This window comes from Mangifera indica, chromosome 8 (genome assembly GCF_011075055.1).
Source record: "Mangifera indica cultivar Alphonso chromosome 8, CATAS_Mindica_2.1, whole genome shotgun sequence".
Classification (NCBI taxonomy): Eukaryota; Viridiplantae; Streptophyta; class Magnoliopsida; order Sapindales; family Anacardiaceae; genus Mangifera; species Mangifera indica.
Window position 1 is genome coordinate 7,754,122 of NC_058144.1, and position 66,473 is coordinate 7,820,594.

Sequence of the window (66,473 nt, forward strand, 5' to 3'; positions counted from 1 at the left end):
AAGTTAAAAGGTTGATTTTGATATGACATAAAAAAACATTTGAATTTATACTTTCTTATGCATGAAACATTTCTTTTACAGTCAAGCTATTTCTTGAAGACTTTAATTTATATTTTTTTAGTATGTCAAAAGTAACGTTTTGATTTAACGATCACAACTAACATCTCACTCTTAATGATGGACAAAAAATGATAGTCGTTCAAACTTTAATGAAATTATGTCATTTGTATGGGCATATACATGTGTGAATAGTCTTTTATGTCACAAGACAACTTTTCAACATGCCCTTATGACATCTTTGTTACTCTCTTCTTGATAATCAGTCTTATATATGTGCAAATTTTTTATGAATAAGGGTTATTGGTTTTGTCTTATTTTATATTTATCTAGATAATAGTTTTAGCTTTCGACTAATTTGTATAGGAGATGGCCTCATTCTATCTATAATGTTGCTCTCTTGGTGCCCTATTAAGCATGCCTCAATGGTTAGCGCGTGCCCCCAACTACCACTAATACACGAAGCTCAATAACCAAACACACTTATTTTTGGGATATTAATAAAAGTAACTTTTTTTTTTAACATTTTATACATATATAGCTACCTATTTTCCCACCATATAAATATAGTTATTTTTTAATTTGATTTTACCTTTAAAAGAGAAAATTTTGGGATTTAGGGTTCGCTAGATGGGTTATCCAGTCAAGTACTCATTCAACTAATTTTTGAAAATAAATTAGTTGATTGGGTGTTTGATTGGCTAGTCAACCACTCAACTAATTAATTTTTTAAAAATAAATTGATTGGTTAAGCATTTGGTTGGCCAACCAATCACTTGACCAACTTTCTCATCGTCAAATTTATCGAAAAATTTTATATTTTTATCTCATTTAAGTTTTACTTAAATAAGTCAATAAATTTTATGTGTTGATTGAGTTTATATTTTAACTAGATGAATCTTGATTGAATGAATATAAAACTTACATATATTTTATATTTTTGATTATGTATATATAATAATATACATGTATATTTTAATTAATATTCCCTTATTTTTTAACTTGTTCATTATCCTTTTTGTCAAAGTTTATGTCACGCTCACCAGGTCGTGACACCATACAGGTACAAGGCATTAGCACATTAGTCATATGTGTCTACGTCATAAAACGTGTTGTGATACATACGACCCCTTGGGCTGTGCAATGTCATGTCGTTTTGACTTGAGGGTCCGATTTTATTGTTGGCTAAATGATTATATCCCACCCAGACTTTAACGGGACTAAAGTTTCTTCGTTTTCAATTTTCTAAATATAACATAAGTTTAATATTATTTTTTTTTCTCTTGGTTGTCAAAAAATAGTTAAAAGAAAATCTCAAGATTTAGACATAACTGAGATTCGCATTGACAGTTTGATATCTCGAAATTAGTAAAAATGAAAAAAATAGCCTTTTTGATAATATTTTATCATTTATAATATTTATAATTATTTATTAATAATAAATAAACATTTTATAAAATTTTAGAAGCAGATGAGTATCGCCAATTTTATTAAAATATGATAATGACTTTTTAACCATTGAAAAATAGAATTTACACGTCAAAAGTTTCATCAAAATTCGGTTGGAAAATAATCATCCGGCCATTATTATAAAATGTATTCATGCATGTACATGCATCATTTCATGATAGATGTTGCATGCATGGATCAACATAGCTCACCGACTGAAAAAGAGGACCCCACCTAAAGCGGCAGCGACGGCTCCACTCTCACATCCAAAAACAAATAAAAAGTAGGTCCCTGTGGCCCCACGCGTGCTTCCCATTACGACCTCTAGGCTGTCTGTTTTAAAATTTGGACGGCCATACGTACACGTGCCGGCCTCCAGGTTCACAGACATGTAACCCGTCGACGCGGAAAGAGAGGGCCCCACCTTAACTCAGAGAATGAGAAACTCTCTTGATTTGCGATCTGAATAATAATTAAATTATTTATTCTAAGGAGACAAAGGAATCTATAAAGATAGATATCAATGCTGTAGTTGGTTCTGATTACTTCACTCAAGCAAATTAAAGACGGTGTCCAACAATTGGCTACATTTAAAGTTTAACTAATCTTTCCAAAATTGTGATGTGAATCTGAAAGGATGGATTTGAAATTTGATAATTTAGGAAAATTAATGAAATTAGAATAAAAGGGAAGCAAATAAGGAAGAAAGTAAAGAGAAATTTGTTCTTGGAAGTAGGAAATAGAAAATTATATTTAGTGCCACTAGAGGTTACAACAAAAACAGGATAGAGAAACTTTAATAACTTCTCTAAGCTGCAAAAAGAGGAACCTAACTTATTATTTACATCATTTAAACAGCTCCATCATTCATCACTCTCTAGTTCCACCATCTATTTTAACATGATAAAAGAAGAAATAAGTACCAAACAACTAAAAATTTATGTTTCCACAAATCTGTTCAAAATCAACGGTTATAAACTCATCCATCATGCATCCACCACTGGTGGGGCCAGGTTGAGATCAAGATTCAGACCTCTTCTTGGCTTACAATCGACGGCCGATGATGAATCTGACTCACTCCGAACCCCACCACCGCTAACTCTACTAACCCCAATCGGTTCAAACCGAAGTGGATAAACCGGACCCATCATTTCAGGCCTTACCAACGTGTCAAGAAACAAAACAGGAGGCGCGTGGGTCACGCACCCACCCAGTGCCACACCACTCGGCTGCTGATACACAAACGGAAACCGACCCACATACCCGTTCCGACCGCCAATATGGCGCGTGACTTCGCGCTCCATCTCTTGCTCTGAGGACTCCACCGTACTACTCTGGCTAGGACTCTGGTGATTGCTATTGTTTCTGTTTACGACGGGTGCAATTTCGTTGGGTAAAGGGAAGTTGGTTTTAGCCTTAGGGCCACGAAACTCACGAGCTGCCGCGTCGTACGCTCTCGCCGCATCCTCGGCGGTATCAAAGGTACCGAGCCAGACCCGACTCTTCTTACCAGGGTCTCTGATCTCGGCGGCATAACGGCCCCATGGCCTCTTCCTGACTCCTCTGTAATGCATCTCAGTGTTTCCAGAGCTCCTTTTAGTTGCGCCATTATTTGTTTTATCTTTGGGTGCCATTGTTGGCTGTAAATAGATAGATGGGATTTTAACTAGAGTTACACTATGTATTGCGATTTGTAATGGAGAGAGGATAGGCTGGGTTGGTTTTTATATAGAGAACAGGGGAGTGTATTAAGGGAGTGCGGTCAATGCGGGATTTGACTTGGCGCCGCCCAAGCGAGTAAAGAGAGGAGACAATATGATAGCGTTGCTAAGACACGTGGCACCCGAGAATGTCGAGACAAGCGGCGAGCTACTGATGCGTGCCAGCTTTTGCCTAACGGGGTCGTTAATACACGCCCTTGACTTTTGTATCAACTTCACGCTTTGTTTGAGAAAATGAAGTCACTTTCTTATCTTAGCCGTATATTTTCCAAACTCATATACCTACACAAAGTGAGGTGTTCTGCACGCTCCTCTGTTAAGTTTGTGCGTAGGAGGCATCAGAGTAAGGGGGATTAGATAAGCTAACGGCGGATTCTTAAAATGTGTCAGTATGATCCGCCACATCTACGTCTCTGAGTCTGTCTGTTTTATACCTTTTGAATCGCTCTGTTGGACCGACATCTAAGCTCAACAACCATTTAAGTAATGACACGCGTCCTTGTTTGCGTTTGACGCGTCCTTAAAGCAAGCCTCCCCCGGCGATGTTTCGGTGAAATCACCTAATTGCAAGTGATCCAATCTCTCGTGCGCGTGATTTTTGAATTCTCTTCTAATGCGGAAAAGTAGTAGTCTCTTTGTGATTGGAGAAGGAAGAAAACGTGTTAAGATATAATGTTGCAGTTTTCTATGATTCTTGGCTAAAAAAAAGGCAGCCTAGATAACAGAATTTATAGACAACACGTCTTATCAGGTTGATGCTTATGTTGACAAGACGGTGAGTGGAATCGTACCACCCATTACATCTCCAGAGCCCTGTTGGGCTTTTAAATCAATATAGTTTAAATAATTCTTTATTTTTTTAAGCATATGGTCTTAGGAGTATGGAGAAAGTTACATTGTTTCCAAATCAAAACAAATTTGGTGATCAATAAAGAAATATATCCCAACAATCTATTATTTTAAATAATAGGTGTCTACGGATCTTTAGGTCATTAGGAAGAGGGTCCTTTTCCATAGAATTTATAATTTAACAAGTATTTTTCTTTTCTCTGCAAGGCCAAAACAGTGTATCTGTACTGTACAAATCAACTACAAACTTTATATGTAGCCCATCCAGAGGAAGATCCATGCCCTCGTCTCATTAAAGAATATATGAAAAGCTAGCTGCAGCCTGCAAGCCGCTAAACAAAAAGATTTGCTATTGAAAAGCATCATTTAATAAAAGAAGAATTAGCATGTACTTTAATTTGCCATTTTAGATAAACATGAATGTTCTATGTGCATTGAGAGATAACTGTACCTTAAAGTATAAATAAGATTTCATTACCTTCTTGCAGTAAGAATACCAGGGGTGGGAACATAACCATTGAACCTAACTGATCGTACTGCATCAGCAATAACATGTTCAGCTACCGCTGGAAAGCACGAGAAAGCCAGTCATCATCTTTGTTGAGATTTTCCATCATCGATTCATTAGCTCCTTCGAAGTTACTGAAAGTCGCATGATGAAATTGATGACCATGAGTGGATACTTGTTGAAATCTGGCCATTTCCATTTACTTGTTTCAATTAATTAAGTTCTTTGGTAGATCTAGATTTAATGGATTAGGTTTTTAACTTATTAGTTAGTCAGCTTATTGAATGAACTTCTTTAGGTTGGTTTGTAATTGGAGATAGTGGTGGATTCGATTCAAGGTCGAATAAGAACCAATTCAAGCTCCTCTTTAATCAAGAACGACCATCTCAAAATCAAGCTTGGCTCACTCAATTAGTAAGCAAGGACGGATATTAGTATTTCAATTGCTTGTGTGCAGCCAACTGTGACATAAACACCATCTGCTGACTATTGACTTGAATTAAGATCATGAGAAAGGTATTCTGCAATTGCCCTGAATGGTGATGGATGAGACTCTGTTATTATACACACAGACACACACACACACTTAAATTACCAGGAGCTAATATTACCAGTAAATTTCACTTCATTAACCTAACGTTATTGCTGGAGGAAATTTTACCCCTAATTACCTTCGTGCAGGAGGAATACAAAGGATAGGAGCATAGCCATTGAACTCAGCTGATCGTACAGCATCAACAATAGCATTTTCCACTAATGCCGTGGTTCGGATGCACGGGAAAACCGACGGATCACCTAGGGTGAGCGAAATGACGGGCCGGTCATCATCTTTGTTGAAATTTTTCATCATCACTTCATTAACTCCTTCAATGTTAAAGAAACTTCCATTATGATCATGAGTGGAACTTTGTTGCAATCCCTCCTCCATTCCTTACTCAGCTAGCTACTTAATTGCTTGAGTTTCTTAAGATCCAAGGGACGCGTGTTTATAACTTGTTTAGCTGGTCAAGTCTCTCCCTTAAAATAAGACTCATTTAGTAATAATAATTCAGTTTAGTAGTTCTTTTGTTTCCTATTTCCACATGATATGTTTTTCAATTTCTAATAAAATATTTTTGTTGACTGCTGCTGTGCGTGCTCCCATGCATACAATCTAACGCGTTTTTAACTCTATCGGAGTTGGGTCTGAAGCTCGCGGAAAATATTCATCATTTACCTGAGTACAGACAGAGAGGCTGAAATCATCTCAATTTTGATACGAGCTATGAAGCTTCAGGTCAAGAAACAAAACCTTGAAATTATTAATTTATTTTAAAGATCAATGCGCAGCTACTTAGAAAATAAATAATGCATATATAACTGTATGGAATAGGCAGGTAATGAAAAATCAAAGCCATGATTTGTGCATCGTCCAACGACAATGGTCCTTCATTTTCATTTGGATAATGACGAATTATTTAGATGAAAATAATTTATCTGAACGATTTGTTTGTCATCTAGACAAATCGTTCTTCTTGCTATGAAGGGTTGACGGGGGAGAGATAGCCGAAAAGGAGAGATGAGTGAGAAAGGTGGACCACTGACTGGAGAAGAGTAGAAATCCTAAGAAAAAATAACCACTTTTAAACTTTAGGTAAAAAGAAATTATTAGATTTTTTAAATTTAGAAGAGAAAATATGATAAATTTTTAGTAAATTGATATTTTTACTTTTAATTCTAACAATAAATTTAATAGAATGATGAATATTTAGGTCTTTGAAAATTAACATATGAGAATTTGTCATTTCACTAAGCCTTGGGTGGGAAAGGTTAAAGTCATGAATTGCACATAAGAGACATAATATGTAAGCACATTCAAGGGATACAAAGTTGTGATTCGGAAAAATGAAATTGAATAAAACTATATAAATAAATAATTTATATAAATTTATATATGTAAATTGAGATGTCAATTTGTGATTAAATATATTATATTTTTTTCTCATTTCAAAAATTTTCAATTAAATATTATTATATTAATTTATATAAATAAATTTGTATATTAATATTGCTTGATATAATTTATTTTTCTTGCTTTTTTATTTAACTGAAATTCCAGGGTTATTGATTTATTAAATCATCTAAAGCCCATATCGCATTTCAAGTTCCGACTATACTATTCAAGGCCCACCAAAGGCACGAATCAAACGGCTTACACTTTCTTACCGTTGATTGCGGTTCAGTGCCCGAAGCCCACTGTCACCACCGCCAAAAAAAATTCAAACTCCACAAAAGAATCCTTTGCTCTCTCTAACGGCTCCTACCATTTTTATTAGTTTCCTTCAACAGCCAAATCCCTTCTTAACTCAATTCATTTGAAGCCAGCAAATTTCTTAAAAAATCCTAATGCCATAATAGAATATATTTCAAGAACGCAGAATCCTCTCAAATCCTCTGTCTTTAATCAGTTAAGTTCAGTTTGGTTACCAAATCAGCCTAGCGCCTTGCAAGAATGAGTTCTGAAGAACCGCAACATCTTTCGGTAGATCGCATATCTCCTTCTCCCAAAAAAACCTCTTCGGTATCTTCCTCTCTTCCTCTCCAAGAATTACTCTTACTCTCACCTTCTCCACTCAGAAAATCAAGAACCCGTTTAGCGCTTCGGCTTGATGCGCCTGAGGAGGTAGCTCTGGAGTCAATTGGATCTCGTAGAAGATACAAAACAAGAGGAGCTCAAATGGGCATTTCGGGTTGTGGATCTCCAAGGAATAACCGGAGGCTAAAGAGAAGACCAGAGATTGAGATAATGAGAGAAGAGAGAGATATTGGGTTAGTGGATGAATTTGGTAAACTAAGAAAAAGGAGGCATAGCGTGCGGTCAAAGAAAGAGAGGCTTAGTTTGGTCCCTTGTGTTCCTTCTTCGAGTTTATCTCCAAGTATGTGTGGGTGATTCTTTGATTGGTTTTTATTTCATTTATTTTTTGTGTACTTCAAATTTTTTTGGGGGTTGATTTATGATTGCTTTGATGGCAAGCTGGATTTAGAAATGGATGTTGGTGGTCATGGGAATCTTGATCGAATCGGGCATGTGTTTGTTGATTTGATCATGTGGAGAGACGTTGCAAAGTCTAGCCTTTGGTTTGGCCTTGGATGTTTATGTTTCTTGTCTTCTTGTTTCAACAAAGGAGTCAACTTTAGGTGTGCGTTTCTTATTCTTTCTACTGTCATTCCATATTTCAGTCTGTTTGCGTTTCGATCAATTAGATATCTGAATTTCCCTATTCCTTGATTTAAAGCATCTTACCGGCGATTTCTCAACTTGGGCTACTGTTCTTGGGCGGATCATTCTTCTCAAATTCAATCTTGCAAAGGTACAAATCCTTTTTGTCTTATCATGTTAGGTTCCCATTCATTCTCTTTTATTTTTCTTCTGACTTTTAGAATTGGGAAATTTACAGAAACAATGATGAAAAGAAGCGTGAGTTTAAGCTGAAAGAAGAGGACATTTTGAGATTCGGTAGAGTCATTCTTCCGGCCACAAACCTTGTCATTTCAAAGACAAGAGAGCTTTTCTCAGGAGAGCCATCAACGACCCTCAAAGTGAGAACAATATTACTGGTCATGCGTTTGAAGACTCTAAACCATGCTTGTAGTTTTGCTTCTTATATGAGCTTTGTAATGCTTCTTGTTACAGGTAGTTCCATTTTTGCTTCTTGGTGCTGAGTGTGGCCATATTATAACGATGCGGAGGCTTTTTGCTCTTGGTATGATCACTGCAATCGTAATACCCATCTCATAATTTGCGGTCAAAGTTTATGAGAAGTAAGCCAATATTATTAGCGGCTGATGCAAATGTTTGTTATTGTTGGTGGCAATTTGAGCAGGGTTTTTTATCAGTTTCACTGTCCCAAAATTTTTCGCATGCTATTCTGATAGGATAAAACAGAAAGGTCTGTATTACACTCAGCCATGTACTTACAAAAGTTAGCTAGTGTCTCTATAAGATTTAGTAAATTATTGAATTCTGGTTGTTGCAGTTGATAACATGAAGTCTTACATACTCGAAGCATGGGGAGCCTGTTCTCACAAGAAGATTGTGGCATCATCAGCGATCATGGCTTTCTGGAATCTGTCTACTGTAAAAACCCGTATTTTAACAGGTAACAATTACACTTTATCACCAACCTGCGATTCATGGTTGTGTTGCATTCTTGTGCCACTTTTCACACTTTGTTACCAATTTGGGCTACTGATTGATCATAGAGATGTGAAACAGTTTTTGAAGATTCTTGAAAACCTAAAATAACTCATGTGAAATTATGCTGCAACTAGCAGTTTGGACCAAAAAGGAATTGGTATACCTACAATTCCCCCAGGAAATTGCTGTTGTAATTACACTTCACAAGTGAAAGATACTTCACATATATGATATAATATTATCAGGCTCATGATCTCCCTGATTAGTAGTGTAATCTCTTATGAGTATGGTGTGCAGCATTTATCTCTTTGGTAATACTCCGATACTGCCGGGAACATCTAGTGCCAAAACTGGAAGATGCGAAAACAATAGAAGAGGAGCAAGAGCAGCAACAAGCATTGGTGGTGGCAGAAGTTAGGGATGTCCAGAACTAGGTTTCTCTATGAATTTCTAACGCCAATAAGATGTTCATTAATAAGATGTTCATTAAAAAGACAGATGGGGCATTGTATTTTCCCCAAAGTTAGCTTAGCACTTGCTCTGGTGTAACATTACATTGAATCACCCTTGTTTAAGTATAATAATTTTTCTGTTTGTTTTCTGGGTGTTTGTCTGTTCCCCTCTCATTTTCTTTCTGGTTCACTTTTGAAATCCAAACACGATTTGAAGTTGAAAAAAATAAAAAATTATACACAGGAATAATTAGAACAAACAATAATGTATTATTATATGATTAAAGATTATTTTATCTTTAATTAAAATTAATTTGATAATATATTAATAATTTATTCACATAATAACATATCATCATTTTACTTAAATTTATACCAAATTTACTGTTAGTTAATAAACTATGTGAAATAAATCAGTTTTTAGTTTAAAGAATGTTTTATTACAAAAATTAGAAGATTATCTAGAAAATAAATTACTATATATAAATTATTATTATGTTTTATAAAATTTGATAAAAATTAACAAGTATAAATAATAAATATATTTAGTTAGAGGTAATAAAAGAATATTAGTATATTCTTTTATTTAAATATCTTTAGGTATAATTATTTTAAAATATTTTTATGTTATTTGTTATATTAATTGAAAATGAAATTATTTTTGTTTTAAAAAAATTAATAAATAAAAAATACATATATTAAAATCAAAATTAATTTGATAATCTTTTAATATCTAAGTCATATTACTCCTTATATTATCTGTTACATTACTATTGATAATAAAATATCAATAATACTATATATACAATTTTGTATACAAATAATAATATATCGTCATATGATTAATTATTATTTTATCTTTAATATTTAATTATTTAATCAAATAATAATATATTATTATTTATGCATAAAAATTATGTACATAACATTATTCATAAAAAAATATTAAAATATTATATTACTTATAAATAAAATTAAATAATATAAATAATAAAATTAAATTATTAAAATAACCTTTAACCTCCTTAAAATAAATACTATTAAAAATTTATATTATTATTATTATTGAAATCTAAATTATTTGTAATTTTCTTGGGTTAAATATCATTAACCATTATTAATTGTCATGGTGTCGATTAACTGAAAATTTGATGTATTTTATTTATTAAAAAAATTATATAAATAATTTATATAATAATATATGATAATATAATTAAATATTATTTTATTTTTAATTATTAAATTATATGATAATACATCCTTATCTATACATAAAAACTTATAGGCATAATATTATCAGTTTATTAGAACCAAAACATGAACATGCACAGCTCATCGCTGGTGACTTCGAAGCCAATGACCTACAGACACGTGTACAAAAGTCGTTTGACATAGTCAAGCCGACATTACAAAACCCTAAAGCAACTTCTCTTCATTTTCGTCCTCGTACTTTTAGGCGTTTCAATTCTCCATAAGGCAAAATCCAAACCTAAGGCAATCAATTGCGATGGCTACAGCGGGTGCCACAACGAAGAGAAAGCCAGTGTTCGTACAGGTTGATCAGCTGAAGCCAGGTACCAGTGGCCACACGCTTACCGTGAAAGTGGTCTCATCGAAACCCGTATCCGTCAACAAGCTGCGTGGTTCTAGATCAGTGTCTGCTCTCTCTCAGCCTTCTCGACCCCCGCGCATCGCTGAGTGTCTGGTCGGCGATGAGACTGGTTCCATTTACTTCACTGCCCGTAACGACCAAGGTACACTTTCCCTTTGTGATGATGTATTTGCAGTGTAGTAATTGCGATTTTAAAGATTTGATTTTTGTGCGAATTAATTAATCTGGGGATTGTTTTCTTGCTTTGTTTGTTTCTGTTTGTAATGTATTGTTTTTAAAGGCTAATAATTTTTTTTTTTTTTAATGGCAAGCAAAAAGCAAAGAAATATAAAGTTCAAAAATCTTTGCCAGATGATGTGTTTTAGGAATATCAAATACTAAAGTTAACATTTTTATGTAGTTTTGTGAATGGCTATTAAGATAGGCAAAAATGTTAAAACTATCGTGCTTTCTTTAGTTTATATTGAGGCAAAAAAATTGTGGTTCTGTTAATGTAATCTAATTAACTATGTTGGGACAAGCAATTCTATCATGATATTCAATACTCTAGATATATGAATTTAGTGAAGTTTCTTACCTGCAAGATTGATTGCATCTTCTCAGCTTATGTTGCGTTACATAATTATTTTAGTGAAAACTCTCATCATTGGAAGCTAAAGCTTGGGTACTGCTAAAAGTCATTTGTTTTGTTGTTTTAATTACTTGTAGTGGCCTTGCATAATTGTTGTTTGTTGGCTGTTTGTACAATGTTATGGTGTTGATAATCTTTTTCTAATGCAGTTGATATTATGACACCGGATGCGACTGTGATTCTGCGAAATGCAAAGATTGACATGTTCAAGGGGTCGATGAGGCTTGCAGTTGACAAATGGGGACGTATCGAAGTTACTGAACCTGCTAGCTTTGAGGTTAAAGAGAATAACAATCTCTCCTTGGTTGAGTATGAGCTAGTTAACGTTGAGTGATTGTTGTTATTTGGAAGTGAATATTTTTAGGTTAGCATTACTGAAGGTTTGATTTTTGTCCTCCTGTTAAGAGGGGTTCAGTTTTAATGTGGTACAAAGAACTTGCTGAAGATGTTGTTTCAGCCTTAATATTGATATGATGAACGCAAGTAATTTAAGTGTCAGATTGGGAATCAGATGTGGTTTGAAACAGATCAGTTAATGCTATCTTCTTATTTTTATTACTAAGTGAAGAATCTCTGATTCTTATTCTTGTTTCCTCATATTATCTGTCTGCATAGTATGCGTCTCTTTCGATTCCAAATTACTTGATGTTCTACTTTGCTGGGCCTAGATGTGAAACGCAAATAAAAGACGGCTGCTATTTTATGTATGTGTTGCTAATGAAATACAAATGAGGGAAAGCCTTATTCTTTTGCTTAAACAATAAAGGTTGCATATACCTGTAAGCTTCAAGATTCAGCTAATCGGTTACAACTAAACCTGATGCAAATATTGGCAGGAATACAAGCAATTCATGCAGTTAAAATATCTAATACACTCAATTTGGCGAGAAGGTTCAACACGGTCTCTCCTCCAGATGCAATTGCGAACAAGTAGAGGATATTACAGTCCTAAGCAAACAAAAGATGCAATTAGAAATAGAGTAAGTGAAACTGCACATGAACTGAATGCCGAATGTTTAGTAGAACATCTTGATGGCAGGACAAAAATTTCATAATTTCTAGAACCAAGATAAGGAAAAGGCAAAGAGAAAGACAGGGAGAGGGAATAATTAAAAAGAAGAAAAGCTAAATTGACTAACACGGAACAAATGGGATCACCATGTATATACCCCTGTGGCCGTGAAGAAATGGGAACAAAATGCCGACTTAAATTTATAACTGTTAGGATGAAAAATGTAGCAAGCCTAGCGTAAATATAAAACCAGAAAAGTAAAAATAAAAATTAAACCAGTTTTCAAATCATTTTTGCAGCAAAATCCGATTACCTCTGCTAAAGCAGAGAAATGAAAATAAATAGAAACTATAAATTGCAAATTTTTCAGCAATTATCTTGGTAAATTCTTCTCATTTTTATTTAATACAAACACTTCTCTTTAAAAGGCAAATCTTTTTAACAAAACAAAACAAAACATTTTTGAACCCACTGAACATTCATCAAACAGTACAAGCTTATTCAATACAAAATATCAGAATTCATAATCCAAAACGAAATAATAAATTAAAAGAGCTTAATTTAAAAAATTAGCAATACATATTGTTTTAAATGTCTAAGAACTAATTAAAAATTGAGACAAGAGTCAACTAATTCATCATCTAGTTTTGTAAGTACAGAAATCCAACTTTCTCTTCTGTCGATGATTGCAAACTTCTAATTATCAGTAATCACTGCCTTAAAATGCAGAATTTTGTACTTACAACTTGCTTGAATCCTCTGAAGATTCATCACACATCATCATTGCAAGCTGATTATATACAAATTATCAGTATGCTACCTTAATGATCACAAAGATCCTATTCTCAAATCAACTTCAATCAAGAAAATGTTTACAATTAAACATGGACAGTCAGTGACTCTTGACTGAATAATAGTTCAATTACAGCCACAGAAACATGAATAACAATTAAAGTTACCAAAATGAAATATATTCATAAATGACATTACAGAGGGAAACAAATACATGATTCATCATAACAACTGATAAACAATGAAAACACTTAAACCTATCTCACCAACTTGTCCATTTAGATCATCTTTAGTTAGTTTTTATCATGATTTGAGATGCTCTTAAGCATATTATTAGCTTTATTATAAGGGAAAAGAAAAGTTAATCATTATCACATGCAAAAGAAAATTCATCCAAAAAAAAGGCATCTGCAGAGTTCATTATGTCAAGGTTAATAACAGATCCTTTAAACTACTCCCAACATATCAATATTCTATCTTTTAAAATAAATAAGCTGTCTTTTATTCAACATCGGCTCTGACTGTTACATTGAAATAACAACAGTACTCCCTAATATATTATCAAGGTCAGTCCCTAATGGCTTAAATGCTTGAAAACATGAACAAATCCAAGCCATCCATCTTTGCATCTTGATCTTGATCTAGTCTTTTTTTGGCCTACAGCATGAAAAAGAGGAGTATGCACCTTCTTATCAAAACAATATGGGAGAAAAAGAATGGAAGATGGACTTATTTTAAGAATATAAACTTAACAATAGAGATGAGGTAGGACAAGAGTGTATGGCTTCAAGCTAAGCTAGTAGGCCATGGCCTAACATTTCCATCCATGAAAATCTGGAATCCAAAGGAAATTGAACAGGAAATAAAGAAATCTACACATGAAGTCAAACTAGTTTGTGATAAGGCAGTTACACTTGCAGTCTAATTCATTTTCTTAAAGATGTGATGAAGGCTTTATTAGGCCAAAATTTAACAAACACCACGCCACTAACTTACCGGAAAATTAAAAGGACAAAAAGAACTTCATTCAAGATGGTCCTAGATACCTATTTCAAGAATGAAAAAGCGAAAGTTAGGCAGCCTACAAAGTACAAGCAACCAATATCACCTTCTACTTAATGAAAAATAACAAATATGCCATTTCAAAATCTCATTCATCCACCTGAAAATTCAATCCAATGTATCTAGTTTCTCAAAAATTCACACAGAGTTGCACCAACACACAGTCAATAAATCAGCTCAACAAAAAGCAACGATTCTGTAACACAGCGAGGTGGAAGTACCTTCAGGAAGCCAGCCGTAACTGCGACGAGAAATAGAGAGCATTGATGTCATCAAAGCCGAAGCAGTGGCAGTATGATATGGCAGCATCGATTCCACGCAAAAGCTCGTTTGAACAGGGCTCCTTTCATTTCCAAATCGATACATTACATTAATTTCAATTAAAAATAAACAATAACCATCTGTATTCTTCACTTGTGCCTTTTTGTTTCACATGAAAGAGAAATTGTGAGAAGTTACTACTAACCTCAGAGTTCCAAGAGATAGGGGTTTATTAGCGGAGACACCAAAGGGAGAACGAGTCGCTTTGGTTTTGGCTTGAGAACCTAACTTAGCCGCGGCGTTGCGGACCGAGCATGATCGGAAAATGGATCTGGCGGCGGAGAACGAGGGCATCGTCGTTGTCAGAAATTAGCAAATAAAACAAATTTTTTACTGAAACGAAATTGTGTTGCGAAGGTTTTCGGTTTTCTGGAGTGAGCTAAAACCCTGCGGAGTGCTTGGAGTCACGGCTAGTACTGGCAAAGTTGAGTGTAACTCTCTATTATTGCCTAGAATCTAGACTATGACTCTTAATTAGGCCGGATAGGCCCAGCTGGAAAAAAATATTCGGACTGAACAAATCTCGGGCCTGGGCAAAATTTTGCCCAAAAGTATTTTGGGGCTCGGACTTGAATATAGATTGTCCAAGCCTGGAGCCCGATAAGGACTATAATATATATTATTGTTAGACTATTCCTGATACAAGATATGACTATACATCAAGTGTAAGATTGTTTTACGCTGTTTCCCAAACATACCATTTGTACATAAAGACTGCAGCAGTGATATATTCACTGAAAATATTACCCAGTATTCGCTTTAGAAGACAAAGCCCCTGCCGGCCAACGACTCTGAACCATTGCTCGTCGACGGCCAAACAACAATCCATCTTCAACCTCGTTTTAGAAGAGAACGTTTTCAGAGGTATGGTTTTTATCTTTTACTTTTCCTTTTTACCTAACTCTGTCACAAATTGTTCATTTCAGAGGTAGGGTTTTCTATCTTTTAATCTTTTTCATCAGACTTTGGAGAGATTTAATGCCATTTCTAGATTATTCATTAATTAATTTTCTTATGATATAAAAATCTTGTGTTTAAATGGATTGTTCTAGACATTTCAGTGCCTAATCAGAGTGATAATTTGTGGAAAATGTTATATGAGAAATCTCCAGTTATGGAATTTGATTTAGGTGAAGTAGGGTTTGCTTGTTGGATGAAGAACCATCATTTCTGGAAAAGAAAATTTTTGATATAGAAAAGGGGATTTACACGTAGCAGTTGGCATATGGGCAATGGACAATTTGGGTTTGGGTGGTTTTTATGAGGTGATCAGATTTAGAATCTGCAAATTGTCCATAAATCATGTTCATATGACTCTATATAATGAAAGAATGAGACAACGTGACTGGATTTATATAATGAATCCCCAATCCTTTCGGTTGTTGAAGTTTTGTAAAATTTTAGTGGCTAGAATAAAAAATTGAAAGGATAAAGCATTCATATTTCTGATAAGGGACAACTATCGTTTGTTTTGTTTGAGCATCTATTGCGAGTCTCCATCAATCAACTTGTTACTGTGCAAGCTTACTTTTTGTGTTACCACTGATAATTTTGATAAGTTTGGCCCAATGCCTGAGCACATTTTAGTGTTAAGTCTTAGTTCAGTTTGACATTAATTTATAGCAACTGATGAGAAGAAAGATATATCATACAAAGCCATTTTGAATTTCTAGATTAGAGATAATTAATAATTGTAGTGTTATGTAACCATTTGTAATATATTATTGATTTTAAGTTTCACAAATATGGCGGTCCAAGTTTTCAGATTAGATATGAATAATAATTGTAGTTTATGGATGTTTGAATTGTTTATTTTTTATTTAGTGGAGTGTTTTTATAGGTTTTTAAAATTGGAAGGATATTTTTGTAATTTTTGAAAGTTATATAATCTGGCCTGAAGCCTGATTTAATTTAATGAATTGGGCTTAACAAAAATTTTGAGGCTCGAATGGACCCAAACTTAACTTGAACAAGCCAGATCTAGTTCAATAAGCCTGATTGACAGGCCTAGTCTAGACTAATAGACTAGATATTAATTCTTGCCTAGACTAGATATTACAAATCATAATATAATGTATTTGATAGTTGCTGAAAATTTAGGTATTTTTTATCAAATTTTATTGGATTATGAATAATTGTTGTTGTAAAAGGATACCTTATTCATCACTGTTATAAAACTTTATTTCCAGGTTATAATGTTTACTCTTACCAAACAGATCCTTAAGTAAACAAAAACTCTGAAGTCTGACCTGACATTTGTTCTCTTCAGCTACTCACTCCACTTCAATGGCTTCTCTTTTCAAGGTAATATCAACTCTAATTGTTTTACATTGAAAAAATTCAACTGGGTTTTGAACGTATTATAGTTCTTTGTTTTCTTTTATAGGATCAAACAAAGCTTTCAGCGTATCGTGACAGAAGGTTTCCTGGGACACAAGAGGAATTTGAGCATACGTTGCAGGCATCAACAACTGTTTATGTCGGAAACATGTCGTTTTATACTACAGAAGAGCAAATCTATGAGCTTTTTTCACGAGCTGGAGAAATTAAGAAGATAATTATGGGTTTGGACAAGAACAGCAAAACACCTTGTGGCTTTTGTTTTGTCTTGTAAGTCTCTTCTTCGTTATTTCTTTCAGTTAGGTTAGTGATTTGTTTTCTTTTATATGTTAAATAGTTACTTGTTTTATTGTTTCTTTTATATGTATGCCCTAGTAAGTAGGACAATATACAAACATTAAATGGCAATTTTAACCTGAATGAATTGATGGATCTATTTTGTAAACTATGTCTAGAGAACTTTGGGGTTTGCTTTATGGAATTTTGATTTACTGATAATTATTCTCTCTGAAGGTAGGGTTATGGATGCTGGTGTAGTAGAAAGCAGTTTATTATTTATTAAATGTTCCAAATCTAATATTTTTATAACTGTGTCTCAGATACTACTCTAGAGAAGATACTGAGGATTGTGTCAAATATATAAGTGGAACAATTCTTGATGACCGCCCTATTCGAGTGGATTTTGATTGGGGATTTCAAGAAGGAAGACAATGGGGTCGTGGTCGAAGTGGTGGCCAGGTGAGTTATGGAGCCTGCCACTATTTATTGTGTGTGGTCTGCCTCTGTGGTTGATTTAATTTGATTCTTTATGTATTCTTGTTCATGTGCAGGTTCGGGATGAATATCGTACAGACTACGATCCTGATATCCTTTTGCTGACATATTTTAACTATGTCTAACATATCACCTGAATTTGGTGAATGCTTTCTTTGTGTTTCCGCAAACAATTGTGTTTCCTCAGTAACTTTGTCTATTTAGTTGTTGAGTCAAGATACTCTCATTCTTCCAGCTTTAGATGAGCATATGATTTCACTTGAATATTTTTTATGCTTTCTTCCCAATATACTATTATATTAGGCCAGGGTTTGATGCAGTTATTCATGATATCAAGATTTCTAATGTATTAATTGGTTTCTTATGTGTCTTTGTGCATTAATGATTAAGTAACTTGTCATGTTCCTCATGATACTTTGTTGCATTTTCCCCTGCATTTATGTATGAACATCCTTTTGGAGCTTTGTTCTCCATTTGCTCTCTCAAAGTAATTTGATGCCTTTACACCCCCTTGACTATTGTTTCTAGTTGAAAATTTGAATGCTCTTTCAGTTTTCTGCTTCCTTAACATGTTATACGCAGAGGAGGTTATGGAAAGTTAGTTCAAAGAGAGTTGGAAGCACAAAGGCAGCTTGTTGATTATGGTACTGGTTCATTGAACTCTTTCCAACCGGTTATGCCCCATCATTGTAAGTTTTGACAGCTCTTATATGTAGAACTTTAATTTTTAGACTTTGAATGTTGTTAGCTAGTTGCTTGTTTGCTGTAATCACTCCCTTGTTTGACTCATATACTCTTTTTCAATTTCTACTGAAGTAGGCTAGTCTTGGGTATATGTTAAATTGGCCCATTTAGCCTGTCTCATAACTAATCAATGTTCTGAGCCTGACAAAATATAGTCCTGCCTGGCCCAACTATAGATTTAGAAGCATCAGTCAAAGGTTGACATATTGGAATTGTTAAGCCGAAAACATAACTTTGGGATATGTAATATATTGCCACATTGTGAAACACTAATTTGAGGACAAAGAGTTTCTGGAATATAGTCATATTTCTATTCGGAATATTTTCTGTACTCTTTCTAGTGACTTGGATGTCTGTGCGAAGTAAAATGATCTTAGGAAGTTTTTCATACTTGGTGCAAATGTGTGTTCTTGTAAACATGCTATCCTTCATTTCATTTTTCTTAATTCATTTTCTCCGTAAACTTAATCATAGTTGAAAATGTAAAACTTGTTCAACATCATAGAGAACTGGAAGTTCAAGAAGTTAGAAGATAAAACTAAAATTTAGAAATGGAAGTTCAGCATTTTAAGAGCCATCTAACCTTTCTTAATCGTGTAAACATGTATGCAAAGAGTTGGTTAGACTTGTTTGAGTTTCCTTTAGTATCTATTTTATTTTTGCAGATGGTAGACATGGTGGAGGTCATGGTCATGGTCATGGGTCTCATAGGCATAGCAGAGGTACCTCCCTTTACTTCCTTGTATCCTAATTCAATTTTACTTGTTTGAATATTATTATTCTTTGCGTGGAACTATAGAAATCTTACTTGATTGCTGCTTCGGTGAAAATAGATTACCATCGAAAGCGACACCGTGAAGAAGATCGTCATGCACATGAGAACTCAAGGAGAAGCTCAGACCATGAATCTAGAAGAAATTCTGAACATGACTCAAGACCGGTATTTGTTCAATGCTTTACTACCTCTCTTTAATCTGAACTTTTGTACTGTTTTTAGCTGTATTATGGGTATATGCCTCCATTGTGCTATTTATGATATAGGCACTAGTCTAGGTTTAAGTATTGGTCAGCAGAATAGAGAAGAATGAAAATATATACTTCACTTTAGTGTATTTGTGAGATGGTGAGAGAGAATACAAGATCCTATATTTTGCTTTTTCGCAAAGAATGTACGGCATATTATCATTGTGTATAGTTTGACATTTCTTTCAATGCACAGGAGAAGAATCCACGTTTCCGGGAGAGCGGTGACTCTGATGATGAGGAGGATGATGATCGGAAGCGGCGGGCTTAATGGTTCTAATGGTATTTTCTGTTGGCACACCAGCAGCTGGATGGAAAACAATTCATGCTGCACAAATATGGGAGGATCATACAGTGTTCTTGCAACAACTTTAAAGCAGTGGATATTTGTTTGATAAGCTTAGTTTCTATATTGGGCTATTATTGGGAGAAACTGACAGTATCATACCTAGATTTTTCAAACAAAGGCGTCAATTATCATAAATTTGAGACTTCTCACTCGAGTATTGAGATATAGACTTCAATTTTATGTGTTCCTTTCAACATGCATTTGGATTAGATCCGTTCTGGTCATCCAACCTGTTAGGTAGCTCTAGGTGTAAAGTAAACATGCGTTTGTATCATTGCTTACAAGATTCTCTACATTAGCAAGCAGGGTAATTTAGGTGAAGAACTTTTAGATGATGGAATCATGACAAAATGTGACTCACCCTTCAAGCTTGAATTTGAAAACAACTTATATATACTATCATTCTAAGTTCTCTTTCACAGATTATTTTTGCTCGAATAATTGACTATATGAACAGAATTGTCTCGGATGCTATCCACAAACTATCTGTCGTCTGTATCAATCTTTCAAAGTTTCACACGGTGTTGCATTTTCTGAAAAAGGATAAAACTCTAAAGCGAACCTAACCCTTGCTTTCCTTTGTGCACAAATAATATAATAATTTATGTACAAAAAATAAAATATTATAATATGATTAGATAATTTAAAATTAGAAATAAAATATCAATGTCGTTATGAATCAACGCTGGTTTACAGGAAAAGAAATTATATAAATCGAAAATTACTTGGTCTGTCAAAACTGTTAAATGAAAGGATCTTGTGCTTCATTGTGTCACGTGACCTGTAGGACATAGGAAAATGGCTACAGGGGAATCGCTAAACTCAGCAAACCATACCCTAGAACCAACGTTTACATCAGTGAGAAATTTGCATGACACCGGATCATGCACCAGCATAAAATCCAGAGAAATCATTCAACTTCTTTGATGATTCTCTTTTTACGCAATTGCTCATTTACAATGCTTCCTGGGGCACTGTGTGCTTTCCTTCTTTCTGCTTTTCTTCTCTCAGCTTCAATCATTGTGCGTCTTAGGGCAGCCGCCTTGTATATTGGTTTTGGCAGGTGCCTATGCCTGCACAAGCAATCATAGGAGCCAGAATATTAGTTAAGTATACAATTTAGTTGCCCACCTAATTTGATTAGACAATAAAACAGTCTAAGAAATTGTTAATGCAAATTGTGGTATATCAGAAACTTGCACAAAGGCCAAATAGATGCTAAATAATTTGGGAGGTAATCCTGAGGGACTGAAAGCTACACAGGCACGTCTTTAAAGGAACATGAACTAACCTCTAATCAAACATAACTCATGATAGACACGTTTAGATTAGGTCAAGCAGAAAAAGGGTTCATTAACGACCCAAAAAACTCTATACATTTAAATGATTGTGTTTGTATTGGCGCTGAGCACCCTAAAGAGGTACCTCTCACTATCATAATAACTTCCACACCCCAACAATACCATAAACGTACAAGAATAGAATGTTTGCAGCCCATCTCACCTGACTATGCGCTTGATCTCAGGAAGGTGCTTGTAACGATTCTTGATAGCCTCATGATAATCATGCTTTCTCCTTTCCCTTGGGTGAAGCTGTAGATTTGATTGGCTCAAGTTTAGCATTAGGAAGCCATGAAGAAAATTTAAACAATGTAAATGAAAAATCAGCTAAAATGGCCATGAATATCAATGTCTTGGAGGAAAAAAAAAAATCTTTCAATGGGATTTCAGTATTTGTGCATCTTATTTATTTTTTCAAGCTATCAGTTTCATAAATATTATTTTCTTTTGCTATTGACTAACATAATATATTTAGGATATCAGTATCAATTGTTAAGAGACCATGCATACAAATAAATATCAAATTCGTACCATCATGGCTTAGAATAGTAGAACAGGATAGCCTTCAGTTTTCCAAGTGATAGAAAGGAAGAAAGATTCTTACAACTCCCAATTGTTCTGATGCTTTGGCCTTCCAAAGCCTAAGGTTGGTATCATCACTTCCAGATATAACATAACTGGCATCACAGCTGAACTTCACACAGAACACCCTGAACATTTTAAAAAAAAAAAAGACTGTAGTCAGAAAAGACAAACTTGATGAAAACAGTATATATTACATGCAATGTAGCATAAAAAGGCTCAAGCACTTCTGGTAGCATGTCTGAACAGAAACACAGGTTTGCCTGTGGAAGCTAACCATAAATAGTAATGGAACTAATTTTCAACCAAAACATAAAAACTAAGATAGATAAAGTCACTATGCAAAAACCTTTGCATTCTCTTAGTATGATAGATTTCCCGGCTTCGACCACCATTATACTGGAAAATTCTAATCTGTAAAAATAAAGTTCAATTAAATAGTAAATCTATCATCAACCAAACATGGTAAAAGATGAAATATAAGCAAATTCAAGACAACTTACAGTTCTATCATAAGATCCAGTAACAAATTCTCGACCAGTTGGCGAGTAGTCAATATCCATCCTAGAAAAGAAAAAAAAATCAATTCAACAATGATGTTAAAAGCTAATCAGTTGAGGTATAAAAGCTCAAAAGACACGCATATCCCAACTTACACAGCAGATTCATGACCCATGTGTACATATTTTGCTTCATCCAACTTTCTAGCATCATAGCTATAGCAATTGCAATCCTCATTTGCCTATATTATCATGGAATCAGAATGGTGACAATTCTTAAAAGTAGAAGGAAACACAAGTACCATAAATACATGTGTGTGTGTGTGTCCAGGTAACTAATTCAAAGAAAATAAGCTTCAATTGTTGTGCTTACAGCTGTGAAGTTCATCGGCTCCATGGGATTCCAAGAGATTGAATTGCATTTTGTCTGTTAAGTGAAGACACAAATTAAAAAGAGAAAGAAAATCAAAATCTTACCCGGCAGCATATACTATATATGTGATTTGACTATATAAATTTATCAACATTCAAAAATGGGAGAGATAAGATTACCCTCATGATAACTTTCCTTGCCGGGGATGACATGCGCAAATCATATAACACTATGCTGCGATCACTACAAAACAGAGGGAAATTAATGAATTCAATGAATCACATACCACTTGGATTATGTATCAGAATACAAATTCAAGATCTATCAATCAAACTACATATCCAAGCATACCTAGCTGTCGTTGCTAAAACATTTGGTTCTCCAGGATTAAACCTAACAGATATAACTGTCTCTGTTCCCCACTGAAAGCTGTTGACCGGCTGAGACCTGATTACAGTGCATATTTTGTCGTTACATATTTTGACTTGTTTAATTACATACATAAAAATCTAGTCAAACACAACTTAAGATGAGACCTATTGTGATTCCATATGTCAACTTGAGCGCCAGATGTGGCAAAGAGATCTCCATCCCACTGATGATCAACCGCCCTGAAAAGAGAAAAAAGTGGGTCACAAATGACAAAAGACCTATGGAAATTTCCTGCATAAAAATGAACATACATAAAAAAATTTAACATCTTTCAGAAGTTATTACCCTTACCAGAATGCATTCTTCCAAACATAAACGGCCAAAGGCTGCAAATTTCATTTGCGATTTGATTGGAGAGTTAGAAGCAGATTTAAAATTCACTCATTGCCTTAGCAAAGAACAATATCAAGAAAGAATTACCTCTGCTGAATTATCAGATGAATCATCTGACTCTGTAAGATTAGCAACAGGAACATTCCAGAGCCTGACACTGAATAAAAGACAGTCAAATCTTGAAAAGTGTATGCAATGTAGGTGAATCTTCAAAGCAGATATGTTTCAAGTTCAGAAACTGAATCTCAATAGAACAATCAGATCACTTATAATTTTCAAAAACCATATGATCCATGATAACAATACAAGTTGTTTCTTACGTGGAATCAGTTCCACATGATACTAGAATTCGGCCATCTGTTGACACTGTCAAACCGCGTACAGCACCTTGGTGACCAGGATATTGACAAACAGTTTTTCTGTTCATTTTTTCATTACAAACAAGATAATCAAATTTCTAATGAATAATAGAGATGAGGACCTAGGTCCCAATGGATCAATAAAAGCTAAAATGTGCCAATTAAGCATAACATTCCATTTACCTGTTAGCTATATCCCAAAGACGAATATCTGAAAATAGACAGACCAAAAAAAAATATGCAAGAAAAAGTTATACTAATCACAAAACCAACTCGAAAAAAGAAAATCAAACAAGAACAAAATTAGTAAAAAGTACCTCCATCCATAGAGCCAGAAAACAATCCTTTCAAATAATTGGGGTTCTTGGCCATGCACGATACTCCATCTCTATGACCATCCATTGCTCCAATAAACGGCCGCGCAAAAATCTAAAGAAGAAGAAATTAATTAAATTAACCGTCGGAAAAAAATGTACACACTTCAATCCAGTCTACCGCAGTTTACCTTCTCTAATTTAGCTGCATTAAGAGCTCTGACGTATTCCACCGCCTTCTCCTGGGGTCGAAGAGTAGGATCGTAATTATGATAGACCCTCTGGAGATCTTGGCTTCGTTCCCGAGTAAATTCATCAGCGGAACGTGAAATTACTTTCACCTTCATCTTTTAATATGTTTTATTAGGCTATTAGGGTTTAATACGAAAATTTTGAGAATATAGAGAGGAATTATAAAGAGTATGTATGTTTCAGCTTTCAAAGAGAAGAATGAAAAACCCTGTTTCAGCTTTCCACAGGGAGTACGTAAAACCTAGGAAGACGATTAATAAATTTTATTATATTTTATGCAAATGCATATGAAACAGTGTGTTCGAGTCGCATTTGTAAAGGCCAAAGGGCTATTTCCCACCAAAGTATAGGCATTCTCAAGTTTTCCCCTCTATTTTAAAAATTTTAAATACTTATTTATAAATAATTAAATTTAACAGAACCCTAATTCCTTAAAATTTTATCTTTTTTTCTCCCTTAACTCCTAAAAATTAACTATTTCCCTCTAAACTAAGTTTTAAAAAATAGCATTCTCCCCCTTAAGGTTTAGTTTTCAATCTCTGACCTCAAATCCGGTGTCATCATTGACAACGAAGTTTTCCTAACATACCACTGTGTTCCAACGACCTCTCTTCTCTCTTTTGGAATGCCGATCAGCCTAGATTTAGAGTCGTCTTCGTCTTGGAAGACAAAGAGCTTCATCTCCCGATGAAGCTCTTCAACTTTTCAAACGAAGACGACCCTAGATCTGAGTCGATCAACATTCCAAAGAAGAGAAGAAAGGTTGTCGGAGCATAGTGGTGCATCGGGAAAGCTTCGTCATCGACGATAACGTCAAAAATTGAAACTAAACCTTAGGGGGGAATGCTATTTTTCAAAACTTGGCCTACGGAGAAATAGTTAGTTTGTAGGGGTTAGGAGGGGAAATTAGATTAAATTTTAATTTATTTAATATTCTAGATAAAATAACGATTTTACTCTTTAAACTGTTAATTTTAACAGCTTATGGGTGGGTATTTGAAATTTTCAAAGTTAAAGGGGAGAAACTTGAGTATGCAGCATACTTTGGGTGGAAAATAGCCCCTTGGCCATTTGTAAAATTTGATTTACATGTAGTTACTATTTCTTAGAGTTATCCATTTAACCACAAAGGGCCAAAAAATACTTCATTTACCATCCATCTTTTTTTAATTGAAACATTAATATAATTATTTTAATTTTTATACTTTAATAATAACATTAAAATGAAAAAAATCTTAATTCTTATTAAAATTAGGTCAAAGGATTATTTTTCACTTAAATTTTAATTCAATTTTAGAAACACTCTTACAATAATTGAAAATTTCAAACATTATCTATAGTTTAATTTTCATTAAAAATACACAAAAATAAAATAATTATTTTATTAATAATATTAAAAAATATAAAATTGATTATACCCTTCCGTAGTTTTTAAAATCTAACATTATTATTTCCAAAAGCTTTTTAACTTGCCAAGGAATTCTGAAATTCCAAGAATTGGAAGAGGGAAAAAGGGGTCTTTAATGTACTATCAAAATTCTCCGGATGGTTGCACACCAAATTAACAAGAGACTTGTGTAGATGGCCATCTCCTACAGTAAGTGCTTGCTTTCTTTGATGCTCCTCTTGAAAACTAAACAAAATTATCATGCAATTTCTTACACAATATGATGAAAAACTACCATTCATTTGAAAATCCTCCTGCGTTGGAAGCTAACTTAAATTGTACTTAATAAAGGTTTCTGTGTTGTAATTCCATGTAGTTTTTAAAGCTGGGAAAATAATTGACTAACCAGAAAAGTTATACATTATGAGGGTCATATATGGTCCAAACACAGAAAGATTCCTGCCTTCCATATGGAAAAGCTAAAGGCTCCTAGTCTCAACGTCTTAATTAATCTTTCTATTTCTTCAATCTTGATTCTGATTCCCATTTGGTGCTACTATTGGCAAATGTTGCCTGCTTTTTCTACCTGTTGTGAAGAACTGATTAAGAAGTTGGACAAATTAGTAACTGAGTTGGGAGGTTTTTGTAAAAAAATTGGATGTATCTTTAGAGTTTAGAACTTTACTAGGGATGCTATGTTATATCAAGAGCAGCTTTTGGCAGCAGTTTCGAAGAGGGGAGACTGATATTCTTACTCCAAAAGGAACAAGGGAGACTTTTTATAAAGTCTCTGGCTTACGAGAATTTCCCACTGTTAAGGTACATTCTATCTTTCTCCCTTCACAGGTTCAGTGGAGCATTAAACTTTTTCCGGCTTTGTGGACAACTTCCATTAACAAGGTTTTCGTTCTCAATCTTATTTCTGCAGGTTTCTTCCCGCAAAAGTAAACAAAAGAAAGAGACAAATATATACAGAAGTTTGAACCATATTAAAAGGTACGATAGAGAAAAGAGAGAAGGCTACACTGATAGGAAACAGTAGTGACGAAGAGGATTTACTCGGACTGTTGTTATAGTCTAATCTCAATGAGCTTCAAGAGACCAGTTTTCAAATGTCGATATGACAATAGAGGACGTGCTTGTGAAATGCAGACTATTTTACTTTTCTGGTCAGGAGACCATAGCCAATTTGTTAACATGGGCTATGATTGTGTTGAGCATGCATATCAATTGGCAAGAGAGAGCCAGATGGGTCTTACAAGGGAAAAACAAACCAACTTTTGGTGACTTGAACCACTTGAAGCTTGTTGGTGTTGCTAATTCATCCTTCAACTTTCATTTAAGATAAATATAAATTGTTCCTGTTAATTGTAAGCTGTGTTTGATCCTGCTTGAGGTTCTTACGTTTTATCCGCCAACTACAGTTCTGAGACCAACCAAACTAGGAGATTTCCGCTTACAGGTAGGAGTAGAATTGTTTATGCCATTGCACTTTGTCCATAGGAATATTGAGCAATGGGGAAAATGCAATGGAATTCCTTAAGTTATTAACAAAACGTCCAAAGATCAAGTCTCGTACTTCCCTTTTGGTTATGGACCAAAAATGTGCATTGGGCAAAACTTTGCAAAGCTTGAAGCTAAAATGGCCTTTTGTCAGATATTACAACACTTCTCGTTCGAGCTGTCGCCTACCTATACTCATGCTCCTTCTATCGTTCTAACACAACCCAGTATGGCGGTCAGATCATCTTGCATAAACTTCAAGTCTTACCACCAATCAGAAAAGGTGGCTGCCCCTAACAGTTCTTGTATTGATCATCAACAGTCGATATTATACCCTACAAACGTAATGCAACCCCACCTAATAAGATGGATGCTCGAAGAGCCAACATCTCTGTTGTAATATTTTTACATCATGATAGAGACGAGAGCAACGGTAATCTAGTAGATAAAAAGTATGGATGTTCACAAATTGCATTTGAACCAAAAATACCAATTATCCAAAGCATCGATTTGGACACTGAGTCATGTATGTTGAAAAATTGATTTTCAGTTCAATTTATAATTAGGTCATCCTAAAACTGGTTCAGTTCAAAAATAACCTAAAACAGGTTCGGACAGTCCATTTTGAGCACTATAAAAGATGCAGACTAAGATGCTACTACATTAACTAATTGGTCTAATCAAGTACTCAACAATGTTTAAATTGTTTGAACCACGTGTTAATTGTTGCGCACAGAAACCATCAACTCAAATAAAACCTGTTAAACAAGTGTGTTTCATTCGTGGTGGAAGGTAAATTGTCCCTCTCACCTACATTTTATGGCAGTAGACGGCACTAGTTTTGTTCCAAGCAAACTTAAGAACCACTTCAAAGAAAAGAAGGCTCATTGCCACTGTTACACTATTATAGTTAGCACATGGCAAGCATTTAAATTTCCATAAGCGAACTTCATCAATCGGTGAAGGAAATGAGTTTTGGTAAGGGACATTTCTTTTTCATCGTTAAAACAAGTGTGATGTGGGAAAAAGGAAAAGCCATGCAGCATATAAAACTCTGGCATTTACCATTACCAGGAACATTGGGAATTTGAAATTTTGATTGAAAAAATAATATCTCATAAAACTCTGGAGTCAAAGCTGCTGGAAAAATAGAATAAGGCTCGCTACTTACCATGAAAAAAGGCTGACAAATGTGAATATATCAAATTTACGCTCAGTGTAATTAACTTCAAAAGTCTTGGCATACTTTCCCTCGTAGTTCAAAAAGGTCTGCAATCCCCGCAATCTTCTGAGGCCACAACTTGAGCAAAATGATTGATCTCAATCTCTTAGATGCAAGTTGACCCAAAGTTTTTTCCAAGTTCCAAGTTCACTTTGGATGAACCTCAAACCAATAGACAAGGTTGCTGCAGGAACCTAAAGAAATGACCTCCACTTGCACTTGGATGACAAAATTAGTGTTCCTCTCTATATTCTGGGTTTTCTTTCAAGATGACATAGCCCTCAAGAATTGGTGAAAGGGGAATATACCTGCACAAAAACAAACTTTTAGAATGCAAACAACCAATAATAAAAGGTTGAACAAGCAAAATGACGAAAAAAGAAATCTGACTTTTCAGTAGCCAACTCTGCTCTGTCACCAGCAGCAAGAAGCACAGGAGTTGAGTGGGTCTGGAAACCAGTGATGGTCTTGGGTCGACCAGCCTGGCCAACAACATCCACTGCTTGTCCCACCCGGGCAGGTACAGATAAAGGTTTGAGATTCTCGTCCACAGTCATTAACATTCTTGGCTGCCATGAGAATTTACAATGAGAAAAGCTAGTTTCATCATACATGAGAAATAGAAAACAGAGTGCAGTCGAGCAAAATGATTAAAGCACACCTGCATTGCCAAAACAAGGAAGTATAGAACATAGTGATATTTCCCCACAATGATCGCTTTCATATCAAGACTTGCAAAGAGCATGGTTACTATACCAGCCAAGGCAGACCTGTCCAGAGGAAAAGTTCCTATATTTATTTGTTAAGTGGCATTAAGCAAAATGTTCCAAGCACCTCTTCAATTTACTTATTAATCACTTAGATGGTATAGTCTGTCATGAAAGATAACTTACGGTGATAGCAAGAAGCGGTCAGAATGGTATGGATTAAGAGTTAATAGACCCTTTCCCAAATGTACTAGACCTTGAGCAATTCGGACCTGCAAAAGGTGGATACAGAAATTAATCACTCTCTAACAGGTCCTATATTAAATAAGAAAATTTAACACATAAACTAACAGAAGATTACACAGAACAGAAGGTTTGCATCTTTGTAGTAGTAGCTTGATAGATTGCGAAGCATGCCAGCTATTCGAGCATTGTTGGTTCCTGCACCAATCAAACCTAAGGAGATAACTGCAGCCTGTAACATTAAACAATTGGATTTACTCTACAGAGGGTAGTTCGAAATAACGACAACTAGTTTAGCAAATAGATAGTATCACATGAAAACTACAGCTATTAATATGAAATGGGATTATTTTTAGGATAAGAAATACAAGAAACATGAAGTTGACAACAAACAAATCCTACCATCGCTACTTCGGAATCAGTATCATGACTGAGCCTGCTCAAGGTGTCCATAACATTAACCTGGGAAAAATCCAACAAACAAACTAGTAAGCAAGCCAAGAACATAACAAGAGGCTTGTCAACAGGCTAAAAGACAGTCACTTTGAGTACTTGGCATTTCGCAATGGGTCTACAGATTCTTTTGTTTCAAGGGACTCCGATTATACTAAAATGGGTTGATATGAAAACAACGAGGCACTTATTGATCTCAAGAGTTCCTCTCAAACATTAACTTGGCTGTATGTCTTACTTTCTTATCAAAACCAAATGAATCCATAGCAACACCTGCTATAAGTGTGAATTTCATATTTGCAAACGAACAATACTATGTGCACACATTTTTGATTGCACAATTGAGTATACGGATAATGTGTCATCATATAATTTGGTGTTACTTTATCTTTAATTCAAAATCACCTAATAACATGATGACACATCATATGTGTCCTTAATTGTGTACTCAAAACTGCGTACGCATAGCTTCATTATTTGCAAACTTCATCCCTTGACAATGACTACACTAAACTAGAGCTTTAGACCGCAACCATCTTAATGTAGACCTAATGAAATTAACTACCTTTGGGTTTGATATACAGAGGAGACCAAGTGCCAATGGAACCACCCGGCGAATATTCTGCTCTCCATACTGCAAAAGGTGCTCCAATGATCGAATTGCCATCTCAACACCCAATTCTTCAGCCATAGCTACCATAGCTATTCCAAGAACAGCAGGTCCCTGGTGGGTCTCACCCTTCTCAAGATGTTGAGCACAATGACCCAGAAGGTTTTGAACCTGCATAAAGAAAGAATCCGCTACTCAATGTACATAACATCACTTCAAAATGATATCAAAGAGCTTCGATAAAAACCTTGAGGACGTTTCCAGTTCCAGCATAAGCACAAGAAAGAAGTGTCATATCACAATATTTTCTTATCTTGTCATTGAATGTCTTTGAAACTTCAGCTGTTGCCTCTACACTTTCCTGGTGTACACCAAAAAAGGATTCAAAATCAATCAAAAAATTTATAACAACTGTACAGCTCCATATTCTCATAATCAACAATATTTTTGCTCGAAGAGAATACCAAAAGCCATGCAGAGTATAAAAAATTCAGGATAATGAGAAAATAATGGAGTTACAAAGAAAGCACCAGTGGTTGTGATTTACCTGCTTTCCCAGGTAAAGAAGCCCAAGACCAAGAGGTATGAGCCGGGTGAGGGGCTCCCCTAATTCTGATTCACTTCGGTCCATCAAAGCAAATATAATTGCCTGAGCGACCTCTTCATTACACGAACCGACACATATCAAACCCAAAGAGATGGCACTGAAAGCAATCACGTCAGGGGGCGTCTTTGCATCACCAAGTATGGCAGATAGCTTACGCCTTATCTGTCAAATTACCACAGTTTCAGAACACTCCAACCAGTCTGAACAATAAAATATTTCAGTGACAAGAGAAATAATCTTTTACCATTACATTAGAGCAATGTAAGAATTCAAACAATCATTCTTGAGGCTACCTCTATAGAAAGTCAGCCCTTGTCCACTAGAAAGAACATAATCACCAGAGCTTACTAGAACTGCAAAATATCTCACCTGCTCATTCTGAGTACCAGCATATGCAATTCCCAGGCCCATTATAGCACCAATTCGAACAGATGGATCTTCTTTGTTAACATAATCACCAAGAAGTGCCAAAGCCTGAGAAAAAAGATTGTACAAGATAAACAATTCCGAGGCCTTACATGTTGTTCTAAGCACCAAATCAAGAAAATCCAAAACCATCAAACAGTATTGAGTTTGCTCACAGGATCACAATCATTTCTAACACCACAGTTGATAATTCCAACTCCCAGCAATGCACCAGCAATTACATGATTGTCAGTGCTGTGAAAATACTTGTCAATTTGAGCAAGCCCAGCATCAACATCCCACAGTAAAATCATACCCTATAATTAACAATGACAATGAGCATTTTGTGAAAAAGTATCATAATAACAAATAAGCATGTTACTGAAAGGTCCAAATACCAGACTTGCTGCAGCACTCATCTTCCCATGTTCCTTATTTTTAAAAAGCCAGTTTCCTGATGCACCACTTGAAGCATCTGATGGGACAGTCATTAATTTATCCTGCAACAAATAAGATAATTATATTTATAATAATAACAAAAACAATAAATATTAATAAAATGCACAACCCACCACCATCATGTATAATTAAATTTCACATAAAATACCTGACCAAAGCCTGCATTTACAAATGCATTTACAAATGTTGCAGCCAAGTTCTGCCTGGCTGAATCAACACTTGCACCAGCACTAGCCCGGCCATCAAGCAAGTGCGCCTAACAGAAATCCAGCAATAAAATTATCAAATAGTTCATGGTTCATATGCGGTACAACTCAGCTATACTAATGGAAAATTAACTAAACAAAAAATATAGACACACTCAATCATTCAAACTTTCTTGTTTACCAATATGAAAACACATAAGTACATCACATCAGTTTATGCACTATTTTGGTCATAACTTCTGAAACAGAAGCAGATACAGGATTATCGTATCTGACTCTAACAAGAGGCACTGAGCATGCTGAGATAGTTATGAAACAGCAAGTACGAATTGCACTGATCTATTTAAGAAGATGTTTGCCTTTAAAATGAACAATGGAACCAAGATAAGAGTGAAAACTGGGAATCAGAAGCATCACAAAAAATATTTTTACAAGCCTTAATTGTGTCACCTAACAAAATGCTAACACATTTAATGTAATAAAACTGCATGCAAATGCTAATAAAACCAACTTAAAACAGTCATAAATCAAATACAATAAAACTATGCATACCCATTTTGAACACATAAATACGTACACACTTATATGTGTCACCATATGATTGGGTGATTTTGAATTAAATATAAAGTAACATCTAATCATATGATGACACATATAAATGTATACTAATTTATGTACTTAAAGTGGGTACATATAGTATTGCTTAATCAAATAACTAAACAGATGTTACAAAATTCGCAGATATTGAGTTTCTCGATACCACAGACTTATAACACTATCCACCTACTTCCTTACTACTAAGGTTATACTGTCCAACAAAAATCCGCAAAGTAGAAAATGGTGAACTTAGAAGAAAGGTTGTTGATGCCTAAGGTATAAAACAAATAACTTAAAATAATATTTGTTTGTATCAAGAGTCACGTCTCCTTCCAAACCTTGTAAATGTCTTCAGGAGATTTGGGCTCCATAACCTCAATATCGCGAGCAAGGGTGAGGTAGCCTTCACTAAATCTCATGTTGTTGATAATATCCTGCAGTACATATCTCTCATCGTCATCGGCAACCATATCATCATCAAGCTCAAATGAGACACCCTGCAGGACATGAGAGCAATATAAAATTAACTTCAAAGTCTCAATCTCATATCATTAACAAACAAAACAAACACTACACAGCAAATTTCAAATATTTAAAAGAATTATCTCAGAGATTTATTTCCACAAAAATAGCATTAAACTACAAGACCTCACACTCATCTCAGCAGGGGAAAAGAAAATACGAATAAGGATATATATTAAGATAATAATCAACCATAGAAAATTTAACCATCTGCAACCATCTTGGCTTCATGAATTTGGTTACATTAAGAGACAACCAGATGAAAATGCACATATGAAAGCCTAGCCACTCCAAGGGATTAACTCATTCAGAGAGAACTGATCATCACAATCCTAAGTAAAAGATATTTCAATAATAGAGAAATTTCAAGATTGCAAGACTTACATGCCGAGCAAGGATGTAACAGAATTGCTTCTTCCGCAGCAGATCATCGCATGATGTAAAGATCTGTCTCACATACTGCCACAGCATAACAAAAGTCAGAAGAATGTCACAAAAATCATATTCCATCTATGTCTCCAAGCAGAAAAAAAAATTCAGAAATTGAATCACTAAATCCAGGGCAAAAACATTTCTGGGAGTTCAAACACAAAGTAACGTCAGAATTTAGTGTTTACAAATTCATATACAAACCTGCAGGTTATCAAGGAACAAAGCAATCTGAAGTGCATTTGAATATTCCTCAAATTTGAGATAGATCATGTATGCAATATCCAGAACTAACATGTCATCTGGTCCAGGTAGGTATCTGCGATATGTTACCTCATAAAATGTTAACATCCAAATGGCGGGCAGGAAGGAGAGGGTGCAGAAGAGAGAAAGCAGACAAACTACTAATATAAGCAAACTGCAATTTATTCACAGAAAAATTTTAAAAAATAAAAGAAAAGAAAAAAATTCCAGCCAGACTCTCAAAGAGAGAAGGCACATGCAAAATATATACATATATATCTGAAACTTTTATTTTCATTACTGTCAAACAAGTGTGCTGAGGCTTCCTCACAAATTAAGTAATAGATGACTAAATATCACATCACAGTTGTCTTGAATAAGAAAAGGTATCACAAGAAAAACTTACCAGGATTAGAAAAGTACAGTTTTTTCTTTAAATTGTTTTCTCTATATTTATATATTTATTTATTTTGGGTGGGATGGGGTGGAGTGGGGTGGCTGTGTTTCTCTTTCCTGTTTGAACTTTACAATTCTCTAAATGATGACACCACAGACCCGAAAACTCACCTTGCTGCACTGGTGAGGTACAGACAAGTCCTCTTGAAATTGGTAGAGTCCACGTGCTCAACCAGCAGATCAAGGTCTTCAACCTGGATTAGGTAATGCACTGCATATTCTGAATTCGTCCAACAAAATATATTAACAAAGAAAGGTGGAATAAAGATTATGTAATTGCATGATACCTCCATCAACAAATCGACAGCTTCCGGTTCAGCATTGTGCTGCAGTGCAATTGTGGATTGTTAAAAACAATATCAAACAATTTCCTTTCATATGATGTCTACAACTATATTGTAGATTAGTTTTCTGAAGGTTTTTCTTATAATAAAAGATTGTTCACTTAAAACAAGGGCATGCCTTCATGTGAAAAGCAACAATTTCTTGTACAAGTTCCATCAAATCATCAATCGGTCCCTCGTCACTCTGTGATCACATATAATACAAAGAAATAATTAAATCAACAGAAAATATAAGCAGAATTTAAATATAACATAATTAAATGTTATCAGAATCCCAGATGGAAGAATCATTTAGCACAAATTTCTTGAGGAATCTATGGTAGCAAGAGCATCAACGATCAAAGATATTATAAACAAAAAACAAAACAACGCATCTGTAAGACCGATTCAGAATGACAACATAATTCAAACAGTGTCCACTTAACATGCATACTGTAAAACTTCAAAACTGATAGAGATTCAGAACTCAAAGAAGCATTCGAGGTCCTTGAACTGCATCTTTATGACTCTAACAGAATTAAAATATGAGAATGCAGTACTAACCTGTCGCTTTGTATACTCTTGTGCAATTTCTCCAGCCAAGTTCCTGATTCAAATAAAGTCGTAACAATCAAAAAAAAAAAAATGATTCACATGTATCGCAAGTGATTGGTAATGGGGGTAAATCCAAATAACAAACAAAAATGCATGTCTGAATCCTCAACAACTATCACTCAACCACATATTTCCTTGGCAGAAAAAAATATATATATGGCCCACCCATGAATTATCTAACAAAATCAAGAGTACAGCATGCTGTTTGGAAAAATGTCTAGATAACATATTGCATTAAAATGTTGCTTATGGGGTTCACAATTCCTGCAAATATTGCACTGAATAAAAGTATAGAGAAACATGCATCATGGGTTTCATAAATTCCTGCAACATATTAGTTGAGTGATAAAATCTTAAATTCAGCACCCAATAGAAGACTAGTATTCAAGCTTTACAGCTTGTTATTATCCACTAAGAAAATCAGCACCAGAACATTCTCAAACGTAGAAAACTTAAGGGGAAACACAAATAATGTGGCATTGTAACCACAACCAAACCAACATTGAGAACCAAGATCATAATCCAAAACATTAACAAAGTTTGAAAAGTTATAACCACTGACTACAGCAAGATCTCTCTCAACAAGAAAAGATGACAGCATGATAAACTGTTACAACACTCAATTCTATAAAAATTGTTCTCAAACCAGATGATTCTCACCTGACATATTCATGGCCCCATGAACCAATATCACCTTCTGAACCCAACAATCTGTACTTTAAGCTCTCCTGAAAGGGTTTTCAAATGAAAAGCATTTATCATATGATAATATAAGACAAGACAATCACACACAGAAATTACTGCAAAACATATAAATTGCATACCAACTAGACAAGCAAATCCATTGTCATGTGTGACGATTGCAATTACAACATAAAAATGAGAACCACCAAATTTGGAAATTGAGGAGAAGATGGGAACTTCTGTATACCCCATGCATAATTAACCCAAAAAGATATAGCCAGATCAAATATAGGTAAAATTTTTCAAAAGAATGAACAATACCCGTTCTCCCTCAGCAGACATGGTGAGGGCCAAAACAGAAAGTATATCTGCCAGGTATTTCTGCATTTAAGATCAAGTAACTTATAAACTGTAACAAATTTAACAATAAACAAGTATTAATAAGTTCAACCAGAAAAATTATACCTTCAGGTCTGAATCCCCCATTGTTTCATAGTATGCTTTTAGATTTCCATAATGTGGACGAAGAAACTTCAATGGCTTCGGAACTGAAGTCATCGAGCTAGTTGAGGTTCGAATTTCCTGCCTATAAGAAAATTGTTCACAATCAACCACATGTACAAGATACCTTCTTTATCCAATAATATTGCTAACAGACTTAACCCCAAAACCTTTCACTGGTGCAACCTGTATAAAAAGGAACAGGCAACAGCTAATCTGTTGATATAATATCACTTGAACCACAAACAAGAAGTGATATTCTGATGTAATCGTCTGGTGAGCACACCTTGACTGCTATAAAATCTTTTACATATATATTAATTAACAAAAATTCAAATTAAGCTTAGTGCTAAAGGATTAAGAGAGTTAACAGAACTTACAAAAACCTTTAAAAGTTAAGTAAATTTTCAAATTAATAACATCCATCATAAGCTTGGGTGTTCATTCTATGATTACTATGCCACTAGAAAATAGAAATTGAGAAAACACAAGTTACCTCATACTCTCCAGTGCTACCTTCTGCAACCCGGGATCAGGATCCTGAACCCTTTCCACATACAACTCCAACTGCTGCTTCAGAGCCAAATCCTCCTCCGACTGCAGACACAATTCACACATATCAGATAGAATGAACCCCACAATCCACCTATGTGAAAAATAATATATGCCTCCTCAAATAAATAGCGCAATTTTGTATCACCAGATTCCTTAACAACATAAAAATGTACTCACTGTACACAATAAAATCTCATTTTTCTTATACTGCAATAATAGAGTTTGAACCACTAAAGTTATTTTTAAATTTTTAAATAAACCCAAACCCTATCATACAACTATTTCACTTAATCAATACGAGCTCATGAAAGAAAGGCAAAAACGACACAAAACACTAAGAAAACTTGTTTAAAAAAACAATAAAATTCCAAATTCCGTAATCCCCGACTATTTTCAGCTACCAAGCAAAATATTACCCAAGCATTAAAAAAATTAATACACTGCCACAGAAACCAAACAGAGAGTAAACAAAAATAACACTCACCAGATCCTCGTCCTTCCTCTCGTCCTTCCTCTTTGAATCCTTGGACGGAACCTTGACGGAAGTCTCATCTCTTGTTCCACTGCCACTGGCGCTGTTTGGATCCGGTGCCATACTTAGATTAAAATAAAACCCAGAAATTCGGTTTACCAAAAACAGGTAACCACAATATTTGGAAGCAGGAATAGATTTGTCGAAATTTTAATGGAAGAAAAAGTGATAGTAACGAGGGAATTTAATTTCCTCGTACACAAGCAAGGTGCATCTTGTCGACTCTCAACTGTGCTGCGAAAATTTTTTTAAGAGATCGGATTTTGCAGGTTAAGTGTCATGGGCTTAAGGCCCAATTTTCGTACAAATAAGATAGGTTAAGGCCCAATTTTTTGACAAATACGATAGGTTAGGCCCAAATTATCAAGCTTTAATTTATTGTTCCTCGATTCTGTATTTTTTATTGCGACTAAATATATAAATCCAAAAATAATTAAATAAATGAAATCATCCGCATAGAATACAACCTATTTTTTACTGATGTACTATTAGTGATTAATTCATAAGTTTGGAAGGTGATATGTGCATTAAAAAGGGAAATGGTAGAAATATTAATAACCAATCAAATTAATTGTTCGGATTTGTTAGACGAGTAAACCTAAAAGTAGTAAGAGCGTAGCAAAGATTCGAACACAAACCTTCTCTTTAGAAGTTCTAATATTTCATTGATTTTATAATGTTAATGAACTCTCATAGTGCTTTATTTTAGTATAGTTTAGTGATTTGGTGCCTGCTTCATAATCCATTGGGCATATTCAAATGCTACGCATATTGTGCACAAACTGCAAAACTATTGTTTCCTTTGATTTGCAAAACAAATGTATAAAATTATAAACCAAAATAAAAAAGCCATTGCTTAGTTTTGAAGTTCTGTTTTTCAGTTTGATTCCTTTGGGGTCACTAAACATTCAAGTGTGGTTTTCAAGGCACATAGTTCTCTGGGTTCACTTGATACCCCCGCAGCTGGTTCTCGTACTCTTCCATGGAATTGAACTCATAGGCGCTCTGTGTATTTCCATAAGATCTTCCATTCTTAACGGTGCCCGACTGTCTCTCTGATTCATATGTGGCAGGGTAATTATTCTCATTCTTCACGTCATAGTAGTACTTTCCGCTCTCAAGAAATCGCGTGTCACTCATCCCTTGTTTCTCATTCTCATTGCCGTTGGTATTGTAGTTGCTAGAATAGACATTGTTGTTGTAGTTGGTGTTGTAGCCTGTGTTACCGGTATGGCCATCGTTATTATAATTGCTGGTGTAGCCATTGTTCTCGGTGGTGTACTCGTTGTAATTCTGCATAAATCTTGTGTCGCTCATTCCTTGCTTCTCAGTCTCATAGCCATTGCGATTGTAATTGTTAGAGTAACCAAGGTTGTTGTAGTTGACTGGGGTGTAGCCTGTATTGCTATAGCCATTGTTGTTGTAGTTGCCGTTGTAAAGATTCTTGTTGTAGTTGCTATTTTGATTGCCTGTCTCATAGTTTTCAGCAGTACTGAGTTGCTCATTCAGAAGATCTCTTTCATCAAGTATAGTTGTCTCAGTCCCTTTTGTAGCGGGGAATAAAGATGGTGCCAATGCTGGTACTGGTGCTGGAACTGACACTTCAAATTCAGCTGGCGCTGGTGCTGGTGTAGGTGTAGGTGGTGATATTTCATACTGAGGGATCTTATTGCTAGAACTAATGTGGGTGAATTTGTTAAAAAATTTACTCTCTCTGGCTTGGATTTGGGGAGAAGAGAAGAGCACTAGTGCTAGGAGGAAGAAGAAAGAAAGGGATCTCGTGAAGTATGCCATCAAACAAAGCTTGTGTGGAGGTAGTGATAACATTTGCGCCCAGATTGTTCTTATAGAAACTCTAGCAAGGAGTCTTGATGTCCCCAGATAGTTATGCCGCAGATTGTGGACTCTGCATCTGCTTTCCATGAGAATGTCTAAAACGGCAGGCACCTAATAATATTTAGTCCAAAACAGAGCTAAAGTCTTGTCTTGAGTCAAAAAGGTGTCATTTTCATTTTTTAAAACTATGAAATCAGGCATCTGTTTTGCTTTCATTAGAGGCAATGTGGGATTAAATTGATTTTGGAGGTCCACCCGTACTCGTGATTAGCGGTTGAGTTAGTTACGCAACTAAACAAGGTGGGAGACCAACAGCATCATTGCTTTGGGCAATTGACCAATTTTTACCTTTCCTCAAAGCCCCCAGGGAATCCTTGAATGTTATAAAGTATTCACCGGCATGCTTTATTTCAAGTAATGATTCGAGCAAATCAGTTTACCTGAAGATAGAATGAATGATGAGTAGAACTTACTTCTACTCATGCAAATGCATGAACAGATGTTTGCCTCTCCGAACCCTTATTGAATTGAATTGATGTGACCAAGAACTCACAGACTGCCTATTTAGTAGGCTAATGACTTTTCTCCTGAAAAACAAAGGAGATGTTTGAAATCAACCATGTGGGACAAAAAGTAGGGTTTACATCTTAAATAACTTTGCCCTGGTAAGTTTAATAACTACATTTTTTAGATAAATCCGCAAGGGCTTTTTTCTTTTTTGATATCGGGAAATTTTATCAGAATTAAAACACTATTTTGTAACTAAACCAATTACACCGAGCATGATAAACATGTATTTCTTTACTCATTTTAAATATCCCATTCTCTGTGTTCTTGCTATATTACGAGACTTTTTGGTGGCCCTGACCAAACCCAATCAGGCACATCTTACCGCACCAGTTGACCCGAACATGTCACTGCTCTGTGGTCCGTACGTGGCCGCTCCCAAAATCTGTTTGTCTACATCATTACTCTGTAATGCCTCCATCTTCTTTTCTATTCAGCCTCATTCTTCATCTTCTCCAACTGCGCGTCAACGCAGTCGTTCAAACTTTTTTTTATTATTAATCAGCCTTGAATGAAATAATTTACATAAAGTTACTTGATATAAACTTATTTACAAAGAGCCTCAAACTAATACAAGAGATTTGGCTGTGTAACATTAATATTAATTAGAGATTTATCCCCTAAATCGTTTTATTTGTTGAGTTGAATGGTAGGGCTACGCGTGCAATATACATATATATATGTGTGTGTGTGTGTGTGTATTCCTTAATTCTGAAACAAAAGAAGTATCAAGGGTAACTTGAAGAAATATAAATGCTACTTTCGAAACAAAGCAACATGAGGATATTTACAGGAGTTCACATGCATTTTTGTTTGACTGTAGGCACGAGAGACTGCAGAGACTGAGAGGTAAAGAGAAGAGCGATAATAATGTGTGTGCGTGTGTGTGTGTGTGTGGTCTACACATAGATATTACTCGCTCGCTAAATTAGGATGTAGACATAAATCTTTTACAACCTATGGAAAATGAAAATGGTCCATAATCCTCAATCTCACTGTTTTATACCATATTCCAAATGATTTGTCAATTTTTTATGGGAAATTCAAATTTGTGCCACTTTATGAGTCCCCCTATACAAATTTACTCTGACTTTTGCATTCTAAATATTTATATCATAAAATCTTAACACTTTATAAAATACTCTTATATTTGTCTAGGGTGTGAAATTCCTACAAGGCAACTGTTCAATTACACAAAAACTCTTGCATTTTTATTCTATTCTGTGAGCAACTTTTTTTTATCCATGCAAAGACATCAAAAATAAACCCAAATTTTGAATTGTTTATTGTTGATGGTTGATAGTTCGATTTTTTTTTAGTTAGATATAGAGTTTAAAGGATTTTTAATCGAAAAAATAAAAAATGAACTCAAATTCCAAATTATATGTATATAGAAAAATAGGTTGATGAGATTGTTAAGGGTTGATAATGTATCTGTAGAAGAACATATTGGCAAAGTCTCTGGGTTGGCGACTTCACCAACCCTTTACCCAAACTTAAAAATAAAGATAATTTAAGTATTATATTATCTTTGAAGTGTTAATATTTAATATTTAAAAAAGTATGATAAATTTGTATAAACAAACTCATTTAATAATAAAAATTTCAATTTCTCATTTTTTATTGTACTCTCTCTCAGAGAGTACTTGAATAAGAAATTCTTAATTAGTTAGTAACTTTGAACTTTGACATGGAAATTGAAGATTTTAACCTTAGAAGTTGTCAATAAGCAAGGAAATGCATGGAAGCGCTCAAGTTATTATTATCTCATATTCTTAGAACTGTTAAAAAATTATTATGTTAACATCATACATCAAATGAGTAGCTTGCTGGAAAACCAGAACAGCAGTACGTACCAAACATTCAGCACTGTAGAGCTGCAAGGAGAGACGAAAAGCAAGAAGAAGAAACTACTAGATTAGATCGTGTCAAGAAATGTCGTCGAATTTTCGGTTTTCCAGGCTCCTGATAACCCCCGATTAATTGAAAAAGCACCTAATAATTAATAATGGATGTCCCAATTAACTTCCAAGGCAGGGTCAAGCACAACTGGGTGGCACTTTTTGGACTCCTTGTCGTTGTAATTCCCCCATCACACTATCCAGAGATGGAGGTTTCAGGCCGAGAGGAAGTGGCAGCCATGGTTTTGATAAAGCATCACCAATAGCTGCATCTATGCTCTCTTTCGACTGTCATACCACAAGGATTTCAATATTTTATTTATTAATATGATGTTGAAAATGAAATTAAATGAAAAAAATGTAATTACCCTCCTGTGCTGAATATTCAAAATCCTAATCCGGAAAGATAAGAGAAGAACGAACGATGCAAAAAGAAGAACAACCATTGCTTCATTTCTAACTGAATAATTAATTATGATGGAAAGTAAAGAGAGAAAGATCCTCACCGGATGGAAGTCAACATGAGGCTTGGGGCCTGAAGGCGCAGTCGGAACGCCGATACCGGGGTCTACTTTGTACATGGCTTGATGGAGTAGTGGGACACCAGGGACCGGTGGTGCAGCAAATCTCTGAGTGCATTTAACATATATAAGAACATGCACTTAGTTAACAAGAAAGTTATAATTATTCATGAAACATAATTTAGCCAGAAATGCTACATATCATCTTTACTATAATAAGAAACGATATGCTAAAAGAAACCATCGCAGATTTATAGAATTAAATTATTCCAATTTGTTCCCGACACAAAGAAACAAACACCCTGAAACACTACAGAAGAGTAGGCAGTGATTAATACCGTTGTTGCAAGTGGCTGTGGAAAGCAAGGCGTTCCCGGGGTTAGTCCATTTGGAAACTATAACCAAAAAGGGAAAAAAAGAACGGCATTTTATTCCTGTTTTCTAATTAACAACTTGAATGACACGAGATGTGCTTGATAAAGCAACAGAAGGCTCACTCGTTGGTGATGGTAGTGGTGCCAATATGAAGGGTCAATATGTGGACCTGGCAGAGCCCATGATGGTGGAGGCGGCGGTGAGGGTGAATGGCCAACATGTTTAGGCCACATGTGCATTACAGATTGGTCCGTGGGATGACCCCACACGTGTAATGGTCTAAAGTGGTGGTGCATGGGAGGGAAACCTATTGTGGGTGTGGGCGCAAGCCAAGAGTTAACGTCTCTCTTGCCACTTCCAGCCGCAGTGGTTCCATACATTTGCCGTCTCTGACTCCAGCTCGCCGCCTCCGCTTCTCGTGCTAGTAGATGCTTCCGATGTGACCGATATTTCTGCACACATTAATTCACAATTCTCATCTTCGAACCTTTATTCAGTAAATGAAATTACATATATTCAGTAAATAAAAGACTTTATTGGAGAAGTTATGAGAATATTTTACTTGAAGATGACTAGCAATATTATGGCGAGTGAGACAGCCAATTCCCATAAGCTCTAGAATCCTCGAAGGCACTGCCTTATCCACTCCCAGCTGCTCCACTGCTTGAACAAACCTCCTGTGCAGTTCTGGCGTCCAATCCACCTACACAGACTTCAAGAAAATTATTTCCCATTGAAACAAATCGATAAGAAAAAAGGTTACAATTTAACCTTCATCTATTCATGCTGTTTCTCTTTCAACTAATCAAGAAGTTAGATTAGGCTCTTTCGCAGCCATTGTTACAGGCAATATTCACAAAATCCACGAGACTCGTGATCATCAAGTTAATTAAATACCATCTCTAATTACCTTCACTTTTCGCTTCCCTTGATTATCGTTCTTGGCCTGTGCCGATGATTTTCTTCCCTTGTTTCCATGATCTTTAGTGAAGGTTTTCAAAGGAGGCTCCCCTCTAGTACTCACTGTCTCTTGATCTCCTTTACTAGAGACTGAGCCTGAACCCGACACTTTGTCTTCCTCCCCTCTTTTCAAACTATCCTCAAAAGTTTCCACAGAGACTGATGTTTTAATGTCCGATTCATCTCCGCCACTGATAGAGAAATCTGGGAGGAGCTCCAGCAAATAATCACCGTCCTTGATGCCCATAAAAAGATCGTCGAAATCGACACTATCAAGCAAGTTCGTATCTGAAAACTCGGGAAACTCTTGTGTGTCGACAGTAAAACTCTCCATCTCCCCTTTGTTCTCATCTTTGGTAGTGTTTCTCAAATGTGAGACAACTAGCATTAATTCAAAGGTTTCAAAGCAGCTTATAAGGAAGTAATATACCCAGTATTAGATATAGTATATAGTGCAGAAAAGCCCTAGGTTGTTTAATATTTCTTGAAGAAAGAGGCTAAATATGGATCGATGTTGTTGCTTCTTTTTCTTGTTCACAGTGAAATTGAACGGAGATGCAGAGAGAGGAGGAGCCGCTGTTAAAGGTCTTTGCAGTACCATTTGTTTGCTAGTTCTTTTAAGGCAAGTGGAGAGTGGAGGAACTTGATATCAATTCTCAACCACAATTTGTGTTGAAATCTTTGAATATTTTGTTTGTTTTTTTGTTAGGGCTGGCAAAACATTAAGGTTTGTGGATGGCCTTGTTTTGAAGATTTGTGAAAGGCACTTTTCAGGGTTTCTATATTAATTTCTCTGGGGCCTTTAAAAAAGTGAAGCAAGGCTGTGTTGATTCATGTACGTCTAGCCATCTGTTTGTACAGAAGGGCTTCATGTGGGTGAACCAATTGATGTTTGGATTTCTCTGAGGACAGAGGATATTGCTTGTATCATTGTGTTCCTGTTCTCTACTTATTGTTGTTTTTTCCATTTGTTTCTTTTGAAAGTGGTGGCCCCTTTCATTTATTAATCAACTTTTCAATATAATAAAAGTAAATACATCACAAATAATTGTCTCATAGATAATTCTTCTTATCTTACTAAATATCTAAAATATTTTATAATTTGTAGAATTTAATTAATGGGTAATATTATACCTTCTAATTTTAAATACATAAATAAATATATATTAATATATTATTATATAATTAAATATTAATATATTTATAATTAAAAATTATTAAATCATATAATAATATTTTCCCTTTAGATAAAATATTTATTAAGGAAATTATCAGTCTCTATCCCATCCATCCTAATTTCTCACATGTCAGTTGTTGGAGGATAAGCATAACAATTGAATTGACCATAATAAAAGGAATATGATTTGATAATATACTTATTAGCTTCAATTAAATTCTAAGCCAATGGTTTTGGTTCTGGCTTGATGATAATAATCTCTTTCACAGGTTGTCCATGGTTACTTTGGCATTGGATAAGGTTGCCTTATCTTTTCAAATTCACTTCTTCCTCACACTTAACCAAACTACACTATTTTCTAAGGAGAAAAAAAGGGGGGTTTTACTAGTCAACCATGTCTCCCTCCACTTTTGCACAAACAAAGAAATTTCCAAACAATCAATATAGTTAATGGTTACAAGAGAATATAAAATTTGTCTGATATAATTTGCATAATTTTTCTTTGAACGGATTAAATTCAAGCTACCCTCTTTTTACTATAAATTATGTAATGTGTTAATGAAAAATACTATTTCATGTTCTTATAATACCTGCCTGCAATTTTATATTGAATAATATTAACGAATATCACTTTTTATAGGTAATTTAAGTGGTTAGAGTATAAGTTTAAATTTTTTCTAACAATATTTTTAAATTAAACTTTTAATTTACGTAATACAGTAAAAAAATATTAATGGTTATTTTACTCTAAAAAAGGAGATGTCACCCCTGAGACATTAAGTAATTTTCACATACTATAGCCTAAGGGGTGACTTAGGTGATAAAAGGATGCGTTTGAATAATATTAACGAATGTCACTTTCAATGGATAATTTGAGTGTTAATGGAGTGGATTTTATGCATTAGAAGATATAAGTTTAAATCTCTTTTAACAACTTTTTAAGATTAAATTTTTAATTTACGTGACATAATAAAACAAATATTAATGATTATTTTACCCTTGTGGAAGGAAGGTCACCGCTAAGGCACTGATTAATTTTCATATACTAAAGATGCTCCACAACCTAAGAGGTGACTTGAGTGATAAAATGATATATTTGTAAGATGGAGAGTTTAAGTATCTTCTGTAACATATTAAAATAATTAATATAATTTTTCTGATTTTGTAGTTATAAAACTTATTGTTAAATCCGAATTTAATCTACTCAATATAACTAGCCTGGCCCAAAAAGAACGATAAGGCGCTCCAAGTCTAATATAAAAATGGCCCATATCATGTCATGTGGATCAAAGGGACCATTAGAGAAAGTGGGAACATATCAGTAACATTTGATATGTTTTTTCAAAACGACATGCATGTCTTTGTTTATATACGATGTCGGTTTTTTGTATTTGTGGGGCCTTATTGTTTTCAATTATTGCGGCCGCTGTTGCTGCCCGTAAAAAAATAAAAAGGAATCTTACTTTCCTAATCACCCTGGTCCCTACGTTCAAACCCCCGGTACATTCCAAATTCGTACCCCTCTGCCTGAGCCACCGTCATTAATACATTTCTCTTTTTCCTCTAATTAACTTTGCTTCTCTTCATAAATACAACTTAATCATGCTACACTCTGTCATCAACACTAATTAATTCTTCATTTTCATGCAGTAATTCCATATTAATTAATCACGGCGTAACACAAGCAGTTACGGCTTGCCTTTGATAAGAGAAATGGCGCCGCAGCTGAAATGTGTGGAGAAGATCTGTTTGTCTTTCTTGCAAAGGGAAAAGCATATTGCCCACCTAAATTTTAATCTAATTTTAAAATTATACCTACAACAGATACAAATTTTAAACATTTATCCACAAATTAATTGTTATTTAAATTTTCAGTTAAAGATAAGGATAAAATTGTTATTTTATCTATAAACTCTGAAACTTTGAAATTTATATCATTTTTTCCTTAAATTTTAAAAACTAACATTTTAACCCATTTTCAAAGTTTGAAAAATTTAGATTTCATCTCTAATATTTGTTTCATTCTCTGGCCAACATCATTCCAATCGATGGTCGACACTTTCACCTATCTTCTAGATCCGACTACAAAGGACGACGAAAGATAGTCGTCCAGACGCAACAACGAAGCGTTGTTCTTTGTCCTTCGTCGAATCAGTCCTTCATTGAGTCTTCTTGATTTGGATGATGAATGGTCATCTTTTATTGGAGAAGACCTTCACTTCTTTCCGATCATCAGTCAGTTCTCTAAGCCACCAATAAAAAAGAAACTTGGAAAGGAGAAAAAATGAATTTTTTAAAATTTAATCATGAAAGGTAAATGTGAGTTTTCTAAACTAAAGAGAGAAAATGATATAAATTTTGTAGGTTTTAGGGTAATGATTTTATCTCTGCTTTTAACTAAATATTTGGATGATAGTTAACTTATAGGTGGATATTAAAATTTTTCATTTATTGTAGATACAATTTTAGATTTAGATTAAAATTCGGACACCAAAATTGTCCTTTTTCCTCTTGCAAATATTCTCACAAGGGATTTTGTGGCTACCATATCTTTTTTCCAGTATGGGAAAAAAAAAAAGGTAATACACCCTTATTTATTAAATATAATGCAGGTTTCTCTTTCAAGTATATTATGCACTGATTTCCCGTCCATCTTCTTCATATTTATTTTTTATTATTATTATTTTTTGTTAAAATATACTGAAATTATTGAAGACCTCGATCTACTGGAAGGTTTTAAATTATCTTCGTTTTGAATTCGATTTTTAATCCATTAAACATTAGATACAGTACTAAATCCTGCTTACAATTACAAAATACAAACATCTACGCTGAATATTCTTAATTTATTTAATTTAATATTTTTGAATAATTAATTAGAAATCATGTGCAGCTTTCAAAGTCCACCGATTGGCCATCCAATTTTGCCATTTTCTAGGCTAATATCAATTCTGACATTAGCCGGATATATATGGCATAAAGGCAGGGTGGCTCGTTGGAGTAATATTTTATTATTAAAATTAAAAAATTATTTATAAAATTATTAGGTGTAAATTATTATAAAATTTAATAAATATTGATAAATATAAATAATTATTTTATTTAATTAAAAATAATTAAAAATATTAATATATTATTTTATTTAAATATTTTTATATATAATTATTTTAAAATATTTTTTATATTATTTATTATATTAATGGAGAGTATGAGTATTTTTTAATTAAAAATTATATAAATAAAGATATAATTATAATAAAATAAAGATGGTTTTGATAATATTTTTAATATTTAAAATAGAAGAGGTAATAAAATTATCACTTATATCATTTATTAAATATTACTAATAATAAAAAATTATCAAAATATTTTATTATATATAAACTAAATAAAGTAATATAAATAATAAAAAATAATCTCAATCAAACCTTTGCTAATGGTACATAAACACACAAGTAATTCGTATTTATATTTTTCTTACAATTTAGTTATGTTGGTTATTATAAATATTTTTAGTTATTAATAAGAATATTCAAATATTATTAAACCATTGACTAATTATAAATTTGAATAGTATTAATGGGTGAGTGGACCATAAATATCTTATCGGGTTCTCTTCAGATTCGGCCATTAGCAGAACCAGATCAATTTACACGGCCCAATACGTATGTTCTTAGTTACTCTTTATAATTTAATGGATCAGTGGGTAAGCAATGGTTTCTTTCAATCTTAAATTGTGATCACTTCCTAATTTCAAAATATTTGTAATTTTCTTTGTTAATGGCGCAAGTGTATTGAGTTGCTTTGTACCCGTGCTTCTGCATTTGTTGTGCCGGAGTAGCAAACTTAGCAGTGGATGTCGTGAAGTGTAACTTCCCTGGTCCAATAATCTGGCCCACTGTCAAGATATTATCCACTTTAGATACACAGTCCATCATGGGTTTGCTTCTGGGCTTTGTAACCCAAAACGCGTCTTAACAGTTAAGGAGGTCATAAGCTATTTAACCAATTAAACTCTCTCACCACTAACTAATGTGGGATACATAGACAGACCCAACATCTCTCCCGTGCTTTGTCGATGTGGGATTCACCTAAGGGTATCACATACACCACCCCTTACAGGACTCAGCGTCCTCGCTGAGGTTGACCCCACCATCGTTCAAGAGGACACGCAGAGCTGCTCTGATACCATTTGTAACATCTCTGGTCTAATAACCCGGCTCATTGTCAAGATATTGTCCACTTTGAACACACAGTCCATCATGAGTTTGCTTATGGGCTTTGCAACCCAAAACATGTTTTGACAGTTAAGGAGCTCACAGATTATTTAACCAATCAAACTCTCCCACCACTAACCAATATGAGATACATAGACAGACCCAGCATCTCTCCTGTGCTTTGTCGATGTAGGATTCGCCTAAGGGTATCACATGAAGCTTCCCGTGAAAATACTGAGATGGTTCTTTAATCAAATTCCTTGTTAATTGATTAGTAACGTTAGACGTTTCACATGCAGTATATTTTCATTTGTTTGTGTAATTGCATATGTTCCTGTCACGAGGCCGCTCCTGCACACGAGCACGTGCCCCGGTCAAGAGCTGTTGACAGTTCCCATCAATAAGAATACCTAAAATTAGAAACCTACCAACCTAATCAAATAGAACTTTCATGAAAAATGTTTTAGTTCGAATTTTTATTATATTTGTAAAACTTTAACTTATCTGATACATTAGTTACAGATTCAATTATTGTATTCGAGAGTTATCACAACCTTCCTTTACTAGCCTTAGTGCTTGGTGTGTGTCATATAAAAATTGTCTCATGCTTGAGTTAGATTTGGGGAGGAAATCAAGAAACTCAAAATTTGTATCTTTGCATTATTGTAGGAGTGAATTCTCATGAGAAACCAGATGACTTTTTGAGAAATAGAATTACAGTGGGTTGAACCGAATGAGATGATGATGATTGGATCGATTTCTTCATGATCTCAATTGAAGGATTTAAATATGTGGAAAAATTTTCATACATAATGGTGCTGCTAGAGTAAAACTTACAACAGATTGTGTCGAATTGGCAGTGTTGAATTTGACATGACTTTATGTGTCACAAATTGGTTTTTCCACTATCTTAATTGAAAGATTTGAATTGAGTGAAAGAATTTCATACGTATATTAAGAAAAATGGTGTTGTCAAGGTAAAACTTACAATAAATTACGTCAGATTGACAGTGTTAAAATCAACATGATCCTCTGTGTCACAAGTTAATGCCTGTAAAAAAAAAAAAAAAAAGATTATAAGAAGTCATGCTAACCAACAAAATTTAAGTACTTGGAATACGATCCATAATATGGTGTGTCATACTTACATGGGGCTTTTGGTAGGTTAACTTGTCAAAATTTAATTTTTGTAAATTTTTTAAAATTTCACCCCACAAACCTTTGTGAGCCTTGACAAAATTTACAAATTTGTGAGTTGTGCCGAAATCAATATGTGCCAAAATTATGTAAGCTTACAAGCCAACATCATTTACTACCACGTCTAGTCGAGCTGGCTGTAGTGTTGGCAGGATGTTGATGGCTGTTCGGTGTTAATAACTATGAAATGACAACGAATTTGTGTAATAAATATTAATATATTATTATATATTTAAGTTATTTAAATTATAAATAAAATAATAATAATTATATAATATTATATCCTGTTTGTATTTTTTATTAGAAAGATAATATTATTTTTGTTGTGATCTGAAGCTTATATTGTTTCTGTACTGTTTATTGAACTTGTATATAAGCAGTGGTCTGAAGCTCTTAACTCAAACAACGCATTTTAAAAGTCATGAGGGTCTAAAACCTAAAGCGGATAATATCGATCGAACTGTTTATAACACGTTATCAGCACGATAGAGATGAGGGGTGTGTGTTGTGACCTAAAATCTTATATCATTTTTGTATTGTCTACTGAACTTGTATACAAGTAGAGGCCTGAAATCCTAAACTCGAACAACTTATTTTAAAAATCGTGAAAATCTGAAATTCAAAATGAACAATATTGATTGAGTTGTTTATAATAATTTTAAAGGTTTTTTCATAATTTTAATGTTATTAATGATCGATTTAACTGAGTTTGTTACGAAGTGAAACAGTATAGAAGTGTATTAAAAACAGCTGGAACATATTCATTGTGCCTATATAATAGTGTTGTTTTTAGCAGTCAAATCAGCCTAGGGTATAAAGAATATTTTAAAATATATGATAATATCAAATTTAATTGGTCTTTAAGCTTTACAGTTTAATTATGAAACCAAAAACTTAGGAAACATATGAATATATATAAAATAATAGCATCTCATTAAAAGATTTAGAAATGGGATAATAAATAAATAATTATATCAATTAAATATGAATTATTACACTAATTTATAAAATTTATTTATTTACATAATTTTATTTTAGAATAAAATATTGTATTATTCAGATAAAATTTTCAAGTTAAAAAAATCCAACTGTCGCGGAACTGGCTGTGACACGTAATAATAGAATGCACAGCAGGAAGGCGATTTCTAGAACATTCCAGACTAGTCTAAAATCATCTAAACGGACACTTAGAAAATGCTGATCTCACACATCATCGATTCCTTAACTACACCGCCGCCACCACTGCAAACACAATTTGAGACCATTCAAAAGTTGAAGGCAGAGCCAGAAGAGAGAAGAAGAAGAAGAAGAAGAAGAAGAAAAATACCGAAACTGAATAAGCGAAAGAGAGAAGAAGAGAGGGAGACTATGGGTGTAGATTACTACAAAATATTGCAAGTTGATAGGAATGCTAAAGATGATGACTTGAAGAAAGCTTATAGAAAACTCGCCATGAAGTGGCACCCTGATAAGAACCCGAATAACAAGAAAGAAGCAGAGTCTAAGTTTAAACAAATCTCTGAAGCCTATGAGGTATGTATTTATACAAATTGAATAAAGTTTTATTTGCCAAATTATTGAAAATTTATTGATTCTTTTTCATTTGTTTGATCTTTTAGGTTCTGAGTGATCCACAAAAAAGAGCCGTATATGATCAGTACGGTGAGGACGGCCTTAAGGGCCAGGTACCACCGCCAGATGCCGGCGGTCCTGGTGGCGGAGCAACGTATTTCTCAACCGGAAACGGATCGACGACGTTTCATTTTAACCCTCGAAGCCCGGATGATGTATTTCGGGAGTTTTTTGGTTTTTCAAGCCCATTTGGCAGTGCTGGTGGGATGAGAGGGTCAAGGTTTTCGAGCGGGATGTTTCCTGACGAGATGTTTGGTTCCTTCGGTGAAGGGGGAGGATCGATGGGTGGTGGGCCCCGGAAAGCTCCACCAATTGAGAACAGGTTGCCTTGTAGCCTAGAAGATCTCTATAAAGGGACTACTAAGAAGATGAAGATCTCCAGAGAGATTGCTGATATAAGTGGGTATGTTGCTATTCATTTCTCTGTTTATTTTTGTTTCAAATTCCAAAGTTTTGCTTTACTTTGGTTTATAAAGCATTGAATTATTTGTGCGTCTGGCTTCTTGTTAATTTATTACTAGTGTATCTTGATGATGAATCAATTGAAGTTTTCGTTTAACCTCTTTTTTATTTGTGTTGGTTGCAGTAAAACAACGCAGGTGGAAGAAATATTGATTATTGATGTGAAGCCGGGATGGAAGAAAGGGACAAAGATCACCTTCCCTGAGAAAGGAAATGAACAACCAAATGTCATACCTGCGGATCTTGTGTTTATCATCGACGAGAAACCTCACAGCGTGTTCACCAGAGACGGAAATGATTTGATTGTTACACAGAAGATATCTTTAGCAGAAGCCTTGACAGGCTACACAGTCTGTCTGACGACCCTGGATGGCAGGAATTTAACCATTCCTATCAATACTGTCATTCATCCTACATACGAGGAGATTGTACAAAGGGAAGGGATGCCACTTCAAAAAGATCCATCAAAGAGAGGAAATTTGAGAATCAAATTCAATATCAAGTTCCCCACAAGGTTGACTGCTGAGCAGAAAGCTGGAATCAGGAAACTCTTGGGTCCTTGAGATTGGTTGATATGGGCAAGTAATACTGGATGGTCGAGCATTTTTTTTTTAAGTATATATACACATTCCATATATTTTTCAAAAACATGATGGTAATAATGGGGTGTTAATTTCTTGCATTATGATTTAGAAATAAAAAATTTAATTTGTATTTTAGGGATATTTTGAGTGTTCTTTTTAAAACAATTTTTGTAAGTCTGAGAGTGTGAAGGGTTAGCGATGGTAAACAAGTATAGACAGTTTCCTTTGCGATAATCAGACGACATGTCGCAAGTGAGTTAAAATCATTCATTTTTGTGTTATACTATCAAGTGAAGGTGCTCTGGACGGGTTGTCTATCGCTCTGCAAAAAATCACACGCATTCTGCATTGAACAAAGATTCGAATTTCACGATGCTACATTTGTCCTATTTCTCTTCCATGGTCCATTGTCGGTTTTCCATCACAATGAGCCACATTTTTTTAAAAAATTAATTATTTTGTCGAAAGTATTGAAGGTCATCAGTTTGCAATAGTGTAATCTTGCATCTGCATATTCCCTTGCTGATATTGGAGATTATAGACACCAATGGTGTAATCTTGCCTCTGCAAATACCCTTCGGTTGCAAAATGTGATTATGGTTATTCTGCATATCAGATAACTGTTCTTGCTTAATGGTAAAGGTCCATGGACGACTCATTATTTCTGTCATCAGTAACAATAAAAGGGCTTTGCCTACCCTCCACTGAAGAATTTGCAAGATTCTGTTGTGTCTTGTTCCCCGTTTATGCTGGAAATTTCATTTTATCAAGTTGTGCCTCTGCCCACGTTTGCTTCTTTAGAGCATTCGCAGCTTCCAAGCTTTCCTGAAAAGCAATCTTATTTCAGCCTAAAAGCAGAGGAGAAAAGTGGAGCAAAACATTCTCCTGCTTAGAACGAAGAAATGATAACCTCAAGCACAATACGAATTGAGTTTACCTCAATTGCCACACCAATTATAGCAACAAGAGCATTTCACTGCTCTTCAACAGTGAGATCAGAATACTCCCCCTCCATTAGTCCTTGAACCCATGGCTCACCAGGGTGGCTTTCAGCAATATATGTGTTGGCTTGACCAGAGCTAGTTGCATCAATGCAAACTTCCGCAGCATTTATTGACTCGCCAATCAAACCATCAGATCCTTTTATGTCACTGAAGCCTCCTGCACTCATTAAAGACAGGCCCTCCTCAGATCTACCAAGGCCACCTAGTGGAATTTCTGTAACTTCGTTGTTCTCCGTTCTGTTTCCCAAGAGAGTTTTTTAAAACTCTGAGATTCCTGAGAATTGCGTTCTCCTCCTTCAGATTCATTTCAGTACCTAAATCATCAACCTCAGGATCCTCCGCTACATCACTTACAGAGCTCTCATCTCTTTTAGTATCACCAGCCTCTTCTCCATTTCCATCAATAAATCCACTATCAAAATTTTGAACCCTTTCCCTGGCAGCAGAAAGTATTGCCTCATTCCTATAAGCCGCACGTACACAATATGTTGAAGGAGCTATTCTCTCAAAAAAATTAGAATCCCTAGACAAAGCAGCAGAAATAGAAGCTTCTGGTGTCTTGCTCGTTGTAAGATCCCTCAGTCCAGATTTCTTAGCTCAAAAGAAAAATGGTTAGGAGTCATATTCACAACAATAAAAGAATGACAAAAAAGTGATAGATAGAGAACTACCTGAATTTTGCCTGCGACCTCTAATATTGTGAGGCCCTTGCTTCCCTCAAGAGAAAGAACATGAATTTTATAAGCGTGGTCACCAATTGCTTCTCATTTTTAGATCTTTTAACTCGACCACAACTTGGTAGCATTACTGTTGCACTTGCAACAACCCTTCTAACCTTAATTTTTTATGAACAACAAAAGCCTCATAAAGTCAAGACACCAACCTGAGACAGTAACATTGTTCCATTGCCAATGTTGTCTCCCAAGAAACTCAAGGACAGAAAACATTCCAACAAATATACTGTATTGTTGAAGAAGAGAAATAAAGATGTGATGTAAAGAAAGCATGCCAACCTACAATCAAACAGTCGAAATTCTAGCATAGGCAACTGGAACAATAAGGACATCCTTTTAACATAGGCATGTCAACCCATTTTATAATCCCAACAAAAACATCGAGAGCAAAGGCATGCTCAAGTTAAGTTTGATCAGACATTTACAGTATTTGACATGCAAATATCAGGGATTACATATTTTTTTTTATATGCAACTCTTTGAAATATCAACCATGCTGTTACAAATTGGCATACAGTTGCAGACTTTGCTTCACACAAAAAATCTCCTTATCTCAGTTGAAATTATATTTATATAACACAAATTTCATTTCGTAAGTAGCTGTTAGAGTTCCTGGAGGCGAGGCTTCTCTAACTTTGTCCATAAAAGTTCTAAATCCCTAAAATAAACCATCAGAGTAACACCTGTTAAGTTGCTTTCACAAGCTATAACTTACTGAATCAAATGACAATTCAGCATGAACTGAAAATACCCCGTGTTTATGGTTGTTTCTGGGTTACTGCTGCACTGTCCAAAAGAGACTATTGGTGTGTGGCCTGATGAGATCCCTCGTGTTCTCCCTCCACTACCATTAACTAAGTTATGTTGTTCTATCAAGTATCTTTTGAATTGCAAAAGAAAATTGTATGTCAGAGACTGAAAGCCTAAGCCGATATACATGTAACGGTGAAACTGGTGTTCCTATTCCATCTTGTCAAATATATTCTCAGACAAGTTCAAGTGGTTGGCAATTTCTTTGTTGAATTGAGTTATCTTTTAAGGTTTCTCATCTTAAAAGCTCTGAAATAAGGTAGTACTGCGATTACTTTTTATGGTGCGTTGATTAATTTGTTGTTGGGAGGAAAGCAAGTTAAGCTAAAATGACCAAAACCAAACTCTTACTATTCTTTTCCAACAAATAATCAAAAGCAAGTATACTACAATTTAACATAGAAATCTCTTTAATGCGAAAAGTAAAAACACTAGACATCACCAAAAAGTAATTCATTATGTTCATGATAAGAGTAATAACATAATTGTAAAAAATAGGGACTTTTACAACAAAACTCGTAAAACATGGAAAATCCAAGCATAACCTCTTTTGTTTTGCTCTCACCTTTATTTGTATATTCTAACTTTTGTTCTAATCATTATTTGTATATTTTATCTTACTGTTTTGTTATACTATACTTTATTTTGTCTTAACTAATGAACTGGTAGACTAGATTTTTCACACAAAATAAATTTGGGTTTTTTCCACATAAGAACGGACTCAAAAGCCCAACATTTGCTTCAAGATTTGTTAGTTGAGAATTGAATGGTTGCTTACTGAAAATTCTTCAATGTGATAGTTTGTTCCATGATTTGTTCATTTACAAATCCTGCATATTTCAAGTAATATACCAATAACGTTTCAGGGCAACTTCAAGTTTCAAGAGGCATTTGTTTTGAAGTCATAAATCTGAAACCGTTTAAGAGTGTAGCTGAACACTCACACATCTTCTTGATGATGCCGCCATTGAATTAATTTCATCCTGAAGCTTAACTAATGTAAATATATGCAACCCTTTCCAATTATAATAATTTTTTCTTTTTTTTCAAAATGGAGCTTCTAAATGTAAAGACTGAATAGTTTATGTTATAAATGTTTCGCATAAAGCACACTGGGAATTAGGGAATAAATGGATGTAACGTCAGATGAAATACTAATGACAAGAGAGAGAACATCCAATTCCATGGCGCTTGGAGGGGAACAAAATAAACAATATAATGCAGGCCACTCCAATCCAAATAGGCACGGACACTAAGAGCTCTTTGGTTTCATCTGATGGATGTGGACAGAAACAATTCACAACATTTTTATCAAACAATGCAACTGCTGCGAAAACAAAAATTGACGCAAAGGCATGAAAAAAATCGATGAACTTTAGCCGATATCTAGCCGCCTTTTCTGGTGAAAGTTTCAATGGTGTATCAAGAACCCATAAGCCTGTGAATGTAGCTAGGCCATGTCTAACCTTTCCTCTTTCATCTCTGAAGCTATCGGTCAATCGCAAAATGAAACATGATATTCCACAAAGAGCCAAGAAAAGTAAAGTGGCAACTCTGTTTGTGTGAGTAGGGCATTTTCCTTGATGCGTTAAAAAGGGAGAAACAGCTTGGAATGTAAGGACAGAACCAGTGGGGAGAAGCCTGATCAAATGGCCTGTTCCTCTGAATGTTAACTTTAAGGCCTTTTGAGCAGGTGTTTTCGGTTGTTTTGGGGAAATTGGTACGTTTTGTAGAAGGGGTTGCTTCTTGTCTTCAACAGTTGTTCTTGATTCTCCATTTTCTATCTTTATCTCCATCACTCCAATCCTCAGCTTTTTTTTATTTATTTTTAAATGTTGTGATGGATGGATTGAATGAGATAAGCAATGTCTTGCAAGAAGCTGAACACCAAGCTAAACTTAAAGGAAGTGGGGGTTTCGTTTGTGTTTAATCTTGGCAAATAGGATGAATGAAGCTCAAAATCTTGACCTTTTATGGTAAAGATTTGTTTAGAGGGTTGTAACTAGTAACTGTCATGAAAATGTTTTTAATATAACTCATTACTCATTCATGGAATTGGCTGGTAATGTTGTCGGGAGATTTGAGATAAAGCAATTGGTTTTAACTTACTCCTGCTTTGATGCAGTGATGTACATGAGAACTTAAGTTGTTAGCACTGACAGGAAATCTAGGACCAAATAAAAGAGGGGAAGTCAACCAAATGGGCTCTTTCGAATGGGCCCAAAACCCATTCTAACAAGAGAATATGAGATGGGAATAGAAAGGTGAGATTTTATGGAAAATCTAGAAGATGATGATGAGGAATTGGAACATTTGGGTTGCGTTTATATGGATCCAATCCAAGCTTAATCCATAATAATTGTGCAGTGTTGTTGTTGTTGTTGTTGTTCAACGTAACCTCTGTTTCACAATTACTTCATTAACATTCAAAGTGTAATGAAAGAATTCACATCCAGGAACCACTTAATCACCAATTTGAAAGCGAAATGGGACCCGAAATTAAGCATGTGCGTTCATATTCTTGTTATATAATAACAACAGAGCAAATAATAGCGATGCTGTGTGAAATCTCTAGCAAAATTAAATTGAAAATAATAATATTAAAAAGTTGGGGTGGCCTGGAGTGGAGCCAGCCTTAAGATCAAGTTGAAAATTGAGAAGGGCATAGCATAGGGATGGATGGAAAGAGAACAAAAGCAAGTTGTACCTTCAGCAAAAGGAATCGTCTAAATCTATGGAGATAAGAATGATGTATCGTATTTATTCTGTCTAAATTTTAAATTTTTGTTAGCTTTGAATAAGTTGAAAGAGAAATTCTACAACTGGAAAGGCTCCTCAAATTCCCCCCAGACTCAACCTGTGATACACGTTGACGTTGGGATGAAGGGTGCAACATTCGGATCATGCCTATCCAACTATTATTTACCCCAAAGACTCTGTATATATATATGTTAAGGGGTGTTAGGTTGGGGTTGAATAAGGTTATTGTGGTAATTTATATTTTATCTATTTTATTTGATTTATAAATAAAAATTTTAATATTATTTTTATTTATTTATTAAAATAATATTAAAGTAATTATAATTTTATGTTTATTTATTAATTTATTAAAATAAAAATAACTTTATTTTAAATTAATATAATAAATCATATACAAAATATTTTAGAATAATTATACTAAAGTATATTTAAGTAAAATAATAGTTTAATATTCTTTTATTATCTCTAATTAAATATAATAATTATTTATATCTAATAATTTTTTAGATAATTTATCTTTAAGATAATATTTCAATTCTTATAATAAAACATTATTCAAAACAAATATACCATTAGTACAATTTAGGTCTACATGTATACCCTCTTAAATATATGATTAAATATATTATTAATATATTATAATTTGATTAGATAATTTTTTATTAAAAAGAAAATATAATTATAATAAATAATTTTATTATAATTATATTTTCATTCTAAACTCCACGCACATGCCGAAGTCTCCTTGTAAAATCCAAGTGTTGAAGCTACATATTTGTTACAAATAGCTGTTATACGACACGTGGCAAGCAATTGCTTAATTGGGGATTAGAATGAAAAAGATAATTAGAGTCAAATTAATGACTAAAATAGGAAGAGTGAGATTCAGGTGGAATGTCAACCTAGAGTGTGAACAAAGCAAACATATTTGGATACAAACTTAGTACATAATAATGATCAAGGAAGAAACGACGAATATGAACAGTCATAATTCTATTTCTTCACGTAGACTTCTCATGTGAAGCAAGAAACCATTCTCTTTCTCTTTCTCTTTCTCAGATGGTGTGGCGAAGGTGAAACTGAAACACCTCTTGCTCTTAATTCAGATTGCCCCCACTCCACTCAATCCTTTTCTTATATTTCTTTATTATTTTAGTCTTGAATCAGTCTAAACAAATCAAAGTTGCCTTTAGGCTGAGTAAAAAAGACACAAAAACTACATTTATTCTCCTACAAGTTTTCATACACAAATGTAAGCAAAATCCAAACGTAAGATCCAAGCAAACCTTTTTTAATTTTTTCCCCCTTTTCTTTCTTTAATTAGTTCTTACTATATTTTACAAAATTTTAGAATCTATGTTTATTTTTTAGGTAGCTACGTATAAAGTGAAGAGGAGAATTTATTTAATCTCTTCAGTATGCCCTCAAGAAGAAAGAGAAGAGCTGGCTTGGAGGGAAACAAGGCTTTGGAAAACACAAGTTGTTTTTTCCCTTTTTCCTTTTTGTTATCCCCTTGTCTGTCACTCTGTATAGCGGTAGTGGGGGAAGGAAGAAATTGAGAAAGATCAGTTGTGTAATGGGCATAAGAGAAACCAAAGGAAATGACTTGGTGCAATGACTGCAGTGATGTGCAAACAATTGAAAGAAGCTCGTCGCCATCAACTACTAATAATATTACCGCCAAACCCAAAGATTGTCTGGTTAGGTCTTGTCCTTCATGTGGTCATCAGATTAAATGTAATCAGCAGGTGTGTGTTTAATACTCCTTTCTCATCACACATCATGATTAGTTTTATTCTGTGATGTTTTGATTTGTTTGATTATAGGCGAGAATTCATGATTTGCCTGGACTACCAGCTGGGGTGAAGTTTGATCCGACGGATCAGGAGCTTCTTGAGCATCTGGAAGGGAAGGTTCGATCTGATACTCGAAAACTTCACCCACTTATCGACGAGTTCATCCCTACACTTGAAGGCGAGAACGGAATATGCTATACCCACCCTCAAAAGTTGCCAGGTAAATTAATAAACCTGCAAAATGGATCAAACCTACAGTTTCTTGTTTCTCGTAAAAGGGTTGTGGGCTGTGAGTAAATTGAGTAAGAAAGGCACAGTGATCGATAGATTATCATTAGGTTTTCTAATGACGTTTAAACGAAAAATTAAGGGATGGTTTATTAGTTGACCTAAGTATCTAAATCATTGTGTTCCAGCTGCAAATGTTATTGTTAATAGGGAAGACAATTTTGGTCCAATTTTAGAGACTCTGACCCTAACGGGGAAGGGATTATCGGATAAAAATGGGGAAAGAGGTGGAGATGGGGATGAAAAAAATCTTCATAATCGAGAATAGGCTAGGAACGGGATGCATTTGTCCCCGCCTCTCCCTGCCCCACCCCACCCAACCCTGTCCTGTTGTACCCTACCCTACCCTCTAAATTTAATATATTAATATAATAATTTTTAAACTATTAAATTTTATAAACTTTTACATTATGATTTATTAAAACTATAATTTTAATTTTACTAATTTTTGAATTATCAATTATCAACTTTTACTAAATTCTCAACTATTAATATGATATATTAAAAAAACCCCAAAAGTCTCATTATCATAAAATCCAAATACACCAAATTAACTTTATTTTAACTTCAAAACTTAGTTAGTCAATCCACCAGGTTTTACAAAAAAAAAAAAAACAAATTATAAACTTGATAAAATCAATTAAAGTGAATGAAAAATATTAAATTTAATGTTACTACAAAATTACCCTAAATCACGTACATATTTACTAAGAACTATAACCTTAATAATTTATATTTGAACTAAAATAACAATGAATATTTTGTAATTTTTGTAACAAGTGATATTTTGGGAAAATATGATTTATTTTATTTATTGAAATATAAGAAGGAATTAAAATTTATATTTACGAGTATGGGGAAGAGATTTTTTCCTGTGGGAACAGGGAGGAGATTTTTCTCAGCCTAATCCCCGAGAGGACGGGGAGGGGATAGAGAGGGGATTTTTCTTCACTGGGAGGGGACGGGGAGGGGATTTTCTTTCATGGGGAGAAGACGAAGATTTTTTGTTATCTCCGTAACGGAGACGAGCCAGGGATGGGGATTGATATCTCCTACTGAGATGGAGATGGGGATTGATATCCCCTCCCCGCCCCTCCCCTTGCCATCCCTAATTGTTAACCATTTTGATCCAAAATTATACTTCCTCCCAAAGAAAATGCTATTCCCAGAGGGTCACATCGAAAATATCTTCAGGTCCATATGCTTAAATTAATCAACTCATGACAAGCAATATTTAATTTTCTGGTCTCTCTGTAAGAGAATGTAATCGATCAGATTGTAATGGTTAATTCAACCCTTCTCCTCTTTTGAAGAAACCTTTCAACCAACTATCTACAATCAGATACGAAGAAGCAGCCAACCTACAAATGAAGAAACCCCCTCAACTAACCCTTACAACATAAGGCAAATTCTTAGTACCATGTTCATCATAGAAACGGCTGCCGTTTTAAACTTATCTTCAACGTTAATCACATAAATTTATAACATTTATATTCTTTATTTTATATTTGAACAATGACGTGATCGTATGCATGCAGGAGTTAGCAAAGATGGGCTAGTTCGTCACTTCTTTCATCGACCTTCGAAAGCGTACACAACAGGAACCAGAAAAAGAAGAAAGGTGCACACAGACACGGAGGGCGGCGAAACCCGGTGGCACAAAACCGGCAAGACCAGGCCGGTCTTTGTTGGCGGCAAGGTGAAAGGTTACAAGAAAATTCTTGTGCTTTATACCAATTATGGGAAACAGAAAAAACCAGAGAAAACCAATTGGGTGATGCACCAGTACCACCTGGGCAACAATGAAGAAGAGAAAGACGGGGAGATCGTGGTTTCAAAAGTTTTCTACCAAACACAGCCTAGACAATGTGGTTCACTCATGAAGGACGCTCTCCCACCAAAATTAATGAAGGGACAAAGCGGCCATGAGAGTCTTAGAAATAATCCAGGTCTTGAGGCGTTTTACAATCCTTCATTCATATCTTTTGATCAAGGCGATCAAAATAGAGCGAGCCCCCCTCAACTGATTCCCCATTTCGCACCACATGATGGCTCTTCGTTTATTCCTTGAAATGAGAGAGAAAAATGAAAAAATAAATAAATAAATGAGGGAGGCAGGCAAGAAAAGAAGAAAGGAAGATAAATGGAGGGTGGAGATTGTGGTTTCAGTGATTGTGCAATGCTGGGAATAAGCTCATATACAAATAATATTTCAGAAAAGGACACAACACAAGGAGAGGAGAAGAATAAGGAAGATTTACTTCAAAGAAGTAGAAGTCGGATTCTTCAACGTGGAATTTGAAGATTTCGCCTTAACGCAATTTTTTTTTTTATTGGTATTAAAATTCAACTTTGTACAGTGTCAAGAATGTAACATTTACAAAAATGGGGTGATGACACACTGACAATGGTACCTTTCAAACTGTACAAAGAGATTCTTATCATTATATAGTATTATATTCTCTTGTTTCTATCCGTAAGATGTTTCAGCTCTCTCTCCCTCTCCCCACATGTGGCTCATATGGGTGTACGTTTTAATAAATAAATAAATGCGATTGATAATAAGGAATATACAGTAAATAAATAAAAGGATTTCGGGCCGAAGATTCTTAGTTCAGCAGATTAACATAAAATCATAAATGATACTATGATTGTTTGTTTATTTTAGGTGGGTTTTAAAATTATCGAATATAACAATTAAAAAATGTTATCCCTTTTATTGAATGATATGATAATTTATATTTACTTTGATAATTTGTTATTTAGGGTTATTTACTATTAATAATATTATACATATAAATCAATTATATAAATATATTTTTATAATATGATATAATAACATTTGATTACATGATTTCATAGTAAAAATAAAACGGGTAGACCATATTCAAATTTGTGCATCGTTTTCTAGTCAAAAGTGTTCAATTTTCCTATTTGGTATTTGTTTCTGGGAAAAAAAAAAAAGCAGATGCAATATGCACCTAGCCTTGAGTGACATTTCAATTTGAAATTAATTTGTAATAATGTTTTCATTTGAAAACCTACCACAGGAGCAACTAATCTGACAAGACAAATATCCGCTATATACATTTGATGCCTGATTGACAAATTCATAAGGAAGCTGCCAATTGAGGTGTTTCCCAGAAGCATATCACATGGTCTCAGATTATGAAAAAATATAAATGACTAGTGATTATAGAATGACCAATATCAAACACAACCAGTCAGCATCTAACCATCTTCCCATTAATTAGAGAGGACCCATGATCGCCTCTCAGGCTTGACCCTCTGGGACCCTTGCATCTGTGGGCTCTCACTGGCATTAATGTCAAGCACTAATGACTTATCCAGGCAATCTACTTAGTTCTAATCTCTCTCTCTCTCTCTTCACCCAAATCTACTTGAAATAGAGATCTACAAGAGTACTGGTTTCAAACTCTTCCATACTTGACAATTTGTATAGGAAGTTTCACTTTTGAGCTGCAACTGCAAACACCCAGAAATGAATTTTCAGTCCAGTTCAAAAGAAAACCAACACCAAATGAAACCAAATAGAAAAAGGCTTACCCAGGACCAGATCAGGCTCTTGGAGACAAGCTTCAATTCTAAAGAGAAGCTCCAAGTAGACGACAAACTTGAGCTTGCACACAGACTAGGCCTGCCACCAAGACAGGTAGCAATATGGTACCAAAATAGACGAGTACGTGAGAAAATCTGTACCATAGAGTTCGACCACAAGACCACCCAACTACAGCTTGACAGTGTGTTGGCAGAAAATAGAAGGCTAGAACAAGAAGTTGGCATGCTGAAACATGAGCTCAACAAGGCTCTACAGATGCTATCTGTAGCTAACCCATCTATCAGTCTTCTGCCCTCGTCAACATCTCATGACAATGATCACACCAGCACAAGCTCTCCTGACAACATGATATACGGTTGGAAAGATTCAGGGGTGCTGCCATTAGACGAGTTATATTCTTGCCTGATTAGCCATGGAGGCCAGCCTGCAAAACAGGACAGAAATGTTCAGTTCATTCAGTGAGATTTTAATGTATAAAAATGTTTAAAATTACTTGCAAGAGAAGCTATTTGAAGTTGAAATTACAAAATTAGCTCTGGGTATTCGTGTTTGCAGATAACTTTCATTCAGCATTTACTCTAAAAAATTTGAATGTGATAATCACAAGACAATATTTGTTTGATAGAATTTAATTAAGAGTTCATGATTTGTATATGATCAAAAATATTTTTACCACAAACAATCAAGACTAAGATGGAATTCCTGCAAGCACAGAGATTAAAGGCATTCAAGCTGGTGTTTTTCAATCACTGCATTTGTAGACAAATCTGAAACATAGTTCGATTGATAATAGGTTTAATATTGTACCACAAACAATAAAGACTAAGATGGGATTCCAACACAAACATAAACACTGCAGACATTCAACTATTCAAACTGTTATTTCAAATTGCTGCAACTATAAACAATTCGGAAATAGCTCTAATATCCATCAGCTAAAGACTGGATGAGAGAAAATACAAGAACATGTCAAATTTGATGGCCTACTTCCAAGTCTAGAAATCATATAAAAAGTAAGACAGCTCAGAAGCTCCATCACGTTTAAATGTCTGCAGCCAAAATACTGATTAGATTGATCAGCAATTCAAAACTTCTCTCAACCGACTCAACTTTGCCAAGTTGAGTTGAGAAATAAAATCGTATTACTGATTAAAGTAAAATTGAGAAAGCTCCCCAATTGGAGACATATTTTACTTCTGACATAACTGCGGCATGAATCATGATGACCAAAATTTGATTTAACCTGCCTTATGTTTGCAACTTTTAGTTAACATTTGTATCCTAAACTAAAACTTTAAACTACAATTTTTGATCTGGTCAAAAATGTGAAGCTATTTTATATGTACGAACAAAACGACAGGTAATAGATGCTATATTGAAAATTTCAATATATTTTGACATGTAGCAAATACCCTTGGTTGTAAATAATCTATTCAAGGTAAAACGTTGAGCAGAGAGAATAGCAGAATCTGAAAAACAAAGGCAAAGCACAGAAACATATGTAAATGGAACATATTTAAACCAGAAGAAATTATCTTTCACCAAATGAAACCAAAAAGTAGAAATGCATAGATACACAGAAAAGATATATCAATTAACAGCACATGATATACATGTATGCTATGTTCCTAAAAATAACTCTGCTATTAGCTCAAGCTTCAGGATGAAGCAAACATGACAAAAGATCAGCTAGTCAAATCTAAGCTTTAGCAATTATAGGAATGGCCAAGAAGGCAAAAACCAGTTTACAAATCAAGTTAACTACATGGACCTACAAAGGCCGTGAAAATGTTATATCTAACAAAGAAAGAGTGACGTTCAGAACTCTCTCTCAAGCTAGATTATAGGAGGATTCTGTGGAAGTAAAAACCATAAACTTAGAAAGATTAAAATCAAATTGAGAAAATAACTGAATTTGGGGAAGACCAACTGATGCTAGGTAGGGAATACCACATAAGACACATCCAAGAAAATTGTTGAAATTGTGCAAAAACCTGCTAATGTTATGTAAGTACTCTCTTTTGCACAACTCTGATACCTCAGCCTACATAGTACCACAGGCTGATCGCTATTGGCAGAGAGTGACAATAGTCATGGACTACTTCTCAAATGACCAGAAGCCGAGAACCGCTGAATAAGTCAGCTTGAGTTCACCTCCCAATAATATATTTAGTTTTCCATGAGTATTTCAACACCCTATCCCTCCATGCTTTCAGAAGCTTGTTTTGGAAGAATCAATTTCTTTTTCTTCCTAGATTTTCATAGTGCTATTATTTACCCAAAAAAAAAAAACATATATGGTAAATTTTGGAAGTTTCTTATCATAGTATATCTGCTAAAACCCATGAAATATATAGCTCATGCAGGATCCCATTTGCTCATTCATCATAATCTATTAACTCTAAACAGTAAATTTTAAGCCACTCTGTTTATTTCAATCAAAACTTCAATAAGT

The 66,473-nt window shown here is 34.6% G+C and overlaps 12 protein-coding genes across 23 annotated transcripts; 6 read left to right on the forward strand and 6 right to left on the reverse strand.

Annotated features, from left to right (window-relative positions):
* Window positions 1–2,239: 2,239 nt before the first annotated feature.
* Window positions 2,240–3,539, reverse strand: LOC123222542 (ethylene-responsive transcription factor 4-like). Its single transcript, XM_044645383.1, has one exon. It carries the CDS (start codon window positions 3,138–3,140, stop codon window positions 2,493–2,495), a length of 648 nt encoding a protein of 215 aa, XP_044501318.1. The 5' UTR covers window positions 3,141–3,539; the 3' UTR covers window positions 2,240–2,492.
* A 3,318-nt stretch (window positions 3,540–6,857) lies between these two features.
* Window positions 6,858–9,362, forward strand: LOC123223126 (reticulon-like protein B17). The gene is made up of 8 exons (XM_044646215.1): window positions 6,858–7,499; window positions 7,608–7,761; window positions 7,860–7,934; window positions 8,022–8,163; window positions 8,258–8,327; window positions 8,448–8,513; window positions 8,601–8,723; window positions 9,059–9,362. The coding sequence occupies exons 1-8, from the start codon at window positions 7,076–7,078 to the stop codon at window positions 9,193–9,195; spliced, it is 1,191 nt and encodes a 396-aa protein (XP_044502150.1). The 5' UTR covers window positions 6,858–7,075; the 3' UTR covers window positions 9,196–9,362.
* Window positions 9,363–10,624: 1,262 nt separating this feature from the next.
* LOC123222874 (uncharacterized protein At4g28440-like) lies at window positions 10,625–12,018 on the forward strand. Its single transcript, XM_044645880.1, has 2 exons — window positions 10,625–10,967; window positions 11,606–12,018. The coding sequence occupies exons 1-2, from the start codon at window positions 10,721–10,723 to the stop codon at window positions 11,788–11,790; spliced, it is 432 nt and encodes a 143-aa protein (XP_044501815.1). The 5' UTR covers window positions 10,625–10,720; the 3' UTR covers window positions 11,791–12,018.
* A 167-nt stretch (window positions 12,019–12,185) lies between these two features.
* LOC123222875 (protein NUCLEAR FUSION DEFECTIVE 6, mitochondrial) lies at window positions 12,186–15,079 on the reverse strand. 5 transcript variants are annotated; one of them, XM_044645883.1, is made up of 4 exons: window positions 14,789–15,078; window positions 14,544–14,665; window positions 13,212–13,258; window positions 12,186–12,404 (listed from the first exon to the last, which is right to left on the reverse strand). In XM_044645883.1, the coding sequence occupies exons 1-3, from the start codon at window positions 14,935–14,937 to the stop codon at window positions 13,239–13,241; spliced, it is 291 nt and encodes a 96-aa protein (XP_044501818.1). In that variant the 5' UTR covers window positions 14,938–15,078; the 3' UTR covers window positions 12,186–12,404; window positions 13,212–13,238. The 5 variants fall into 5 exon arrangements, with proteins under 5 accessions (XP_044501818.1, XP_044501819.1, XP_044501817.1 ...); XM_044645884.1 differs by lacking the exon at window positions 13,212–13,258 and having other exon boundaries at window positions 14,789–15,077; XM_044645882.1 differs by lacking the exon at window positions 12,186–12,404 and having other exon boundaries at window positions 12,928–13,258.
* Window positions 15,080–15,322: 243 nt separating this feature from the next.
* Window positions 15,323–20,048, forward strand: LOC123222873 (nuclear cap-binding protein subunit 2). Of its 3 annotated transcripts, none has more exons than XM_044645879.1 (9): window positions 15,323–15,507; window positions 16,913–16,947; window positions 17,030–17,253; window positions 17,583–17,721; window positions 17,814–17,847; window positions 18,336–18,446; window positions 19,167–19,223; window positions 19,335–19,441; window positions 19,721–20,048. In XM_044645879.1, the coding sequence occupies exons 2-9, from the start codon at window positions 16,930–16,932 to the stop codon at window positions 19,793–19,795; spliced, it is 765 nt and encodes a 254-aa protein (XP_044501814.1). In that variant the 5' UTR covers window positions 15,323–15,507; window positions 16,913–16,929; the 3' UTR covers window positions 19,796–20,048. The 3 variants fall into 3 exon arrangements, with proteins under 3 accessions (XP_044501814.1, XP_044501811.1, XP_044501812.1); XM_044645876.1 differs by having other exon boundaries at window positions 15,331–15,507; window positions 16,833–16,947; XM_044645877.1 differs by having other exon boundaries at window positions 15,331–15,507; window positions 16,860–16,947.
* A 446-nt stretch (window positions 20,049–20,494) lies between these two features.
* On the reverse strand, window positions 20,495–24,652 carry LOC123222580 (DDB1- and CUL4-associated factor 13-like). 2 transcript variants are annotated; one of them, XM_044645425.1, is made up of 16 exons: window positions 24,298–24,651; window positions 24,110–24,221; window positions 23,976–24,003; window positions 23,754–23,852; window positions 23,521–23,590; window positions 23,392–23,426; window positions 23,205–23,279; window positions 23,020–23,115; window positions 22,848–22,911; window positions 22,669–22,722; window positions 22,452–22,537; window positions 22,299–22,359; window positions 22,145–22,209; window positions 21,818–21,923; window positions 21,377–21,465; window positions 20,495–20,946 (listed from the first exon to the last, which is right to left on the reverse strand). In XM_044645425.1, the coding sequence occupies exons 1-16, from the start codon at window positions 24,451–24,453 to the stop codon at window positions 20,784–20,786; spliced, it is 1,359 nt and encodes a 452-aa protein (XP_044501360.1). In that variant the 5' UTR covers window positions 24,454–24,651; the 3' UTR covers window positions 20,495–20,783. The 2 variants fall into 2 exon arrangements, with proteins under 2 accessions (XP_044501360.1, XP_044501362.1); XM_044645427.1 differs by lacking the exon at window positions 23,754–23,852 and having other exon boundaries at window positions 24,298–24,652.
* Window positions 24,653–28,327: 3,675 nt separating this feature from the next.
* Window positions 28,328–37,853, reverse strand: LOC123223827 (26S proteasome non-ATPase regulatory subunit 2 homolog A-like). Of its 2 annotated transcripts, none has more exons than XM_044647223.1 (25): window positions 37,570–37,852; window positions 37,027–37,127; window positions 36,495–36,615; window positions 36,351–36,410; window positions 36,006–36,073; window positions 35,295–35,337; window positions 34,870–34,935; window positions 34,695–34,733; window positions 34,519–34,601; window positions 33,913–34,027; window positions 33,664–33,738; window positions 33,096–33,254; window positions 32,103–32,210; window positions 31,894–31,995; window positions 31,672–31,812; window positions 31,460–31,564; window positions 31,031–31,252; window positions 30,731–30,844; window positions 30,439–30,654; window positions 29,823–29,882; window positions 29,539–29,652; window positions 29,364–29,449; window positions 29,132–29,240; window positions 28,861–29,039; window positions 28,328–28,778 (listed from the first exon to the last, which is right to left on the reverse strand). In XM_044647223.1, exons 1-25 carry the CDS (start codon window positions 37,678–37,680, stop codon window positions 28,703–28,705), a joined length of 2,673 nt encoding a protein of 890 aa, XP_044503158.1. In that variant the 5' UTR covers window positions 37,681–37,852; the 3' UTR covers window positions 28,328–28,702. The 2 variants fall into 2 exon arrangements, 1 of the variants encoding a protein (XP_044503158.1); XR_006503869.1 differs by having other exon boundaries at window positions 29,132–29,259; window positions 37,570–37,853.
* A 538-nt stretch (window positions 37,854–38,391) lies between these two features.
* Window positions 38,392–39,520, reverse strand: LOC123223024 (protein E6-like). Its single transcript, XM_044646079.1, has one exon. It carries the CDS (start codon window positions 39,442–39,444, stop codon window positions 38,539–38,541), a length of 906 nt encoding a protein of 301 aa, XP_044502014.1. The 5' UTR covers window positions 39,445–39,520; the 3' UTR covers window positions 38,392–38,538.
* Window positions 39,521–41,758: 2,238 nt separating this feature from the next.
* LOC123222714 (transcription activator GLK1-like) lies at window positions 41,759–44,499 on the reverse strand. Of its 3 annotated transcripts, XM_044645637.1 has the most exons (7): window positions 43,728–44,499; window positions 43,380–43,520; window positions 42,940–43,269; window positions 42,781–42,837; window positions 42,428–42,550; window positions 42,290–42,314; window positions 41,759–42,209 (listed from the first exon to the last, which is right to left on the reverse strand). In XM_044645637.1, the coding sequence occupies exons 1-7, from the start codon at window positions 44,163–44,165 to the stop codon at window positions 42,178–42,180; spliced, it is 1,146 nt and encodes a 381-aa protein (XP_044501572.1). In that variant the 5' UTR covers window positions 44,166–44,499; the 3' UTR covers window positions 41,759–42,177. The 3 variants fall into 3 exon arrangements, with proteins under 3 accessions (XP_044501572.1, XP_044501569.1, XP_044501570.1); XM_044645634.1 differs by lacking the exon at window positions 42,290–42,314 and having other exon boundaries at window positions 43,728–44,493; XM_044645635.1 differs by lacking the exons at window positions 42,290–42,314; window positions 42,781–42,837 and having other exon boundaries at window positions 43,728–44,498.
* Window positions 44,500–51,571: 7,072 nt separating this feature from the next.
* LOC123224206 (dnaJ homolog subfamily B member 13) lies at window positions 51,572–53,312 on the forward strand. Its single transcript, XM_044647803.1, has 3 exons — window positions 51,572–51,901; window positions 51,988–52,403; window positions 52,587–53,312. The coding sequence occupies exons 1-3, from the start codon at window positions 51,737–51,739 to the stop codon at window positions 53,023–53,025; spliced, it is 1,020 nt and encodes a 339-aa protein (XP_044503738.1). The 5' UTR covers window positions 51,572–51,736; the 3' UTR covers window positions 53,026–53,312.
* Window positions 53,313–59,740: 6,428 nt separating this feature from the next.
* On the forward strand, window positions 59,741–62,909 carry LOC123223111 (NAC domain-containing protein 73-like). Of its 2 annotated transcripts, none has more exons than XM_044646192.1 (3): window positions 59,741–60,091; window positions 60,181–60,370; window positions 61,977–62,909. In XM_044646192.1, exons 1-3 carry the CDS (start codon window positions 59,969–59,971, stop codon window positions 62,507–62,509), a joined length of 846 nt encoding a protein of 281 aa, XP_044502127.1. In that variant the 5' UTR covers window positions 59,741–59,968; the 3' UTR covers window positions 62,510–62,909. The 2 variants fall into 2 exon arrangements, with proteins under 2 accessions (XP_044502127.1, XP_044502126.1); XM_044646191.1 differs by having other exon boundaries at window positions 59,744–60,102.
* An 884-nt stretch (window positions 62,910–63,793) lies between these two features.
* LOC123224259 (homeobox-leucine zipper protein ATHB-52-like) lies at window positions 63,794–64,560 on the forward strand. The gene has a single exon (XM_044647874.1). The coding sequence runs from the start codon at window positions 63,941–63,943 to the stop codon at window positions 64,478–64,480; it is 540 nt and encodes a 179-aa protein (XP_044503809.1). The 5' UTR covers window positions 63,794–63,940; the 3' UTR covers window positions 64,481–64,560.
* Window positions 64,561–66,473: the final 1,913 nt, after the last annotated feature.

What these genes read in the sequence shown, in the direction of transcription:
- LOC123222542 (XM_044645383.1), bottom strand. Translation starts at nt 3,140, where the DNA reads ATGGCACCCAAAGATAAAACAAATAATGGCGCAACTAAAAGGAGCTCT.
- LOC123223126 (XM_044646215.1), top strand. Translation starts at nt 7,076, where the DNA reads ATGAGTTCTGAAGAACCGCAACATCTTTCGGTAGATCGCATATCTCCT. An exon ending in TTCTTCGAGTTTATCTCCAA is followed by an intron (nt 7,500 to 7,607) that starts GTATGTGTGGGT and finishes AGCTGGATTTAG; the next exon opens with AAATGGATGTTGGTGGTCAT. An exon ending in AAAAACCCGTATTTTAACAG is followed by an intron (nt 8,724 to 9,058) that starts GTAACAATTACA and finishes TATGGTGTGCAG; the next exon opens with CATTTATCTCTTTGGTAATA.
- LOC123222874 (XM_044645880.1), top strand. Translation starts at nt 10,721, where the DNA reads ATGGCTACAGCGGGTGCCACAACGAAGAGAAAGCCAGTGTTCGTACAG. An exon ending in CACTGCCCGTAACGACCAAG is followed by an intron (nt 10,968 to 11,605) that starts GTACACTTTCCC and finishes TTTCTAATGCAG; the next exon opens with TTGATATTATGACACCGGAT.
- LOC123222875 (XM_044645881.1), bottom strand. Translation starts at nt 14,937, where the DNA reads ATGCCCTCGTTCTCCGCCGCCAGATCCATTTTCCGATCATGCTCGGTC. An exon ending in CTATCTCTTGGAACTCTGAG is followed by an intron (nt 14,666 to 14,788) that starts GTTAGTAGTAAC and finishes TGGAAATGAAAG; the next exon opens with GAGCCCTGTTCAAACGAGCT. An exon ending in TTACGGCTGGCTTCCTGAAG is followed by an intron (nt 13,918 to 14,543) that starts GTACTTCCACCT and finishes TTCATGCTGTAG; the next exon opens with GCCAAAAAAAGACTAGATCA.
- LOC123222873 (XM_044645879.1), top strand. An exon ending in TGTGGCTTTTGTTTTGTCTT is followed by an intron (nt 17,254 to 17,582) that starts GTAAGTCTCTTC and finishes ACTGTGTCTCAG; the next exon opens with ATACTACTCTAGAGAAGATA. An exon ending in CTGAACATGACTCAAGACCG is followed by an intron (nt 19,442 to 19,720) that starts GTATTTGTTCAA and finishes TTCAATGCACAG; the next exon opens with GAGAAGAATCCACGTTTCCG.
- LOC123222580 (XM_044645425.1), bottom strand. Translation starts at nt 24,453, where the DNA reads ATGAAGGTGAAAGTAATTTCACGTTCCGCTGATGAATTTACTCGGGAA. An exon ending in ATGCAGCTAAATTAGAGAAG is followed by an intron (nt 24,222 to 24,297) that starts GTAAACTGCGGT and finishes CTTCTTCTTTAG; the next exon opens with ATTTTTGCGCGGCCGTTTAT. An exon ending in GAGATCAAGCGCATAGTCAG is followed by an intron (nt 20,947 to 21,376) that starts GTGAGATGGGCT and finishes TTGCTTGTGCAG; the next exon opens with GCATAGGCACCTGCCAAAAC.
- LOC123223827 (XM_044647223.1), bottom strand. Translation starts at nt 37,680, where the DNA reads ATGGCACCGGATCCAAACAGCGCCAGTGGCAGTGGAACAAGAGATGAG. An exon ending in AGAGGAAGGACGAGGATCTG is followed by an intron (nt 37,128 to 37,569) that starts GTGAGTGTTATT and finishes TTGTGTCTGCAG; the next exon opens with TCGGAGGAGGATTTGGCTCT. An exon ending in TCTGTATATCAAACCCAAAG is followed by an intron (nt 29,883 to 30,438) that starts GTAGTTAATTTC and finishes GATTTTTCCCAG; the next exon opens with GTTAATGTTATGGACACCTT.
- LOC123223024 (XM_044646079.1), bottom strand. Translation starts at nt 39,444, where the DNA reads ATGTTATCACTACCTCCACACAAGCTTTGTTTGATGGCATACTTCACG.
- LOC123222714 (XM_044645634.1), bottom strand. Translation starts at nt 44,165, where the DNA reads ATGCTAGTTGTCTCACATTTGAGAAACACTACCAAAGATGAGAACAAA. An exon ending in AAGGGAAGCGAAAAGTGAAG is followed by an intron (nt 43,521 to 43,727) that starts GTAATTAGAGAT and finishes AAGTCTGTGTAG; the next exon opens with GTGGATTGGACGCCAGAACT. An exon ending in ATATTGCTAGTCATCTTCAA is followed by an intron (nt 43,270 to 43,379) that starts GTAAAATATTCT and finishes TAATGTGTGCAG; the next exon opens with AAATATCGGTCACATCGGAA.
- LOC123224206 (XM_044647803.1), top strand. Translation starts at nt 51,737, where the DNA reads ATGGGTGTAGATTACTACAAAATATTGCAAGTTGATAGGAATGCTAAA. An exon ending in AAATCTCTGAAGCCTATGAG is followed by an intron (nt 51,902 to 51,987) that starts GTATGTATTTAT and finishes TTGATCTTTTAG; the next exon opens with GTTCTGAGTGATCCACAAAA. An exon ending in GAGATTGCTGATATAAGTGG is followed by an intron (nt 52,404 to 52,586) that starts GTATGTTGCTAT and finishes TGTTGGTTGCAG; the next exon opens with TAAAACAACGCAGGTGGAAG.
- LOC123223111 (XM_044646191.1), top strand. Translation starts at nt 59,956, where the DNA reads ATGACTTGGTGCAATGACTGCAGTGATGTGCAAACAATTGAAAGAAGC. An exon ending in AGATTAAATGTAATCAGCAG is followed by an intron (nt 60,103 to 60,180) that starts GTGTGTGTTTAA and finishes GTTTGATTATAG; the next exon opens with GCGAGAATTCATGATTTGCC. An exon ending in CCACCCTCAAAAGTTGCCAG is followed by an intron (nt 60,371 to 61,976) that starts GTAAATTAATAA and finishes GTATGCATGCAG; the next exon opens with GAGTTAGCAAAGATGGGCTA.
- LOC123224259 (XM_044647874.1), top strand. Translation starts at nt 63,941, where the DNA reads ATGAATTTTCAGTCCAGTTCAAAAGAAAACCAACACCAAATGAAACCA.